Source organism: Emys orbicularis, chromosome 2 (genome assembly GCF_028017835.1).
Source record: "Emys orbicularis isolate rEmyOrb1 chromosome 2, rEmyOrb1.hap1, whole genome shotgun sequence".
Taxonomy (NCBI): domain Eukaryota; kingdom Metazoa; phylum Chordata; order Testudines; family Emydidae; genus Emys; species Emys orbicularis.
In genome coordinates, this window is record NC_088684.1 from 739,680 (window position 1) to 809,035 (window position 69,356).

The 69,356-nt window shown below is 56.8% G+C and overlaps 1 protein-coding gene across 1 annotated transcript; it reads right to left on the reverse strand.

The window, feature by feature from the left end:
* Nucleotides 1–21,588: 21,588 nt before the first annotated feature.
* On the reverse strand, nucleotides 21,589–45,948 carry EPPK1 (epiplakin 1). Its single transcript, XM_065400103.1, has 11 exons — nucleotides 38,374–45,948; nucleotides 36,781–38,292; nucleotides 36,160–36,399; nucleotides 33,595–34,920; nucleotides 32,002–33,513; nucleotides 30,409–31,920; nucleotides 28,816–30,327; nucleotides 27,223–28,734; nucleotides 25,630–27,141; nucleotides 24,050–25,548; nucleotides 21,589–22,912 (listed from the first exon to the last, which is right to left on the reverse strand). The coding sequence occupies exons 1-11, from the start codon at nucleotides 45,946–45,948 to the stop codon at nucleotides 21,589–21,591; spliced, it is 21,036 nt and encodes a 7,011-aa protein (XP_065256175.1).
* Nucleotides 45,949–69,356: the final 23,408 nt, after the last annotated feature.

The following is a 69,356-nucleotide window of genomic DNA, read 5'->3' on the forward strand; positions in this document are numbered from 1 at the left end:
GTGTCTTTATTGAGACCATGATTTTTGGTGCCTAGCAAAGTCTGAATTTAAGTTCCCTGGTTCGTCTTTGGAAGGTGCGCAGGTTCCCTTTGGGGATAAGGACGGAGAGGTCAGATGTGGAGCGATCGCTTTGTGAAGTGTGTTTGCCCCCCGGTGACTGGGTGTTTTTGTCTTTTATCATTTTTCTGTATAGGTTCATTCAAGAGCGTAGTGATTGTCTGGTTTCACTCGCATGGTTGTTGCTGGGGTATTTAGGGCACTGGATGAGGTACACCACATGTGAGAGGTATGTGTAGGATCCATGGATCTTGAAAGCACGTTGCATGTGAGGGGGTTGATCATTGTATCAATGGAGATATGTCTGCAGGGTTTTGCATCTGTTGTTCCTTCAGGATCTGGTGGCACTTTGAGTTTGTCTGTGGGTCTGTGGGGAGCTTGCTTCTGAGGATGAACTTGATGAGGTTGGGGCATTGTGTGAAGGCCAGAAGAGTGGGTTGGGAAAGATTTCTTTCAGGCTGTGGTCTCCTTCGAGTATGGGTTGCAATTCTTTGATGATTCCCTGCATGGGTTCCAGTGTGGGGTGGTGGGTAACTATTGGGGTGTGTGGTCGGAGGGTTTTTGTTTGTTTTCCTGTAGATCACATCATGGTGGAATGTCCTTGTTTGGTGAAGGCCATTTTAAGTGTTTTTAAAGAGTGTATCCTGGACTTTCTCCTCAGGGCACATTCTGTGGTGTCTGAGAGCCTGGAGGCAGATAACAGATTTTTTTGGTGTGGTTACTGTGCAGGTAAGTGTGGTAATCCACAGGTTCCTGTATATGGTTGTCTGTAGGGTTCCACTGTTGTAGCTGATCATGGTGCCCGGGAAGTCGATGCTGGTGTGGGATTTTTCTAGAGAGACTTTGGTGGATGGGTGGTGGTTGCTGAAGTTGTGGTGGAAATCGGTGAGGGAGTTTAGGTCATCTGTCGAGAGAATGAAAATATCATCAATGTATCATCATTTCTGTGCTGCATTTGTCCAGAAATTCTTCTTCCAGGTGGCCCATGAAGAGGCTGGCGTATTGGGGAGCCGTCCTAGTGCCCAGGGCTGTTCCCGTGCTTTGGGAAAGGTGTTTGTTGAATGTAAAATTGTTATGGGTGAGTTTGGCGATGTGTTTGGAGTGGATACCGGAGTGTTGTCCATTGTCCTGTAGATGTTTCAGGCAGGCAGAAGTGCCGCCATTGTGAGGGATGTGGGTGTACCGGGCGGTGATCCATGGTGGCGAGGCCAGTGTTCCAAGGGAGGTGGATAATGTTGCGGTGTTTGTGGAGGAAGTTGGTTGTGGTCTGGAGGAAGTGGCCCTTTGTGTGGTGAGTGGTGTGAGGATGGTTTCTATGCATTCTGATGTTCCTTCAGTAATAATGCCATGGCCAGATATGATGGGTCTGCCTGGGTTCCCTTGTTTGTGTATCTTGGGAAGCGGGTAGAAGTTCCCTGGGGTGGTTTGTGGGGGACGAGGTCACAGAGTTTCTCTTAGAGTTCTTTGGGGAAGGCTTTGATGATACCCTAAAATTCCTGGGTGAAGTGTGGTGTGGGGGTCTTTATCGTCAGCAGTGTTGGGAAGTTGTTGGTGGGCCTCGCTGACATAGTCATCACAGTTGAGAACAACAAGGACTGGTTTGGTCACCATCTGGTGGCTGGATTTCAGGGACTCGAATTTCACCAGCAGAGCTGGTCCAATAGATGATATTACCTTGCCCGCCCTGGCTGAATAAAATGATGTCAGCCATGCTCTGCTTTAGCCACTGCTAATGCCCTGGGCTCCAGAGGCCCTGTGTGGATGGGGCAGTCAGGCAGACGTGCCTCTGTGGCTCCTGACCCCGCTGTCTCCTCCAGCAGGAGCTGCAGCAGCTGTGCTAACCTCCTGCCTTTGGGCATGCTCCCCCAGGGGGCCAGCGGGGCCACGGTGGCCAGGGCCAGGCAGGTGCGTGCAGGACCCTCGGAAGCAGCACCTTCACCTATCTCGCTGTCCAGGTCTACCAGGACAAACCTCCAGACTCAACCCAGTGCCTGCCTTGACAACACCTGTCCCTCCTTACCAGCGACTTTCCTTGTGAGCTGTTAGGTGGGTCACAAAAGCCCCTCGTCCAAACTCACGTCCCCCCCCCTGCCTGCCTTCCAGGGCTCTGGGCTCTGCCACTGATAACTGACTGCATCACCACTCTCCACAGGCGGGCTGGCCCTTTAGCAGGGCTGGGGCCCAGCGGTACCCTGGCCCAGGCTCAGCCCACCTCCCCAGGGGAAGGGGCAAGGCCCGGGGTCAAATGGTAGAAGGCTGTGACTTGGAACCAGGCCTGCTGAGATGTAAAGGGCAGGGCAGAGGAGGGAGCAGAGAGATCTCTGGCAGACGGTGGGGTAGACAGGCCTGCAGGGAGCCAGTCTGCAGAGAGACTCTCGGTAATGCCTCAGGGTGCCATTTCGGATTGGGATGGGGGGACTTTAACCATCATTCCAAGGGCTACTGGGGCACCTGAAAACTCTTTTTTTTACATTATTTTTATTTTGAAGATAATAACTTAGCAATTAGCTGGCAGGAGGACTGCATCTAATTCCTATAGAAAGAAAGTTAAATAAATATTAAACCCACTCAGCTCCAATACTAACATGTTCTGACATCTTCTGTCAAGTCACTTAAGGGACACTGGTTAGGTTTAACATTTTAATGGATATTCTTACTTTGTTACTAACTCTTGAATACATCAATTGAAACAATTGTAGAAAAATCTAGATTACTTCCCATCACTTTTTTGCATTTCACCAAGCTTGGAATAGCTCATTTAACTTTTGGAAACATCCTACTAGGACAAGGCCCCGTGAGTTTATACTGCATCTGCCTAGGGGCTCTAAGAGTGTTACCCCACTACAAATAATACAGCAGAAATTGACTTTAAACACAAGTGAAATTGGCACTTTCAAGTCACTTTCATAGTATTGACAACCCAAATGTTCAAAAATGATGAGTCACCAAAAATCATGAGACTGGCTTTAAAATCATGAGATTATGTACTGTGATGGGTTCGGTCACAGAGACCCCCTTGGGACTGTCACCTGATGTGCCGAGACTATCTCTGAGCCCGTTTTCTCTGCCAGTTTGGGCCTCCAGAACCCTGCCTCATTGAGCCAGACCCAGGGGCTGAACCATGTCCCCAAAGCCTCAGACTAAACCGCATACAGCTCAGAAAGTGTTCCTGTCTTCAGCACCCAGACACTCAGCTCCCAATGGCATCCAAACCCCAAATAAATCCGTTTTACTCTGTATAAAGCTTATACAGAGCAAACTCATAAATTGTCCACCCTCTATAACACTGATAGAGAGAGATGCACAGCTGTTTGCTCCCCCAGGTATTAATTACTTACTCTGGGTTTAATAATAAACAAAAGTGATTTTATTAAGTGTAAAAAGTAGGATTTAAGTGGTTTCAAGTAATAACAGACAGGACAAAGTAAGTTACCAAACAAAATAAAACAAAATACGCAAGTCTAAGCCTAATACATTTAAGAAACTGATTACAGGTAAATCTCACCCTTAGAGATGTTCCAATAAGCTTCTTTCACAGACTAGACTCCTCCCTAGTCTGGGCCCAATCCTTTCCCCGGTACAATCCTTGTTAGTTCCAGCAGGCATCTTAGGTGGTAACTAGGGGATTCCACATGACTGGGACCATCTTTGTTCTGTCCCACCCCCTTTAATAGCTTTGGCACAAGGTGGGAATCCTTTGTCTCTCTCTGGGTTCCCACCCCTCCTTCTAAATGGAAAAGCACCAGGTTAAAGATGGATACCAGTTCAGGTGACATGATCACATGTCCTGTGAGACTTCATTACCCACTCGCTGGCACGCAGGTATACAGGAAGTCTTACAAGTAAACAGAGCAATTTACAACCAATTGTCCTGGATAATGGAAGCCATCAAGATTCCAAACCACCATTAATTGCCCACACTTTGCATAATTACAATAGGACCTCAGAGTTATATTTCATATTCCTAGTTTCAGATACAAGAATGATACATTCATACAATTAGGATGACCACACTCAGTAGATTATAAGCTTTGTAATTATACCTTACAAGAGACCTTTTGCATACAGCATATTCTAGTTACATCATATCCACTTATAAACATATTTTTATAACAATATGGAGTGCAACATCACAATGTAAAAATAACAGATTTGGGGATCTTTTTATTTGCCTTCTGCTTTTTGAGCCTTTTGGTTGCACGGGGGTCCCATTTTGAAGCTTTCTCCACAGCCACAAGGGCTAGAAACTGACTTTTTCTTTAAGAATGAACGCTGAAATCATCACATATCACTTGCCTCCAGGAGCTGGGACTTTAAGCAAAACAATAATTATCATGAGACTCATGACAAAATCATGAGAGTTGGCAACACGGCTTTCACTTCTGTTTAAAGGCTAGTTACTTCCCAGAAGGCTCTTAAACACAACACTACAATGACTGAGTTGCAGTTCTCACAGGAGAATATTTAAAACCAAACACCAAGAAACTTCCACATTTTAAAGCTGAGAAAAAAAATTGAGATTTCTGAGGTATCTCAGGGCCACTGCAGGCAGGAAAGGAAATAAAAAGGCACAGGAGCTTGGGGCAGCTTTTCCTCTTGAAAGAAAGTTGGAGGCTCAAATCTTCTAGCCCTTAATCCAGTAAAACTTCCATTGCCATCAGTGCCTCCATGCACAGATATTAACACGTGCCCCATAACTAGACACCCCACAGAGGATTCCTGTTTTACAGGCTCATCTAAGGACTTTGAGATCCTTAATTTAATTACAGGTTTCAGAGTAGCAGCCGTGTTAGTCTGGATCCGCAAAAAGAACAGGAGTACTTGTGGCACCTTAGAGACTAACAAATGTATTAGAGCATAAGCTTTCGTGGGCTACAACCCACTTCTTCGGATGCATAATTAATTTAATTAGAAGCCCTTTCTTATCTTAATCACCCTGCCTCTGTTCGTAAACAAAACACTGACTCCCTGCCCCGGAGCACAAGCTGGGAGCAGGACCTCTCCTCTACAGACACTCATACTGTGCAGTTAAGGGCTCCACTTGGGAGCACACTTCCTGTGTGAAACGCCAGGGGGAGAGGGCAGAGCCCCCCCTTCTCCCCCATAAATGGGGCCCCCGGTAATGCCCAGGCAGAGGGCTGGGGGAGCCAGATGCACAGGGAGTCGCTAGGTTCCCGCAGGAGACCCCAGGGCAGGGGAGAGGCCCTGGCTACAGTTTGTGTGCCCACATTTTAAAAGGATGTTGGAAAATTGGAGCGGGTCAGAGAAGAGCCACAGCAATGACTGGAGGGCTGGAGAAAATGGCTGACAGTGAGTGGCGTAAGGAGCTCAAGCTGTTTGCGTGTCAGAACGCAGACTGAGGGGAGCCGTCACTGCCGTGTCTAGGTACCGTCCAAGGGAGCACACCCCGCGTACCGAAGGGCTCTGGGATCTAGCCAAGCCAAGCAGAACAAGAGCCAGGGGCTGGAAGCTGAAGCCAGACCCATTCAAACCAGAAGTAACTTTCCAGCAGGGAGGGTGATTAAGCAGTGGCACAAATGCCCAAGGAGGGGAGTTCCACAAGTTGACTGTGCGTTGTGTGAAGAAATACTTCCTTTTGTTTGCTTTAAACCTGCTGCCTGTTCATTTCATTGGGTGACCCCTAGTTCTTGTGTTATGAGGCGGAGTAAATAACTCTTCCTTATTTACTTTCTCCACACCAGTCATGATTTTATAGACCTCTATCGTATCCCCCCTTAGCCGCCTCTTTTCCAAGCTGAAAAGTCCCAATCTTATTAATCTCTCCTCATATGGCAACCGTTCCACACCCCTAATCATTTTTGTTGCCCTTTTCTGTACCTTTTCCAATTCTAATATATCTTTTTTGAGATGGGGCAACCAGATCTGCACACAGTATTCAAGCTGTGGGTGTACCATGGATTTATATAGAGGCAATATGATATTTTCTCCCTTATTATCGATCCCTTTCTTAATGATTCCCAGCATTGTATTCGCTTTTTTGACTGCCGCTGCACATTGAGTGGATGTTTTCAGAGAACTATCCACAATGACTCCAAGATCTCTTTCTTGAGTGGTAACAGCTAATTTAGACCCCATCATTTTATATGTATAGTTGGGATGATGTTTTCCAATGCGCATTACTTTGCATTTATCAACATTGAATTTCATCTGCCCTTTTTTTGCCCAGTCACCCAGTTTTGAGAGATCCTTTTGTAGCTCTTCGCAGTTTGCCTGGGACTTAACTATCTTGAGTAGTTTTGTATCGTCTGCAAATTTTGCCACCTCACTGTTTACCCCTTTTTCCAGATCATTTATGAATATATTGAATAGGACTGGTCCCAGCACAGACCCCTGGGTGACACCACTATTTACCTCTCTCCATTCTGAAAATTGACCATTTATTCCTACCCTTTGTTTCCTGTTTTTTAACCAGTTACCAATCCATGAGAGAACCTTCCCTCTTATCCCATGACAACTTACTTTGCTTAAGAGCCTTTGGTGAGGGACCTTGTCAAAGGCTTTCTGAAAATCTAAGTCACTATATCCTCTGGATCACCCTTGTCCACATGCTTGTTGACCCCCTCCATCACTGAAGCCTTCTTTTGCGCAGTGCTTGATGGGGGTCTTAGTCTAGAACCATATCCCTGATCAACCTCCAGGTTGTTGTTTGCAGTGTTGTAGCCTTATTGGTCCCAGGATATTAGAGAGACCAGGTGGGTGAGGGAATATCTTTTATTGGACCCATTTCTGTTGGTGAGAGAGACAAGCTTTCAAGCTACACAGAGCTCTTCTCCGGGCCTAGGAAAGGTACCCAGTGTGTCATCAGTAAATTCAAGGGGCAACAGATTGTTTAGCATAAACTGGTAGACCCTGTGTTAACTACACATGCTAAACAATCCGTCCCCTTGTATTTAGTGGTGACGCACTGGGCACCTTTCCCAGCCCTGAAGGAGAACTCTGTGTTGTGTTGTCAGAGGTGAAAGTAAGCCAGTCCGGTACGGTATGGTGTACCAGCAAGAGCCAGTACGCCATGCCGGACTGCACCGGCTTCCGCGGCGGTGATTTAAAGGGCCCAGGGCTCCAGCCGCTGCGGGGAGCCCCGGGCCCTTTAAAGCACCTCCGGAGCTTCGGCAGCCGGGCTCCCGCGGTGATTTAAAGGGCCCGGAGCTCTGCGGCAGCTGAGCCCCGGGCCCCTTTAATTCGCCCCTGAGCCCCGGGGCTCCCAGCCGCCTCTGCAGCTGGTAGCTCTGGGGTGATTTAAAGTCCTTGGGGCTTCCAGCCACAGCCGGAGCCCCATGGCCTTTAAATCTTGAAAGGCCCCGCCTCTTCCGGTTGAGGCCACGCCCCCGCTCAGGACTCCGGCGTACCGGTAAGTCCTTTAAGTTACTTTCACCCCTGTGTGTAGTTCAAAAGCTTGAATACTTGTAACTGACACTGGCTTCTCCAGGGCAGTGGTTGGCACTGGGATGCTGTGCAGACACTGCCCTGTAACACCGATCACAGAACGACTAGGCAGCGTGAACGACCTGAGCACGTGGCAGTTCTCTGCAGAGCCTTGTTGTATGGGAGCAACTAGTCCAGTGTGTTAGCTGGGCTAGTGCTTTGGCTGTCCTGTGTGGTTGCAGGATTGGGGGGCCCTGTGCTCTGTACTTAGCAGTTCTGGAGGCAAGTTTGCTCTCAGAGGTCACGTTCAAGTAGAGGAAGTTAAAGGGGGTGGAAGCTGAAGGATGCAGGAGGTTTAACATGGCAATGAAAGGTGGATACGAGGAGGCAGGGGAGTGCTGCGGCTGGTGCCCGGGTGCTCCGGGAGCATGGCCGAGGTGCACTTTACATCTCGATGTGGTGTAGCCGGACCCTGCTTTGTAGGCACATTCATCCAGACCAGTTCTCTTCACAGTGCTCGGTAAATCTCCAGTGTCAGCTGCTGGCTCCCTTTCGAGGCCTCAGCAAGCAGGGCAGGGGAGGCCCTGTTTGCAGCATGTATGCAGTGGGATGGGTGAGTCATGCGGGACAGGAGGTGCTGCTGAGAACGCCCCAGGCTGCAGGAGCCTGGAACAGCATGAGAGAGAACTGTGCGGAGACTCTGGTTTCTCAAGCGCTCTGTGGCATGGGGCTGTCTTGGGTGTGTCCTTCTTGGGTAGTTGAGTTGGGAAAACCTCCTTCCCTAGAGCTGAGGTGGTGACATACGTCCCTTATCTCTGGGCCTCTCTGGGCACCTGGTGCAGCTTCATTGCCAGTAGGCAAAGCCCCGTGCATTGTGCAGCTGTATCAGACTGGGCAGCCCAGCCATGTCTGCTGAGTGTGAAACCTTCGATAACTATCCGCAGGGCCGGCTTTAGGCACCACGGGGCCCGATTCCGGGGAATCGGCTGAATCGCCCTAAAGCCGGCCCTGACTGTCCGTCTCACTGCAAGGGTGCTGAGAATCCGCCCATGTGCCAGAGCCGGCAGGAAGCCCCCAGGGCAGGTGCAAAGCCGGGCTGCGAGGCCGATGAGAGCAATGGAAAGTCTGCTGCTGAGCAGAGACTGGGAGAGTGCGGCTTGTGTCATGGACTCACAGGACTCGTGTTCTCTCTGGGCTCCCCACGGTCCCTGGGAGGAACCCCCTTCAGTGCGACAGCCCTGCTCGGGGGTCCACTCTCTCTCGGGGTCAAGGCTCTGCCTCCTGGAACCGCACCTCTCTGAGCCGTCAGCACGCCCGTCTCCGCCGTGGGGAAAAACTTCGGTGCTTAACATCGTAGGTGCGCCATCTTGGAATGCCCAAACAACAACTGGGAATGCACCTTGGCTGCCCTTCTTCCCCCTCCTCAGGTGCAGTTTCCTGCCCTTTCTACCGAAAGGCGGGAACCAAGCAACCCTGTGACCTGTGCTCTGCCAGTAACAGCAGGGCTATCGGGGCCAGCACAGCCGAGAGAAGGGGCTGCCCTTCGGAGGGGCAGAGTCTGGAGATGCTGCTGCAATTGTTGGAGAGCAGAGCAGAGGAGTACGCTGAGCACCGCATGTGTTCGCCTGGCTGCAGGAGGGTGATTCTCACTTGCACGCAGAGTGTCACCAGCTGCCACTCATTCACTGAGGACAAACACACCCCACAACGCCACAGGGGGAGCCAAGCCGAGTCATCGCTGGGGCAGAGCTGTCATCACCTGACCCTGAGGTCCCTCCGGACCTGTCGGTTCCACCTACCTAGACGAGTCCGGAGCTGTCCTGTCGTCGCGAGGGTCCTCAGAGCTCAAGAAATGATCGTGGTCCATTGATCCTCCATCCTCTTACCTGGGTCCCGTCCTAGGGGAGGGAACTTACCCTCAGTCACAGTCAGCACACTGCCGGGCTTTACTTACCTTATACCACCTGTTGTGGGGGTCCTGGCTTTACCTGTGTTCCTAGTCATTTGGTTTACCTCTGCTTCACCTTGTTTAGAACGAGAGACTGCTGAATTGGAATTAATTTGCAAGTTGGACACCATTAAATTAGGCTTGAACAAAGACTGGGAGTGGATGGGCCATTACACAAAGTAAAACTATTTCCCCATGCTTATTCTCCCCCCCTCACCCCCCCCCCCCCCCGCTACAGTTCCTCATATCTTCTTGTCAATTGCTGGAAATGGGCCATTTTCATTACCACTAAAAACAGTTCTTTTTCTCTTCTACTGATAATAGCTCACCTTAACTGAACACTCTCCTTAGAGTGTGTATGGTAACACCCATTGTTTCATGTTCTCTGTGTATGTATATATCTTCTTACTATATGTTCCATTCTATGCATCTGATGAAGTGGGCTGTAGCCCACGAAAGCTTATGCTCAAATAAATGTGTTAGTCTCTAAGGTGCCACAAGTACTCCTGTTCTTTTTGCGGATACAGACTAACACGGCTGCTACTCTGAAACTTGTTTAGAACTGTTGATGGTCTAATAAATACCTTGGTTGTTGACACCCACATAGCCGAGTTGGTTTACTTGTTTTCTTAGGGCTGACAGCAAACCCCGACGATAGATGCGGGTAGGAGGATGTTCCTTTAGACTGATTCTCTGTCAGCCTTACTAACCAGTTGTTGTCAGACACTCCCGGTGTGGTGCTCTGCTCTGTTCAATGTTGATATCACTCGGCTTCGTGCGTGTGTTCCCTCTGTGTGCTGCCCCAGCTCTGCGCAGATAGCTGACACAGCAGACCCCGAGAGAACCCCCAATGACCACAGAGTCTAGTAAGGTACGAAGGCACCTCGGCCAGGTTTATTGCCTTTAGAGATACACAGTCTCCAGCTCCCGGGCAAACGAAGTCCAAGGTGTTGGTAAGGTGCGGCTAGCCAGTACATATGTGCTCCCTTGACAATGGACTCAGCTCAGTCAGTGGCGGGACTTTCCACTGCCCCCTAGGCTGGACAAAGACATCCACTCAGGGGTGCATTCTTATACACAGGAACAAACAAGTTACACATCACTCCTGACATATTGAGGTGCACCCCCTCTGTGTAGTAAGGTGCCGCCTCTCACCTTGTACATGTTGGTTTGAACAAAACAACTCTATCCATCATATTCCCCTTTTGGCCCTGTCATTGGGATGGGTCAGCCTGTGCCTTGTGTGTGGAATGTACAAGTGTGCGAATGTTCTGATATCTGGTGTCCAGTACCTTTTAGGTATGTTTCTTTTTGCAGCATCAGCCCTTTCCTTGCCAGCTTCTGTGAGCAGGGCCTGCCTCTGGCTCACAGCTTAACTTTGCTTTATGTTAGCAAAGTCTTGACCATTACTTTAGTTCAGGACTCAGGCCTCATACTGGGCCTCTGATAAGGGTTTATGTTTCAGGGCCTCATCTTACTACACCAGTCAGCACTCTCAGGGAGTCCACTCACTCTAGGTCCCTGGGGCCTCCAGCCCGAGAGGGAATAATGCAACCCGATCTTTAGACCAGAGCGACTCTCAGCCTGTGTAAAACAGGAGGTTTATTGAACGTCTGAACCCACCATAGGAGGTTATCAGGACTCTTGGGCCTGGCATCCCTCCGCACAGGACATCTAGGTCTCTCCTGCATCCAGGTGGGCTTTGGCCGCAATCTCTCCCCATTCCAGAAGCCCCCTCCTTCCAGCCGATTACCCTATATCACCGTCCCCCAAGCCCCTCCTCTGTCCTTTGTCTTCTGTCCCAGGTAAACAGGCTGCTGGGGTTCTCGCTCTTTGTCCTTTATTCCCCCACTGGCTGGAACCGGCTGACTTCCAAGCTGGGCTGGGCCTCTCGGTCACCAGGTCACCGGTCGCTAGGGTCCCCCGTCTCCCGGCCGTTGTCTGGGGTCCCAACTGCTAGGCGAGGTCACCGCTGGTCCTCTGCAACAACAAACGCCCTCTCGCACCACCTCGCTAAACCAGTAACACCCAGCGAGACCGAATCCCACGCTCTGCATGCAAAGCACTGAAAAAACAAGAATCTCCCCCCAACTTAGTCACAGCCTGTTTAGCCTAAACTGCAGGGGCCTGGGGATTGGATGGCTCCTTATAACTACATTGGGGGTGGGGGTAAACAGCAGGGACGGGGAGGAGCCACTGAAGTTACAGGATGAGGCTGGCACAAGAACAAATGGGCCAGGAGCAGGCTGGAAATGAGTATTTCTAACCATTGGAGGAGTGAGGTGCTGGAGCAGCCTCCCCTTCGGAGCTGCAGCAAACAACCCAACTGGCTTCGAGCCGAGTTTACGAAGGGGATGATCTGATGGGACTGCCTGGGGTGGCTGAGATGGCCTCTGCCCCAGGAGGTCCCTGCCAGCCCTATAGTCTTCTGACTCAGAAGCTGGTAGACAGACGCGAACCCTCCATTTATTATTTAAAATCACTTCATTTTTAAGCCAATTTAATGAATTTTGGGGCCGGACTCGGAGTTCTTGAATGCTTGGGGTGATGCTCAACGCATTTCCATTATGTGGTGTTTAAAAACCTGTTACCTCCTGGACCTAGATTTGCCAGGGTACTCAGGGCCAGATGGACAGGTGGAGGTTTATGGACAGATGTTCAGCACCCCCTCTCCCCCCATTGGGATGTGTCTGGCCAGATGTTCAGCAAATCTCTCCCCCCCCCCCCCAATTGGGACATGTCTATCCAGACGTTCAGTACCCCCTTTCCCCCCACTGGGACGTGCCTGGCCAGATGTTCAGCAAATCTCCCCCGCACCCATTGGGACATGTCTATCCAGACGCTCAGCAGCCCCCGTCCCCGTTGGGCCGTGCATGGCCGGACGCTCAGCAGCCCCCGCCCCTGTTGGGACGTGCGTGGACGGACGCTCAGCAGCCCCCCGTTGGGACGTGCAAGGACGGACGTTCAGCAGCCCCCACTCCTGTTGGGACGTGCCTGGCCGGACGCTCAGCAGCCCCCCGTTGGGACGTGCGTGGCCAGACGTTTGGCAGCCCCCCGTTGGGACGTGCCTGGCTGGACGCTCAGCAGCCCCCAATTGGGACGTGCCTGGACGGACGTTTGGCAGCCCCCCGCTGGGACGTGCCTGGCCGGACGTTCAGAAGCCCCCACCCCCGTTGGGACGTGCCTGGCCGGACGTTCAGCAGCCCCCACCCCCGTTGGGATGTGCCTGGCCAGACGTTTGGCAGCCCCCCATTGGGACGTGCCTGGCTGGACGCTCAGCAGCCCCCAATTGGGACGTGCCTGGCCGGACGTTCAGCAGCCCCCCGTTGGGCTGTGCCTGGCCGAACGCTCAGGAGAGCTCAGTGCTGCGTGTGCTGACGCTTTGGGAAGCCGGGTCTCTCGTGCAGCGTGGGTTTAACACTGTTAGGCTTTGTCTAGATCTCGCAGCTTTTAGCGACATGGTTGTGCCGCTACAGCCGTGCTGCTAAAAGGCGCGCAGTGTAGCCGTGGTTTGTCGGCAGTAGAACAGTCTCCTGCCGACAAAAAACTTCCACCCCCACAAGCGGCAGCAGCTTTGTCGGCAGGAGCGACAAAGTGCTATTCACAGCGCTGCTTTTCGTCCGTAAAACTTTTGTCATTTGGGGGTGTGTGTGTGTGTGTGTTTAACACTCCTGAACGACAGACGTTTTGCAGATGAAGTTCCAGTGTAGAGAAAGCCTTAGAAAGGTGAGCTGGCGGCAGGCAGCGTTAGCAGGTAAAGCTGGTAAAGCCTGTGTGTACTTGCTGCTTTCCGGTTTCAACCCCATTGAATTAAGTGCAATCACATGCTTTTATACACCCCCCTCCCCAAAAAAACCCACCCCCCTTTTTCCTCCTCCAGCAGGGTCTAGGGCTCAGTTGAGGGGCTCGGGAGAGGCGTGGGCAGACAGACAGCAAACTCCTGTCACTCCCTGGCTCCAGGAAACAAGATTTCACAACTCTGAACTCGAAGGGAAACAGAACACCCCACCCCCTGCATGGGATTCCTGAGAACTGGGGCCTGGCTGCCTCTCTCACGCATCAGGGCCTTGCAGGCCTGGGAGGGGAGGGACCCAACCGGACTTGTCCCTATCCTGCTCTGCAGGGTCTCCAGCACTGCCCAGCCAGCAGCTGCTCCATTTAGCCCTTTCCAGGCTGTTCGGAAAATGCTCTGAATTTGCTATCCCAGGTTCCTGGCAGGAGAGAATGTTCCTCTTTGCAGCCCCCAAGCCCCGAGCCAGCAGCAGCGGCCATGAACCTGCGCAGACAAAGCCACGAGGTATTGATAAAATAGCCACTGTCTCTCAGATACTGCCTCCCAGCACAGCAGGGCCTGTCCTGACTCGCTGCACACAGGGACTGCAGACTATAAGAAATCATAGTAACACCCTCCGTCCTTTCTGTGTCCCTGTCACTCCCGCCAGGCCTGCTTCTCACAGCTAGTTACACTGTCCAGCTGCCCATGTCTGAAATTCAGATGCAAACCTGTCCCCGCATTTTCAGGCAGTGGGGCCTGGGCCTCGTGCAGCTAATCGTGGGCAAAAGGCTCATGAGCGACCAGGACAAATTCCAGCTCCAAGGGCAATTTCTGCAGCCGAAGAGCTGGCACACACGGCCCACGGGCACGGCGGGGCGCTCCTGTCCCAAGGCTCAGACACCAGCTGTCAGAGGTAAGAGCACACCTTCCAGGGGAGCGATATGCAGATCAGCACAGTGGGTATCCAGCATGTGATAACCCCCATCCCAGCATTCCCTGCGCCAGGCCAGCTGGCCAAGCCCCAATCCCAGCCTTCCCTGCGTCGGGTCATGTCACCGCACCCCAATCTCAGCCTTCCCTGCGCCGGGCCAGGTCACCGCACCCCCATCCCAGCATGCCCTGCGCCAGGTCCCACCCTGTGCACCAATCTCAGCATTCCCTGCGCCAGGCCCTGCCCTGTGCACCAATCCCAGCATTCCCTGCGCCGGGCCACGTCACCACACCCCAATCCCAGCATTCCCTGCGCCGGGCCAGGTCACCACACCCCAATCCCAGCATTCCCTGCGCCGGGCCACGTCACCACACCCCAATCCCAGCATTCCCTGTGCCAAGCCACATCACCACACCCCAATCCCAGCATGCCCTGTGCCAAGCCACGTCACCGCACCCCCATCCCAGCATTCCCTGCGCCGGGCCAGGTCACCACACCCCAATCCCAGCATTCCCTGCGCCGGGCCAGGTCACCACACCCCAATCCCAGCATGCCCTGCGCCGGGCCAGGTCACCGCACCCCAATCCCAGCATTCCCTGCGCCGGGCCAGGTCACTGCACCCCAATCCCAGCATTTCCTGCGCCGGGCCAGGTCACTGCACCCCAATCCCAGCATTCCCTGCGCCGGGCCAGGTCACCGCACCCCAATCCCAGCATGCCCTGCGCCGGGCCAGGCCACCACACCCCAATCCCAGCATTCCCTGCGCCGGGCCACGTCACCGCACCCCCATCCCAGCATTCCCTGCGCCGGGCCAGGTCACCGTTGTGACGGGTGGCCTGTGTAAGTGAAATGAGAGATCTGGTAGATAAGTGGGTGAGGGGGAAGGCATTACAAGCTTTGAAGAAATGTGTGAATTGATTACTCAGGAACAATTCCTGAATATGTGCAGTGATGATGTAAAACAGTATTTGTGGGACAAAAAGCTGGATGCAGTGGGGGAATTAGCTGGGTTTGCAGACTCTTTTGAGTAATCACAAGCTGCAATTAAACATAAACCACTGGCAGAGGGTTGGGGGAAGCAGAATCACCATTTTACCCCTGGGAAAAAGGAGGCTGGGCGTTCACCTCCCCATTCCCCTGTTACTCGTCCCAAGTCTCCTGTACAAGCAGAGGAGCCCAGAAGGTGCTATCATTGTAAATCCACTGAGCACCTGAGGGATAAATGTCCTTGGCTGAGTGGAAACAGGCACCAGGTAACACATGAAGCTGCTGTTTCTCAGAGCACAGGGGTATCCCAGGCTACTGCCTCTTTCCACGCAGGATTTGTAAAGGTTGCTTCTACACAGCCAAGCAGGGAGCATATGCATGCTATTAAGCTTAATGGCAAAGTGCTCCAAGGTTTAGGGACACAGGTCAGAGCCGTAACAAGGAATTTTTGCGCCCGAGGCAAGGGCTGGCTCCAGGCTCTTTGGCGGCAATTCGGCGGTGGGTCCCTCAGTTCCTCTCGGAGAGAAGGGCCTGCCGCCGAATTGCCGCCGAAGAATGAATGAAGCGGAAGCGCTGCCGATCGCGGCTTTTTTTTTTTTCCCCCTCCGCCCCGCTTGGGCGGTAGAACTGCGCCCCTCCGCTTTGCGCGCCCGAGGCAAGAGCCTCACTTGCCTCGCCCTTGTTACGGCACCGACACAGGTGCAGAAGTTTCTGTGGTCAGGAGAGACCTGATCCAGGAGAAGGATCTGTTACCAGGAAAAATGGCAGAATTAGAACTGATGGGAGTTTGCAAAGTCCTTAAACCTTTAGCTAAGGTACACATGGAAACTGGTGATTTGCAGGCTGAACTGACTGTTGCAGCGGTGGCCCACAGTTTTGCACCGTTTCTACTGGGGAATGATTTTTTGATGTGGCAGAATCTGTCCCAGGGCTTGTTAGCACCAAGAAGGAATCTTGTGCTGAAAGCCCCAGAGGGGAGAGTAAAGCCCCTAGGGGGGGAGGGATAACTCAGTGGTTTGAGCATTGGCCTGCTAAACCCAGGGTTGTGAGTTCAATCCTTGAGGGGGCCATTTAGGGACCTGGGGCAAAAATCTGTCTGGGGATTGGCCCTGCTTTGAGCAGGGGGTTGGACTAGATACCTCCTGAGGTCCCTTCCAACCCTGGTATTCTATGATTCTAAGTCACAAGTGCTGCTGGGGAAATAGGAGAGTGTCTCTTTAATTCCTTGGAAGCAGCAGGGATGGTCGTAACTAGTTCCTGTAGCCCCGGGGCTCAAGGCAAGTCCCTGCGGGAGGGGCTGGATAAAGCCAGCTCCTGTCCTGTGATCATCTCCCCGGGGGAGGGGGATGTTCCATCTTGTAACAGGGCGGCCGTCCCAGCTGCTGACTGCCAGGAAGTTGCAGGTCAGGGGACAGGTCCTGCCCTGGGGTGCACAGAAACATGTATCCCAGAGATGGAAGTTGGGGTCCTGGTGACCTCTGCAGTGGGAACGGACCCCAAGGACTCTGTAGCTGGAAGCAAGCCCAACCTGAGTTAAAGCGGGGGGTGGATTTTGCTGGCCAGTGAAGGGTCGGTCTGTCATAGCTGGTAGCTGTGAGCCCACAGCTGGATCAGGGTCACCTTCCCTTTTGGGGGACACAGGAGTGTCTGCCCCACAGGGGAGCCCAGAGAGGAAGTCCAGACGGAAGGTGAGGGGGGACAGGAGGGTCTGCCCACCTTTTGTAGGGAGGCTTTTCCCCAGGAGGTGGGTGAAGGATCTGCATCTGAAATGCCAGACCCCTCACCTGTGGATCAGGTTTTAAGGGAAGACTGGTGGTCAGATCTCCTGGAGGGGAGAGTCCTCCCAGCTGACCTTTTGGGAACAGAGAGTGGGGTGTCCGAGGGGATCTGACCAATCCAGAGCACCCCATTGAAAGATGTTGTTCCTGCCACGCTTGTCAGAGATCACACTGTCTCTTCAAGGCAGAGGGAGGAAAACTTTGCATTTGAGAAGCTTCACAAGCGGGTGGGGCCCAACACAAAGAGATTCCCGAGAGAGGGGCCGAGGGCAGGCATGGCTGCAGTGCACCCATTCCTTGCCAAAGCCTCAAACACATGCCTGAATTGAGAGTCTTCTCCAAGGAGGCCGGAGAATCTGTGTCGAAGCACCTACCATGGCACACAAAGGGGCTGGGAAATGCAGTGGACACTGAGCAAGCCAGGCTGTGTGAACGGAGTCTGTCCATCATAAGTTACCTGTTAATCGTGTGCCTTTTGCTACTTCATCTGTGGGTCAAGACAAAGGAGTTAATACTAATGGTAAACCCTTTAAAGATGTGTGATGTACCTGATTTGTGGAAAAAACGTTTGTACATGCTAGGGATGGTAACAAGACAGTCCCACAAGAGTGTTGCTTTTCAGCTTATACCTGTAACCAGGCTTAGAGCTTGGCACAGCAGCAAAAGCGTAACAGGCCTACACTGCTCTGTGGAAGGGGAAACTGAGGCACACCGCCTCATGGCATTGGTGGCTAAATGCCAAGACACCTACACTTTAACAGATATTGCTATCTGCATTCTGTTAGCAATACTGCACCCCAACATGTTTTCAGCCACCCAGGGACCAGGAACCCCGCATCTTTCTAGGACACCTCTGAATGACATCATAGGGTTTAGAGGTACTGGGAGGGTGTGTAACCAGAAACAAACAGGGATTTTATATGTACTGCCTCCGCCATGGACAGTGTCCAAGACTCTGGCAGTAAGTTCAGGAGGAGGGTGTGACGTTGCACTCCATATGTTTTATGGAAATATGCTAATGAGTGTAAATATAATGTAACTGGAATATGCTTCATGCAAAAGGTATCTTGTAAGGTATCATTACAAAGCTTATAATCTACTGAGTGTGTTCATCCTATTTGTATGTATGTATCATGCTTGTATCTAAAGCTAGAAATATGTATAAAGCTAGAAGTATTACTCTAAAGTCCTATTGTAACTATGCAAAGTGTAGGCCATTAATAATGGTTTGGAATCTTGATGGCTCCCATTAACCAGGACAACTGGCTGTAAATGGCTGTGTTTACTCCCAAACCTTCCTGGGTATGTGCAGGCCAACTCTGAAAGAAGGGAGAATGAGGCCTTACAGTGACATGTGATCATGTCACCTGGTACTGGAATCCATCTTAAACCTGGTGCTTTTCCAGCTAGAAGGAGGGATGGGGACCCAGAGAGACAAAGGTTTCCCACCTTATGCCAAAGTCATATAAGGGGGTGGAACAGAACAAAGGAGGTTCCAGTCATGAGAAATCCCCTAGTTACCACCTGAGCTGGAGCTAACAAGACCTGCACCAGGGGAAAGGATTGGGCCCAGCCTCCTCCCCAGGGCGCTTTCCATTGCCCTGGCCAGGCAGGAGGATGGACCTCGAGCCCGGAAGTGACTGGGCCTGTGGGACGCAGCAGCCACACCCTGGCTGGCCAGGAGCTGCAGAGAGGGCTCCTGGGACAGTGCACAGGGCCATGCCTGGGATGGGCAGCTCTGCCTGTAGGGCTCCATATTTCAGGCCGGGAGGAGGGGTGCAGTTGGGGGAGCTGGTGGGGTACTCGCTGGAGGTGGGGGCAGTGTCGCTCTCTCCCACGGTGCCAGGGCGGCTGGCACAAGCCCAGGATGCAGAGACAGTGACCCCTTTCGGCAGAGACCCTCCCCAGGGCTGGGAGCTGGGACTTGCAGGAGAATGGACCAATCAGCTGCGGATGCAGGGAGGGACCAATCGGGAAGCGGGCCCATTGGGGCGCTTTCTGAACTGCAGCTTGTCTGCTCTGCCTGTTGTTTGAAAAGTGCCCGGACAGAGGTGGAGACGCAGACACGAGGCTGGGTCCGGGAAAGCCCAGGGAGCAGCGGCGGCTGGGCAGGGAGCAGTCCCGAGGGCCCCAATGAGAGACACGAACTGAGCCTGGCCTGGAAACCGCCAGCTCCTGCTAGCCTGAATAGACACAGCCCTGACTCTCAGTCGGACCAGCCCCAAACAGGTCCCACCGCTGCTCACCGCGAACTGTAACTGTCTAAGCTTCTGCAGCCTTTCCCTTCCCCTGAGCCGTGGCTTTGAGTGGTTACTGGCACCCACCAGGGCTGGGACCTACAAGCCCGAGCTGCTGAAGTGCCTGCAGTGTCCGGTTGCACCTGGCATGCTGCTGGCTCCTTGGGGGTTTGGTGTGCTCCAGCCCTGAGCAGCTGCAATAATTTCACGTGTGGGCTCACTCAGGAGGAAAGCCCGGTAACCTCTTGCAGTTTAGAGGCTCTCAGCACACCGGCTGTAAGGGCATCTTCCGGGTTATGTCCATCCCCAGGGCCGGGAGGAGCACAGAGTTCACAGCAATCTGGAGGGATGGTTTCAAAGCTCTCAGATTGCACGAGTTCAGGAATTACGGCTTCCTGCAGATGGCACTGCACTGCCACAGACGACAGGTGTGGTTTAGCCTCCTGGGCGCTAGGACCCCCAGGTACCAGTCCCGATTTTTACACGGATGCTATGGGCAAGTCACCTCCCCTCTGTGCCTCGGCGTCCTTATCCCCAGGATGGGGACTGGGACAGGGACTGACCTGCCTGGTGGGGAGGGAGGGCCCAGGGACTAATCAGATAGTTAACCCGTAAAGTGCCTTCTATACTCCTAGTGCTGCACCCTGCTGCTGTCACTGTAACAGGGCAACTCTGGGCCTGTTCCCTGCTCCCCAAATCTCTCTGGGTTCGTCCACAGACAATGCACAGCATTGGCTTCTGAGGGTCTCAGGGTCTGTAACAGGGAGACACAGTTTTCCTACAGGAACAAAGCTGCCTCCCCTTCCGCTAAGATCTCTGCTCTCCCCTGGCTCTGGGCTTGACCTGGATCCGCGCACTGAAGCTCTGCCCTTTATCCAGTGGCAGCTGTAGAAGTCCTGGGGTTGAATCCATTTTCCATCATACAGCTGCAGAGGCCGTTTTGGATGGGTTAATTAAGACAAAGATCCATTCTACTCATGTCATCCTCTGCAGGTTTTGAAAGATTCCCTTTATTGAGTCAGGAGAGCTAGTCAGCGCCTGGGCACCCCCTGTAACAAACCCCAGTGCAGGAAACATTCCTTCCAGGCAAGTGCGGCATGGGCAGCACATGGAGCTTGCCCCATGGAGGCTCCAGCAGGCATAGAACATTGGCAAAGCGAGCTCAGGAGTTGGAAGGAGAAGAGGAGCTGAAATGCCCTGTCAGAGGGGAAAGGCCCCTTTACTTCTGGCTGCGCCACTGAAAAGTGCATGTTGCAAACCCAAGTTTGAATAAACAAACCCTTATGAAAATACGCCTCGTGATTCCTCAGCTCCTGGCTAGATTCCACAGACCTCAGCTCAAGGGCAGCTGTCAGGCAGGAAGGGGGACTTTGAAAACAACATACTACTGTGTTTGTGAGTAAGTCTAGTGCTTGTAACGGGAGGCACACAATATCCCCAGCTACAGACTCACAGAGTATTAGATCGCTCAGGGAGGATTGCACTTGGAGAAACTAAATCTAATCGACTAGAATAGGGCAGGCCAATGCTGTGAAGCCGTCTGCCGCTCAACTCTGCCAATGCCCCACACTCCCCCCCCAAGTCCCCATGGTCTTCCAGTTCTGGCCTCCACCCAGCTCTGCTGATACTCCTCGATCCAGATCCACAGCCTCCCGCCGCCACTCCAATCCAGGGCTAGCCCACGCATGTGCCTCAACTCTGACCTGCATAAACTTTGGAATTCCGGTGCTAGAACTATCCTGAGCAGAAACTGTAAAGAGAAGACCCAGCCACTTCCTCCCTTACCGCAGCGTACACTGAGCGCTTTTCCTTCCCACAATGCGCTGTTTGGTGCAGGAGCGTCACAGGCATTGCACGTTACCCTGAGATTCCCTAAGGTTATTCCGTACGATTCCCGCATGACCCAGAGCACTGGACAAGATCAGGGACCCAATATCCCTGACAACCTGGGAGACAAATAACATGGCATGCCACAGCAAGCAGCTAGTGGACAGACCTGGGCAAAAGGGGGTGATAATAAAGAGAAGAATCACTAAGGGCACGTCTTCACTACCCGCCGATCCGGCGGGTAGCAATCGGTCTATCGGGGATCGACTTACCGCGTCTAGTGAAGACGCGATAAAATCGATCCCTGATGGCTCTACCGTCGACTCCGGAAATCCACCGCAGCAAGAGGCGGTAGCGGAGTCGACGGTGGCGCAGCAGCGGTCGACTTGCCGCCGTCCTCACAGCCAGGTAAGTCGACCTAAAATACGCCACTTCAGCTACGCTATTCACGTAGCTGAAGTTGTGTATCTTAGGTCGACCCCCCGCTGTAGTGTAGACCTAGCCTAAGATCTTTGTTCTGCAAAGCACGCTGGGAACTTCACCACACCATCAGAGGGACAGAATTCTGGTGCTCACAGAGACAGAATGAGTGGAGACAAAGGGATGAAAAGTGCTATTTGAAAAACAAAACAAAACTGGGATCAGAGTAATAAAATGAAATATAATTAGTCCATCCCCACCTTCAGCAAACAGAGCCCCGTGTCTGGATCTGGGACACATCTGCTGAGGAGCTGCATGTAGGTGAGGTTCTCGTGAGTGTTGGGGTCGAAGAAGCCCTTGGTGTCGTCGCTGGGGTCAGAGAGGATCCGGCTCATCTCTTGGTCGAAGTAGCCCCGCTTGTAAGCCACCTCCACGGGGAGGCGGTGACTGTGCACGGGGTCGATGATGCCGCCGGTGGCGATCTGGGCCTCCAGCAGGCGGATGCCGTGGTCTTTGACTATCAGGTCTTTCTTCATGGCCTGGAAGAGGGAGATCTTGTTGCCTGTGTAGGGGTCAGTGTAGCCGGTCACTGCTCTCTCTGCAGAGAGCAGCTTCTCGTGAATCTCACTGCCCACCAGGCCGGCGGAGACGGCTTCATCGACGGACAGCTTCTCGTTCTTCAGCGGGTCAGTGATAAAGCCGCTGGCAGCCTGCGCCTCCAGCAGCACCAGCGCGGTGCCCGGCCTCAGAATGCCCTTCCCCATGGCCTGGTAGATGCTCATCTTCTCTGTCTTGGACGGGTCCGTGTTGGACGGCACCAGGACTCCGGCAATGCAGCTAGTTCCTTCGAGGTATCTCTTTACGGAATCCATTTCCGTGATCTCCTGCACCGTCTTGGTGCCCTGGGTGAGTTCAGTCAGCGTGTTCTGGTCAATAATGTCAGAGCTGAACAGCTCTGAGGCAGTCACCTGCCTCCTGAGGCCTGAGAACTTCACTTTGCTGCTTCTCTCTTCTGTCTGCTCAGCGATGGTGGTGAGGATTCTGACCAGCTCCTCCAGAGTCACGGTCCCTGCTCTGTACTTCTCCAGGAGCTCCTGCCTTTTCTCTTCCGAGAGGTATTTGGAGAAGAGAAGTTCCCACACGGAGAGCTTTCGCCCTTGGAACTCGCCGACCGATACGTCGACGGTCGCGAGCCGGAGAGTCTTTTCCGCTTGTTGGTCCTGTGGAGAAGGGGCGCTGGCAGCTCTCCCGGATGTTCTCTCCTCTCGGCAGGGGCCTTCCACCCCGCTGGGCTGTTTGCCGCTCTTTTTCTCTGTCTCGGTGATGATGGTGGTGAGGACGGTTATCATTTCTTGAATGGTTAGCGTCCCTGCTTTGTACTTCTTCAGAAGCTCTTGTCTTTTCTCTTCAAGGACGTATTTGGAGAAGAGCAGATCCCACACAGAGACCTTTCGCCCTTGGAACTCGCCCCCCGGCCCGTCGACCGTCGTAGTCTTTAAGGCCTTTTCCCGTTTTTCATCTCTCTGCGAATGGGCAGCCTCGGCCTTCTGTGACGTTGCCCGTTGCGTGTGTTGTCCCACAAACTTATACAGGATCGTTTTAGGGGTCAAGACAAAGATGCCACATTTATTATAATAACAATTTGATTTATGACCAATAACTAATATCTTAATCCTTATACACACACATTATACCTAATACCTATACACACACACACATTCACACACACACACATCCATCAGATGTTCTGCAGCTGCTGCATAGTTACCAGTCCTGCTTGAGTCTGTGGCTTGAGTTTGCAGCTTGGGTTCGTAGCTTGTGGCGGCTAACTGGCCAGGAAAGCCGCGCACAAGGATGAGCTGGGTCTCTGTCAGGCATGCACCGATGCCCTTCCATGTTGGCAGCAGAATGTTACCCTCCTCCAAAGTTTTCCATGTCACCCATCCTTTTTGTAGGCTTTAGTTTGAATCCAGAGTCTATAGGTCTTGCTGTGTCACCCTGCCTCTGGGTTTGGTGATTGATCACCCGTCAATTGCAGACATGACTTTCAGCCTCGGACAGGGCTTTGATCTTTCTTCTATTGTACCTTTTCTTTCTAGGGTGGATTCTTCTTACTTTGTTAGGGCTCTTGTCTGCATCTTCAGCCGTTGGTGTTTGAACTCTATTTAATCAGGACAGGCTGGGGCTGGAGGTTGATTCCATCATCCATACGTACCTCATTCACACATCTAAATTAAACTAATAAGATTACAGCAGGGTTTGCAAAAATGAAGGTTGCAGCAAGCCCTTACAAAATGGAGTAAGCATTTTAAAATGGGGTTTGAATTACAATATGGCAAACAGTGAACAGAAGTTACAATATAGACAAGTATAATAGATGGCAAACAGTGAACAGAAGTTACACTGCAGGCAAGTGTAATAAATGGTGAACAGAAGTTACAATACTGAAACAGTGCAAGTCTCAGTCATTTAAGCAGGAATTGGATTGATAGTGAAATTTACAAAGGCAGCTGACTGAACAGCTATGGCTCTTAACAAGCATCTTAACTGTTAATTAGCCAGTTATTGGGGTAACCGGTTTTATGAATGAATATTGTTTCATTCATAAAACTTTACTTATGAAGTTACATTAATAAAGTAAACAATTAAAAACAATTTCATTCATGAGTCCTACACGTGCTCGGACTTTTCACGTGCCTGGGCTCTCTGCTGCTCTTTTGCTCTGCCTCGGTGATGAGGGTGGTGATGATGGTTGTCATTTCCTGAATGGTTAGCGTCCCCGCTTTGTACTTCTTCAGAAGCTCCTGCCTTTTTTGGTCAGGGACGTATCTGGAGAAGAGAAGCTCCCACACGGTCACGTTCTGCCCCTGGAAGAGTCCCACGCTGACGGTGGCAGGGGCAGACTGTAAGCAGGTTCGTGTTTTTTCATCTAGCTGGAAGAGCACGGAGCCTTTGTGCATCAGCTGAAGCATCAGGAGCCCCGTGTCTGGGTCTGGGATGCATCTGCTGAGGAGCTGCATGTAGGTGAGGTTCTCGTGAGTGTTGGGGTCGAAGAAGCCCTTGGTGTCGTCGCTGGGGTCAGAGAGGATCCGGCTCATCTCTTGGTCGAAGTAGCCCCGCTTGTAAGCCACCTCCACGGGGAGGCGGTGACTGTGCACGGGGTCGATGATGCCGCCGGTGGCGATCTGGGCCTCCAGCAGGCGGATGCCGTGGTCTTTGACTATCAGGTCTTTCTTCATGGCCTGGAAGAGGGAGATCTTGTTGCCTGTGTAGGGGTCAGTGTAGCCGGTCACTGCTCTCTCTGCAGAGAGCAGCTTCTCGTGAATCTCACTGCCCACCAGGCCGGCGGAGACGGCTTCATCGACGGACAGCTTCTCGTTCTTCAGCGGGTCAGTGATAAAGCCGCTGGCAGCCTGCGCCTCCAGCAGCACCAGCGCGGTGCCCGGCCTCAGAATGCCCTTCCCCATGGCCTGGTAGATGCTCATCTTCTCTGTCTTGGTCGGGTCCGTGTTGGACGGCACCAGGACTCCGGCAATGCAGCTAGTTCCTTCGAGGTATCTCTTTACGGAATCCATTTCCGTGATCTCCTGCACCGTCTTGGTGCCCTGGGTGAGTTCAGTCAGCGTGTTCTGGTCAATAATGTCAGAGCTGAACAGCTCTGAGGCAGTCACCTGCCTCCTGAGGCCTGAGAACTTCACTTTGCTGCTTCTCTCTTCTGTCTGCTCAACGATGGTGGTGAGGATTCTGACCAGCTCCTCCAGAGTCACGGTCCCTGCTCTGTACTTCTCCAGGAGCTCCTGCCTTTTCTCTTCCGAGAGGTATTTGGAGAAGAGAAGTTCCCACACGGAGAGCTTTCGCCCTTGGAACTCGCCGACCGATACGTCGACGGTCGCGAGCCGGAGAGTCTTTTCCGCTTGTTGGTCCTGTGGAGAAGGGGCGCTGGCAGCTCTCCCGGATGTTCTCTCCTCTCGGCAGGGGCCTTCCACCCCGCTGGGCTGTTTGCCGCTCTTTTTCTCTGTCTCGGTGATGATGGTGGTGAGGACGGTTATCATTTCTTGAATGGTTAGCGTCCCTGCTTTGTACTTCTTCAGAAGCTCTTGTCTTTTCTCTTCAAGGACGTATTTGGAGAAGAGCAGATCCCACACAGAGACCTTTCGCCCTTGGAACTCGCCCCCCGGCCCGTCGACCGTCGTAGTCTTTAAGGCCTTTTCCCGTTTTTCATCTCTCTGCGAATGGGCAGCCTCGGCCTTCTGTGACGTTGCCCGTTGCGTGCCCGGACTTTTCACGTGCCTGGGCTCTCTGCTGCTCTTTTGCTCTGCCTCGGTGATGAGGGTGGTGATGATGGTTGTCATTTCCTGAATGGTTAGCGTCCCCGCTTTGTACTTCTTCAGAAGTTCCTGCCTTTTTTGGTCAGGGACGTATCTGGAGAAGAGAAGCTCCCACACGGTCACGTTCTGCCCCTGGAAGAGTCCCACGCTGACGGTGGCAGGGGCAGACTGTAAGCAGGTTCGTGTTTTTTCATCTAGCTGGAAGAGCACGGAGCCTTTGTGCATCAGCTGAAGCATCAGGAGCCCCGTGTCTGGGTCTGGGACGCATCTGCTGAGGAGCTGCATGTAGGTGAGGTTCTCGTGAGTGTTGGGGTCGAAGAAGCCCTTGGTGTCGTCGCTGGGGTCAGAGAGGATCCGGCTCATCTCTTGGTCGAAGTAGCCCCGCTTGTAAGCCACCTCCACGGGGAGGCGGTGACTGTGCACGGGGTCGATGATGCCGCCGGTGGCGATCTGGGCCTCCAGCAGGCGGATGCCGTGGTCTTTGACTATCAGGTCTTTCTTCATGGCCTGGAAGAGGGAGATCTTGTTGCCTGTGTAGGGGTCAGTGTAGCCGGTCACTGCTCTCTCTGCAGAAAGCAGCTTCTCGTGAATCTCACTGCCCACCAGGCCGGCGGAGACGGCTTCATCGACGGACAGCTTCTCGTTCTTCAGCGGGTCAGTGATAAAGCCGCTGGCAGCCTGCGCCTCCAGCAGCACCAGCGCGGTGCCCGGCCTCAGAATGCCCTTCCCCATGGCCTGGTAGATGCTCATCTTCTCTGTCTTGGACGGGTCCGTGTTGGACGGCACCAGGACTCCGGCAATGCAGCTAGTTCCTTCGAGGTATCTCTTTACGGAATCCATTTCCGTGATCTCCTGCACCGTCTTGGTGCCCTGGGTGAGTTCAGTCAGCGTGTTCTGGTCAATAATGTCAGAGCTGAACAGCTCTGAGGCAGTCACCTGCCTCCTGAGGCCTGAGAACTTCACTTTGCTGCTTCTCTCTTCTGTCTGCTCAGCGATGGTGGTGAGGATTCTGACCAGCTCCTCCAGAGTCACGGTCCCTGCTCTGTACTTCTCCAGGAGCTCCTGCCTTTTCTCTTCCGAGAGGTATTTGGAGAAGAGAAGTTCCCACACGGAGAGCTTTCGCCCTTGGAACTCGCCGACCGATACGTCGACGGTCGCGAGCCGGAGAGTCTTTTCCGCTTGTTGGTCCTGTGGAGAAGGGGCGCTGGCAGCTCTCCCGGATGTCCTCTCCTCTCGGCAGGGGCCTTCCACCCCGCTGGGCTGTTTGCCGCTCTTTTTCTCTGTCTCGGTGATGATGGTGGTGAGGACGGTTATCATTTCTTGAATGGTTAGCGTCCCTGCTTTGTACTTCTTCAGAAGCTCTTGTCTTTTCTCTTCAAGGACGTATTTGGAGAAGAGCAGATCCCACACAGAGACCTTTCGCCCTTGGAACTCGCCCCCCGGCCCGTCGACCGTCGTAGTCTTTAAGGCCTTTTCCCGTTTTTCATCTCTCTGCGAATGGGCAGCCTCGGCCTTCTGTGACGTTGCCCGTTGCGTGCCCGGACTTTTCACGTGCCTGGGCTCTCTGCTGCTCTTTTGCTCTGCCTCGGTGATGAGGGTGGTGATGATGGTTGTCATTTCCTGAATGGTTAGCGTCCCCGCTTTGTACTTCTTCAGAAGCTCCTGCCTTTTTTGGTCAGGGACGTATCTGGAGAAGAGAAGCTCCCACACGGTCACGTTCTGCCCCTGGAAGAGTCCCACGCTGACGGTGGCAGGGGCAGACTGTAAGCAGGTTCGTGTTTTTTCATCTAGCTGGAAGAGCACGGAGCCTTTGTGCATCAGCTGAAGCATCAGGAGCCCCGTGTCTGGGTCTGGGACGCATCTGCTGAGGAGCTGCATGTAGGTGAGGTTCTCGTGAGTGTTGGGGTCGAAGAAGCCCTTGGTGTCGTCGCTGGGGTCAGAGAGGATCCGGCTCATCTCTTGGTCGAAGTAGCCCCGCTTGTAAGCCACCTCCACGGGGAGGCGGTGACTGTGCACGGGGTCGATGATGCCGCCGGTGGCGATCTGGGCCTCCAGCAGGCGGATGCCGTGGTCTTTGACTATCAGGTCTTTCTTCATGGCCTGGAAGAGGGAGATCTTGTTGCCTGTGTAGGGGTCAGTGTAGCCGGTCACTGCTCTCTCTGCAGAGAGCAGCTTCTCGTGAATCTCACTGCCCACCAGGCCGGCGGAGACGGCTTCATCGACGGACAGCTTCTCGTTCTTCAGCGGGTCAGTGATAAAGCCGCTGGCAGCCTGCGCCTCCAGCAGCACCAGCGCGGTGCCCGGCCTCAGAATGCCCTTCCCCATGGCCTGGTAGATGCTCATCTTCTCTGTCTTGGACGGGTCCGTGTTGGACGGCACCAGGACTCCGGCAATGCAGCTGGTTCCTTCGAGGTATCTCTTTACGGAATCCATTTCCGTGATCTCCTGCACCGTCTTGGTGCCCTGGGTGAGTTCAGTCAGCGTGTTCTGGTCAATAATGTCAGAGCTGAACAGCTCTGAGGCAGTCACCTGCCTCCTGAGGCCTGAGAACTTCACTTTGCTGCTTCTCTCTTCTGTCTGCTCAACGATGGTGGTGAGGATTCTGACCAGCTCCTCCAGAGTCACGGTCCCTGCTCTGTACTTCTCCAGGAGCTCCTGCCTTTTCTCTTCCGAGAGGTATTTGGAGAAGAGAAGTTCCCACACGGAGAGCTTTCGCCCTTGGAACTCGCCGACCGATACGTCGACGGTCGCGAGCCGGAGAGTCTTTTCCGCTTGTTGGTCCTGTGGAGAAGGGGCGCTGGCAGCTCTCCCGGATGTTCTCTCCTCTCGGCAGGGGCCTTCCACCCCGCTGGGCTGTTTGCCGCTCTTTTTCTCTGTCTCGGTGATGATGGTGGTGAGGACGGTTATCATTTCTTGAATGGTTAGCGTCCCTGCTTTGTACTTCTTCAGAAGCTCTTGTCTTTTCTCTTCAAGGACGTATTTGGAGAAGAGCAGATCCCACACAGAGACCTTTCGCCCTTGGAACTCGCCCCCCGGCCCGTCGACCGTCGTAGTCTTTAAGGCCTTTTCCCGTTTTTCATCTCTCTGCGAATGGGCAGCCTCGGCCTTCTGTGACGTTGCCCGTTGCGTGCCCGGACTTTTCACGTGCCTGGGCTCTCTGCTGCTCTTTTGCTCTGCCTCGGTGATGAGGGTGGTGATGATGGTTGTCATTTCCTGAATGGTTAGCGTCCCCGCTTTGTACTTCTTCAGAAGCTCCTGCCTTTTTTGGTCAGGGACGTATCTGGAGAAGAGAAGCTCCCACACGGTCACGTTCTGCCCCTGGAAGAGTCCCACGCTGACGGTGGCAGGGGCAGACTGTAAGCAGGTTCGTGTTTTTTCATCTAGCTGGAAGAGCACGGAGCCTTTGTGCATCAGCTGAAGCATCAGGAGCCCCGTGTCTGGGTCTGGGACGCATCTGCTGAGGAGCTGCATGTAGGTGAGGTTCTCGTGAGTGTTGGGGTCGAAGAAGCCCTTGGTGTCGTCGCTGGGGTCAGAGAGGATCCGGCTCATCTCTTGGTCGAAGTAGCCCCGCTTGTAAGCCACCTCCACGGGGAGGCGGTGACTGTGCACGGGGTCGATGATGCCGCCGGTGGCGATCTGGGCCTCCAGCAGGCGGATGCCGTGGTCTTTGACTATCAGGTCTTTCTTCATGGCCTGGAAGAGGGAGATCTTCTTGCCTGTGTAGGGGTCAGTGTAGCCGGTCACTGCTCTCTCTGCAGAGAGCAGCTTCTCGTGAATCTCACTGCCCACCAGGCCGGCGGAGACGGCTTCATCGACGGACAGCTTCTCGTTCTTCAGCGGGTCAGTGATAAAGCCGCTGGCAGCCTGCGCCTCCAGCAGCACCAGCGCGGTGCCCGGCCTCAGAATGCCCTTCCCCATGGCCTGGTAGATGCTCATCTTCTCTGTCTTGGACGGGTCCGTGTTGGACGGCACCAGGACTCCGGCAATGCAGCTAGTTCCTTCGAGGTATCTCTTTACGGAATCCATTTCCGTGATCTCCTGCACCGTCTTGGTGCCCTGGGTGAGTTCAGTCAGCGTGTTCTGGTCAATAATGTCCGAGCTGAACAGCTCTGAGGCAGTCACCTGCCTCCTGAGGCCTGAGAACTTCACTTTGCTGCTTCTCTCTTCTGTCTGCTCAGCGATGGTGGTGAGGATTCTGACCAGCTCCTCCAGAGTCACGGTCCCTGCTCTGTACTTCTCCAGGAGCTCCTGCCTTTTCTCTTCCGAGAGGTATTTGGAGAAGAGAAGTTCCCACACGGAGAGCTTTCGCCCTTGGAACTCGCCGACCGATACGTCGACGGTCGCGAGCCGGAGAGTCTTTTCCGCTTGTTGGTCCTGTGGAGGAGGGGCGCTGGCAGCTCTCCCGGATGTTCTCTCCTCTCGGCAGGGGCCTTCCACCCCGCTGGGCTGTTTGCCGCTCTTTTTCTCTGTCTCGGTGATGATGGTGGTGAGGACGGTTATCATTTCTTGAATGGTTAGCGTCCCTGCTTTGTACTTCTTCAGAAGCTCTTGTCTTTTCTCTTCAAGGACGTATTTGGAGAAGAGCAGATCCCACACAGAGACCTTTCGCCCTTGGAACTCGCCCCCCGGCCCGTCGACCGTCGTAGTCTTTAAGGCCTTTTCCCGTTTTTCATCTCTCTGCGAGTGGGCAGCCTCGGCCTTCTGTGACGTTGCCCGTTGCGTGCCCGGACTTTTCACGTGCCTGGGCTCTCTGCTGCTCTTTTGCTCTGCCTCGGTGATGAGGGTGGTGATGATGGTTGTCATTTCCTGAATGGTTAGCGTCCCCGCTTTGTACTTCTTCAGAAGCTCCTGCCTTTTTTGGTCAGGGACGTATCTGGAGAAGAGAAGCTCCCACACGGTCACGTTCTGCCCCTGGAAGAGTCCCACGCTGACGGTGGCAGGGGCAGACTGTAAGCAGGTTCGTGTTTTTTCATCTAGCTGGAAGAGCACGGAGCCTTTGTGCATCAGCTGAAGCATCAGGAGCCCCGTGTCTGGGTCTGGGACGCATCTGCTGAGGAGCTGCATGTAGGTGAGGTTCTCGTGAGTGTTGGGGTCGAAGAAGCCCTTGGTGTCGTCGCTGGGGTCAGAGAGGATCCGGCTCATCTCTTGGTCGAAGTAGCCCCGCTTGTAAGCCACCTCCACGGGGAGGCGGTGACTGTGCACGGGGTCGATGATGCCGCCGGTGGCGATCTGGGCCTCCAGCAGGCGGATGCCGTGGTCTTTGACTATCAGGTCTTTCTTCATGGCCTGGAAGAGGGAGATCTTCTTGCCTGTGTAGGGGTCAGTGTAGCCGGTCACTGCTCTCTCTGCAGAGAGCAGCTTCTCGTGAATCTCACTGCCCACCAGGCCGGCGGTGACGGCTTCATCGACGGACAGCTTCTCGTTCTTCAGCGGGTCAGTGATAAAGCCGCTGGCAGCCTGCGCCTCCAGCAGCACCAGCGCGGTGCCCGGCCTCAGAATGCCCTTCCCCATGGCCTGGTAGATGCTCATCTTCTCTGTCTTGGACGGGTCCGTGTTGGACGGCACCAGGACTCCGGCAATGCAGCTAGTTCCTTCGAGGTATCTCTTTACGGAATCCATTTCCGTGATCTCCTGCACCGTCTTGGTGCCCTGGGTGAGTTCAGTCAGCGTGTTCTGGTCAATAATGTCAGAGCTGAACAGCTCTGAGGCAGTCACCTGCCTCCTGAGGCCTGAGAACTTCACTTTGCTGCTTCTCTCTTCTGTCTGCTCAACGATGGTGGTGAGGATTCTGACCAGCTCCTCCAGAGTCACGGTCCCTGCTCTGTACTTCTCCAGGAGCTCCTGCCTTTTCTCTTCCGAGAGGTATTTGGAGAAGAGAAGTTCCCACACGGAGAGCTTTCGCCCTTGGAACTCGCCGACCGATACGTCGACGGTCGCGAGCCGGAGAGTCTTTTCCGCTTGTTGGTCCTGTGGAGAAGGGGCGCTGGCAGCTCTCCCGGATGTTGTCTCCTCTCGGCAGGGGCCTTCCACCCCACTGGGCTGTTTGCCGCTCTTTTTCTCTGTCTCGGTGATGATGGTGGTGAGGACGGTTATCATTTCTTGAATGGTTAGCGTCCCTGCTTTGTACTTCTTCAGAAGCTCTTGTCTTTTCTCTTCAAGGACGTATTTGGAGAAGAGCAGATCCCACACAGAGACCTTTCGCCCTTGGAACTCGCCCCCCGGCCCGTCGACCGTCGTAGTCTTTAAGGCCTTTTCCCGTTTTTCATCTCTCTGCGAGTGGGCAGCCTCGGCCTTCTGTGACGTTGCCCGTTGCGTGCTCGGACTTTTCACGTGCCTGGGCTCTCTGCTGCTCTTTTGCTCTGCCTCGGTGATGAGGGTGGTGATGATGGTTGTCATTTCCTGAATGGTTAGCGTCCCCGCTTTGTACTTCTTCAGAAGCTCCTGCCTTTTTTGGTCAGGGACGTATCTGGAGAAGAGAAGCTCCCACACGGTCACGTTCTGCCCCTGGAAGAGTCCCACGCTGACGGTGGCAGGGGCAGACTGTAAGCAGGTTCGTGTTTTTTCATCTAGCTGGAAGAGCACGGAGCCTTTGTGCATCAGCTGAAGCATCAGGAGCCCCGTGTCTGGGTCTGGGACGCATCTGCTGAGGAGCTGCATGTAGGTGAGGTTCTCGTGAGTGTTGGGGTCGAAGAAGCCCTTGGTGTCGTCGCTGGGGTCAGAGAGGATCCGGCTCATCTCTTGGTCGAAGTAGCCGCGCTTGTAAGCCACCTCCACGGGGAGGCGGTGACTGTGCACGGGGTCGATGATGCCGCCGGTGGCGATCTGGGCCTCCAGCAGGCGGATGCCGTGGTCTTTGACTATCAGGTCTTTCTTCATGGCCTGGAAGAGGGAGATCTTCTTGCCTGTGTAGGGGTCAGTGTAGCCGGTCACTGCTCTCTCTGCAGAGAGCAGCTTCTCGTGAATCTCACTGCCCACCAGGCCGGCGGAGACGGCTTCATCGACGGACAGCTTCTCGTTCTTCAGCGGGTCAGTGATAAAGCCGCTGGCAGCCTGCGCCTCCAGCAGCACCAGCGCGGTGCCCGGCCTCAGAATGCCCTTCCCCATGGCCTGGTAGATGCTCATCTTCTCTGTCTTGGACGGGTCCGTGTTGGACGGCACCAGGACTCCGGCAATGCAGCTAGTTCCTTCGAGGTATCTCTTTACGGAATCCATTTCCGTGATCTCCTGCACCGTCTTGGTGCCCTGGGTGAGTTCAGTCAGCGTGTTCTGGTCAATAATGTCAGAGCTGAACAGCTCTGAGGCAGTCACCTGCCTCCTGAGGCCTGAGAACTTCACTTTGCTGCTTCTCTCTTCTGTCTGCTCAACGATGGTGGTGAGGATTCTGACCAGCTCCTCCAGAGTCACGGTCCCTGCTCTGTACTTCTCCAGGAGCTCCTGCCTTTTCTCTTCCGAGAGGTATTTGGAGAAGAGAAGTTCCCACACGGAGAGCTTTCGCCCTTGGAACTCGCCGACCGATACGTCGACGGTCGCGAGCCGGAGAGTCTTTTCCGCTTGTTGGTCCTGTGGAGAAGGGGCGCTGGCAGCTCTCCCGGATGTTGTCTCCTCTCGGCAGGGGCCTTCCACCCCGCTGGGCTGTTTGCCGCTCTTTTTCTCTGTCTCGGTGATGATGGTGGTGAGGACGGTTATCATTTCTTGAATGGTTAGCGTCCCTGCTTTGTACTTCTTCAGAAGCTCTTGTCTTTTCTCTTCAAGGACGTATTTGGAGAAGAGCAGATCCCACACAGAGACCTTTCGCCCTTGGAACTCGCCCCCCGGCCCGTCGACCGTCGTAGTCTTTAAGGCCTTTTCCCGTTTTTCATCTCTCTGCGAATGGGCAGCCTCGGCCTTCTGTGACGTTGCCCGTTGCGTGCCCGGACTTTTCACGTGCCTGGGCTCTCTGCTGCTCTTTTGCTCTGCCTCGGTGATGAGGGTGGTGATGATGGTTGTCATTTCCTGAATGGTTAGCGTCCCCGCTTTGTACTTCTTCAGAAGCTCCTGCCTTTTTTGGTCAGGGACGTATCTGGAGAAGAGAAGCTCCCACACGGTCATGTTCTGCCCCTGGAAGAGTCCCACGCTGACGGTGGCAGGGGCAGACTGTAAGCAGGTTCGTGTTTTTTCATCTAGCTGGAAGAGCACGGAGCCTTTGTGCATCAGCTGAAGCATCAGGAGCCCCGTGTCTGGGTCTGGGACGCATCTGCTGAGGAGCTGCATGTAGGTGAGGTTCTCGTGAGTGTTGGGGTCGAAGAAGCCCTTGGTGTCGTCGCTGGGGTCAGAGAGGATCCGGCTCATCTCTTGGTCGAAGTAGCCCCGCTTGTAAGCCACCTCCACGGGGAGGCGGTGACTGTGCACGGGGTCGATGATGCCGCCGGTGGCGATCTGGGCCTCCAGCAGGCGGATGCCGTGGTCTTTGACTATCAGGTCTTTCTTCATGGCCTGGAAGAGGGAGATCTTGTTGCCTGTGTAGGGGTCAGTGTAGCCGGTCACTGCTCTCTCTGCAGAGAGCAGCTTCTCGTGAATCTCACTGCCCACCAGGCCGGCGGAGACGGCTTCATCGACGGACAGCTTCTCGTTCTTCAGCGGGTCAGTGATAAAGCCGCTGGCAGCCTGCGCCTCCAGCAGCACCAGCGCGGTGCCCGGCCTCAGAATGCCCTTCCCCATGGCCTGGTAGATGCTCATCTTCTCTGTCTTGGACGGGTCCGTGTTGGACGGCACCAGGACTCCGGCAATGCAGCTAGTTCCTTCGAGGTATCTCTTTACGGAATCCATTTCCGTGATCTCCTGCACCGTCTTGGTGCCCTGGGTGAGTTCAGTCAGCGTGTTCTGGTCAATAATGTCAGAGCTGAACAGCTCTGAGGCAGTCACCTGCCTCCTGAGGCCTGAGAACTTCACTTTGCTGCTTCTCTCTTCTGTCTGCTCAACGATGGTGGTGAGGATTCTGACCAGCTCCTCCAGAGTCACGGTCCCTGCTCTGTACTTCTCCAGGAGCTCCTGCCTTTTCTCTTCCGAGAGGTATTTGGAGAAGAGAAGTTCCCACACGGAGAGCTTTCGCCCTTGGAACTCGCCGACCGATACGTCGACGGTCGCGAGCCGGAGAGTCTTTTCCGCTTGTTGGTCCTGTGGAGAAGGGGCGCTGGCAGCTCTCCCGGATGTTGTCTCCTCTCGGCAGGGGCCTTCCACCCCGCTGGGCTGTTTGCCGCTCTTTTTCTCTGTCTCGGTGATGATGGTGGTGAGGACGGTTATCATTTCTTGAATGGTTAGCGTCCCTGCTTTGTACTTCTTCAGAAGCTCTTGTCTTTTCTCTTCAAGGACGTATTTGGAGAAGAGCAGATCCCACACAGAGACCTTTCGCCCTTGGAACTCGCCCCCCGGCCCGTCGACCGTCGTAGTCTTTAAGGCCTTTTCCCGTTTTTCATCTCTCTGCGAATGGGCAGCCTCGGCCTTCTGTGACGTTGCCCGTTGCGTGCCCGGACTTTTCACGTGCCTGGGCTCTCTGCTGCTCTTTTGCTCTGCCTCGGTGATGAGGGTGGTGATGATGGTTGTCATTTCCTGAATGGTTAGCGTCCCCGCTTTGTACTTCTTCAGAAGCTCCTGCCTTTTTTGGTCAGGGACGTATCTGGAGAAGAGAAGCTCCCACACGGTCACGTTCTGCCCCTGGAAGAGTCCCACGCTGACGGTGGCAGGGGCAGACTGTAAGCAGGTTCGTGTTTTTTCATCTAGCTGGAAGAGCACGGAGCCTTTGTGCATCAGCTGAAGCATCAGGAGCCCCGTGTCTGGGTCTGGGACGCATCTGCTGAGGAGCTGCATGTAGGTGAGGTTCTCGTGAGTGTTGGGGTCGAAGAAGCCCTTGGTGTCGTCGCTGGGGTCAGAGAGGATCCGGCTCATCTCTTGGTCGAAGTAGCCCCGCTTGTAAGCCACCTCCACGGGGAGGCGGTGACTGTGCACGGGGTCGATGATGCCGCCGGTGGCGATCTGGGCCTCCAGCAGGCGGATGCCGTGGTCTTTGACTATCAGGTCTTTCTTCATGGCCTGGAAGAGGGAGATCTTCTTGCCTGTGTAGGGGTCAGTGTAGCCGGTCACTGCTCTCTCTGCAGAGAGCAGCTTCTCGTGAATCTCACTGCCCACCAGGCCGGCGGTGACGGCTTCATCGACGGACAGCTTCTCGTTCTTCAGCGGGTCAGTGATAAAGCCGCTGGCAGCCTGCGCCTCCAGCAGCACCAGCGCGGTGCCCGGCCTCAGAATGCCCTTCCCCATGGCCTGGTAGATGCTCATCTTCTCTGTCTTGGACGGGTCCGTGTTGGACGGCACCAGGACTCCGGCAATGCAGCTGGTTCCTTCGAGGTATCTCTTTACGGAATCCATTTCCGTGATCTCCTGCACCGTCTTGGTGCCCTGGGTGAGTTCAGTCAGCGTGTTCTGGTCAATAATGTCAGAGCTGAACAGCTCTGAGGCAGTCACCTGCCTCCTGAGGCCTGAGAACTTCACTTTGCTGCTTCTCTCTTCTGTCTGCTCAGCGATGGTGGTGAGGATTCTGACCAGCTCCTCCAGAGTCACGGTCCCTGCTCTGTACTCCTCCAGGAGCTCCTGCCTTTTCTCTTCCGAGAGGTATTTGGAGAAGAGAAGTTCCCACACGGAGAGCTTTCGCCCTTGGAACTCGCCGACCGATACGTCGACGGTCGCGAGCCGGAGAGTCTTTTCCGCTTGTTGGTCCTGTGGAGAAGGGGCGCTGGCAGCTCTCCCGGATGTTGTCTCCTCTCGGCAGGGGCCTTCCACCCCGCTGGGCTGTTTGCCGCTCTTTTTCTCTGTCTCGGTGATGATGGTGGTGAGGACGGTTATCATTTCTTGAATGGTTAGCGTCCCTGCTTTGTACTTCTTCAGAAGCTCTTGTCTTTTCTCTTCAAGGACGTATTTGGAGAAGAGCAGATCCCACACAGAGACCTTTCGCCCTTGGAACTCGCCCCCCGGCCCGTCGACCGTCGTAGTCTTTAAGGCCTTTTCCCGTTTTTCATCTCTCTGCGAGTGGGCAGCCTCGGCCTTCTGTGACGTTGCCCGTTGCGTGCTCGGACTTTTCACGTGCCTGGGCTCTCTGCTGCTCTTTTGCTCTGCCTCGGTGATGAGGGTGGTGATGATGGTTGTCATTTCCTGAATGGTTAGCGTCCCCGCTTTGTACTTCTTCAGAAGCTCCTGCCTTTTTTGGTCAGGGACGTATCTGGAGAAGAGAAGCTCCCACACGGTCACGTTCTGCCCCTGGAAGAGTCCCACGCTGACGGTGGCAGGGGCAGACTGTAAGCAGGTTCGTGTTTTTTCATCTAGCTGGAAGAGCACGGAGCCTTTGTGCATCAGCTGAAGCATCAGGAGCCCCGTGTCTGGGTCTGGGACGCATCTGCTGAGGAGCTGCATGTAGGTGAGGTTCTCGTGAGTGTTGGGGTCGAAGAAGCCCTTGGTGTCGTCGCTGGGGTCAGAGAGGATCCGGCTCATCTCTTGGTCGAAGTAGCCGCGCTTGTAAGCCACCTCCACGGGGAGGCGGTGACTGTGCACGGGGTCGATGATGCCGCCGGTGGCGATCTGGGCCTCCAGCAGGCGGATGCCGTGGTCTTTGACTATCAGGTCTTTCTTCATGGCCTGGAAGAGGGAGATCTTGTTGCCTGTGTAGGGGTCAGTGTAGCCGGTCACTGCTCTCTCTGCAGAGAGCAGCTTCTCGTGAATCTCACTGCCCACCAGGCCGGCGGAGACGGCTTCATCGACGGACAGCTTCTCGTTCTTCAGCGGGTCAGTGATAAAGCCGCTGGCAGCCTGCGCCTCCAGCAGCACCAGCGCGGTGCCCGGCCTCAGAATGCCCTTCCCCATGGCCTGGTAGATGCTCATCTTCTCTGTCTTGGACGGGTCCGTGTTGGACGGCACCAGGACTCCGGCAATGCAGCTAGTTCCTTCGAGGTATCTCTTTACGGAATCCATTTCCGTGATCTCCTGCACCGTCTTGGTGCCCTGGGTGAGTTCAGTCAGCGTGTTCTGGTCAATAATGTCAGAGCTGAACAGCTCTGAGGCAGTCACCTGCCTCCTGAGGCCTGAGAACTTCACTTTGCTGCTTCTCTCTTCTGTCTGCTCAGCGATGGTGGTGAGGATTCTGACCAGCTCCTCCAGAGTCACGGTCCCTGCTCTGTACTTCTCCAGGAGCTCCTGCCTTTTCTCTTCCGAGAGGTATTTGGAGAAGAGAAGTTCCCACACGGAGAGCTTTCGCCCTTGGAACTCGCCGACCGATACGTCGACGGTCGCGAGCCGGAGAGTCTTTTCCGCTTGTTGGTCCTGTGGAGGAGGGGCGCTGGCAGCTCTCCCGGATGTTGTCTCCTCTCGGCAGGGGCCTTCCACCCCGCTGGGCTGTTTGCCGCTCTTTTTCTCTGTCTCGGTGATGATGGTGGTGAGGACGGTTATCATTTCTTGAATGGTTAGCGTCCCTGCTTTGTACTTCTTCAGAAGCTCTTGTCTTTTCTCTTCAAGGACGTATTTGGAGAAGAGCAGATCCCACACAGAGACCTTTCGCCCTTGGAACTCGCCCCCCGGCCCGTCGACCGTCGTAGTCTTTAAGGCCTTTTCCCGTTTTTCATCTCTCTGCGAATGGGCAGCCTCGGCCTTCTGTGACGTTGCCCGTTGCGTGCCCGGACTTTTCACGTGCCTGGGCTCTCTGCTGCTCTTTTGCTCTGCCTCGGTGATGAGGGTGGTGATGATGGTTGTCATTTCCTGAATGGTTAGCGTCCCCGCTTTGTACTTCTTCAGAAGCTCCTGCCTTTTTTGGTCAGGGACGTATCTGGAGAAGAGAAGCTCCCACACGGTCATGTTCTGCCCCTGGAAGAGTCCCACGCTGACGGTGGCAGGGGCAGACTGTAAGCAGGTTCGTGTTTTTTCATCTAGCTGGAAGAGCACGGAGCCTTTGTGCATCAGCTGAAGCATCAGGAGCCCCGTGTCTGGGTCTGGGACGCATCTGCTGAGGAGCTGCATGTAGGTGAGGTTCTCGTGAGTGTTGGGGTCGAAGAAGCCCTTGGTGTCGTCGCTGGGGTCAGAGAGGATCCGGCTCATCTCTTGGTCGAAGTAGCCCCGCTTGTAAGCCACCTCCACGGGGAGGCGGTGACTGTGCACGGGGTCGATGATGCCGCCGGTGGCGATCTGGGCCTCCAGCAGGCGGATGCCGTGGTCTTTGACTATCAGGTCTTTCTTCATGGCCTGGAAGAGGGAGATCTTGTTGCCTGTGTAGGGGTCAGTGTAGCCGGTCACTGCTCTCTCTGCAGAGAGCAGCTTCTCGTGAATCTCACTGCCCACCAGGCCGGCGGAGACGGCTTCATCGACGGACAGCTTCTCGTTCTTCAGCGGGTCAGTGATAAAGCCGCTGGCAGCCTGCGCCTCCAGCAGCACCAGCGCGGTGCCCGGCCTCAGAATGCCCTTCCCCATGGCCTGGTAGATGCTCATCTTCTCTGTCTTGGACGGGTCTGTGTTGGACGGCACCAGGACTCCGGCAATGCAGCTGGTTCCTTCGAGGTATCTCTTTACGGAATCCATCTTTGCTATATCTTTTGCAGTCTGTTTTCCTTCCTCTAGCTTTTCCATTGTGTCTTTGGTAATTATCTGTGCGTTGAATAGTTCTGATGCAGTGATTTGTTGTCTGATTCCCTGGAACCATATATCTTTTCTGCTCCTCTCTTTTTCATGTATAATGGTTAAGATTGTATCAATGATCTTTTGTAAGATAGCTGTGGATTCTTTTTTGTATTGTTTTACCAATTCCTTCCTCTTTTCCTCACTGATATAATCAGAACACAGGAGTTCCCATAGAGATAGAATATGTCCTTTGTATTTCCCTACCGGTACTTGAACCTTGGTTAATAACATTGTATTTTTTGTGTGTTCATCAATGTAGAAATAGTCTTCCTTCTTTTCTGTTATCTGCAGCAGGCACAGTCCTGTGTCTGGGTCTTTGCTACATCTCTGCAGGAGCTGGGCATAACTGAGTTTTTCATGGGTGTTAGGATCCATAAAGCTTTTGTTGCCATGTTCTGGATCAGAAAGAAGAAGAAATGTGTCATCGTCCAAATATCCCCGCTTGTAAGCCACCTCCACGGGGAGGCGGTGACTGTGCACGGGGTCGATGATGCCGCCGGTGGCGATCTGGGCCTCCAGCAGGTGGATGCCGTGGTCTTTGACTATCAGGTCTTTCTTCATGGCCTGGAAGAGGGAGATCTTGTTGCCTGTGTAGGGGTCAGTGTAGCCGGTCACTGCTCTCTCTGCAGAGAGCAGCTTCTCGTGAATCTCACGGCCCACCAGGCCGGCGGAGACGGCTTCATCGACGGACAGCTTCTCGTTCTTCAGCGGGTCAGTGATAAAGCCGGTGGCAGCCTGCGCCTCCAGCAGCACCAGCGCTGATTCTGGTGTTAGGAGACCTCTCTCTAGGGCCTGGTAGATGCTCATCTTCTCTTTCTTGTCTGGCAGCAGAACTCCAACAATGCTGCCAGTTCCTTCCAGATACCTCTTGACAGAGTCCATTTGTGTGAGTTTATGGACTGTGAGAGTTCCTTTTTGCAGATTGTCCAGTGTTGTCTTGTCAATTATCTCAGCGTTGAATAACTCTGACACAGATACATGTCCTCTGAGTCCTTTAACCTTGAGGGCTTGGGTTCTGAGTTCCATTTCCTCAATGATGGTGGTGATGACTGTGATGAGCTGTTCTATTGTGAGGGTTTCACATTTATATTGCTTCACTAGTTCTTTTCTTTTCTGTTCTGAGATGTACTGAGAGCAGAGCAGGTCCCAGAGGGACACTGTTTGGCCTTTGAACTTCCCAACTTGCATTTTAATGGGTTTTGAGCGTAAAAAGTGTTTCATTGACTCATCTATATAGAAGTATGTCCCCCCATGCTTTACTATTTGGAGCATGTACAGCCCAGTCTCAGGGTCTTGGACACATCTCTCCAGGAGTTGTATGTAAGTGAGGTTCTCGTGAGTGTTGGGGTCGAAGAAGCCCTTGGTGTCGTCGCTGGGGTCAGAGAGGATCCGGTTCATCTCTTCGTCGAAGTAGCCCCGCTTGTAAGCCACCTCCACGGGGAGGCGGTGACTGTGCACGGGGTCGATGATGCCACCGGTGGCAACCTGGGCCTCCAGCAGGCGGATGCCGTGGCCCTTGAGGATCAGCCCCTGGTTCATGGCTTCGAAGAGGGAGATTTGGCCTTTTGTGAAGGGGTCAGTGTATCCGGTCACTGCTCTCTCTGCAGACAGCAGCTTCTCATAGACCTGTTGTCCAATGAGCCCAGCAGCGAGTGCCTCCTCCACTGACAGCCTCTTGTTCTTCACCGGGTCAATAATAAACCCGGTAGCAGCCTGCGCCTCCAGCAACACCAGCGCGGTTCCCGGCCTCAGCATTCCTCTTGTCATAGCCTGGTAGATGCTCATCTTCTCATTGGCTGGCTGTACTAACACTCCAGCTATGAAGTTACCCCCCTCCAGGTATCTCCGGACGGAGTCCATCTCTGTGACTTCTTTGACAGTTTTCTGTCCCTGCTTGAGTTCGTCCAGGGTTTTCTTGTCTATCAGCTGAGACTGGAAGAGGTCACTGGCAGACACCTGCTTCCGCAGGCCCTTGAACGTGAACCTCTTGCCTTGCTTCTCAGTTTCTTCAATGATTGTGGTAACGGTGGTGATGATTTCTTGCAGGGCCACAGCATTCTCCTCTTTGTATAGTTCCACCAGCTCTCTCTGCTTGCAGTCTGTGATGTACTCAGAGTTGAGAAGGTCCCAGAGGGAAACTGTCTGCCCTTTGAACCGTCCTACTGCAACACAGACTGTCACAGATTTCAGCACCTCCATGGTTTGTTTGTCCACATAGAATGCTGCAGTTTCAGACAGAGGTAGTAGCCAGAGGCCTGTTTCAGCATCAGGGACACACCTGTCTTTCAGCTGCTGGTAGGTCAAGTTTTCCTTTGTGTTTGGATCAAAGAAGACTTTGGTGTTGTCAGTGGGCTGGGATAGGGCCTGGTTCATTTCTTCATCATAAAAGCCGTGCATGTAGGCTGCAGAAAGAGGAAGATGATGATGGTGGATGGGATCGATGACCCCTCCTGTAGCCAGCTGGGCCTCTATTAAGGGAACACCATCGCTCATGGGAATGAGGCCTTTCCTGATTGCTTGACAGACTGAGATTGAGTTCCCCGTGTATGGGTCTGTGTAACCGGTCACTGCTCTCTCTGCTAGAAGCAGCTTCTCCATGAGTTCCTCACCGACAATGGCTGCTTTGACGGCCTCCTCCACACCAAGTTTCTGGTTTGTTACTGGGTCTATAACAGCTCCTGTAGCTGCTTGAGCCTCTAGCAACAACACCCCTGTCCCTGGCAGGAGGAGATTGTTTTTCATTGCTTGGTAAATGCTCATCCTCTTCTTGGAGGCCTGTATGAAAATCCCAGCAATACTCCCCGTGCCCTGTAAGTATCTCTTCACGCTCTCCATCTGGGCTACTTCTCTGGCCGTTTGTGTTCCCTGAGCCAGATCCTCGAACGTCTTCTCAGTAATGATGCCAGCATCGAGCATCCAGACGGCAGGCACACTGCCCCTCAGGCCTTCGAAGGTGATGTGGGTATGGGCTTTCATCTCTATTTCCTCAACAAGCTTCAGGACAAGAGTGACCAACTGCCAGACAGACACGTCCTCAGACCGGTACTTCTCCACAAAGTCATTTCTCTGCTCCTCAGTGAAGTAGCCAGAGTGGATCAGCTCCCAGAGGGAGACCCCTTTCTCCTTCACCATGGTCTCCTTGAATAGCTGCTGGATCTGCTCATCCGTGCGGACAGGCACAGCTGTCTGTGGCAAAGGCAGCAAGTGGAGGCCAGAGTTTTTGTCCTTCTGGCAGCGCGCGATGAGCTGAGTGTAAGTCATAGGCTCCTTGCTGTTGGGGACACAGTAGACCCTGGTATTATCAGAGGCACTAGAGAGAGTTTTGCTCATGTCCTCATCCAAGTAGCCTTGTTTCTGGGCAAATTCCACAGGGACATAGTGGCCGCGGTGGGGGTCAATGATGCCTCCTGTGGCAATTTGGGCTTCCATGAGCTGAACAGCCTGTTTGTCAGCGATGAGGCCCTTCTTCATGGCTTGGAAGAGGGAGATCTTTTCCCCAGTAAAAGGGTCTTTATAGCCCATTACGGCTCCTTCCGCGTGCTGCAGTTTCTCATGGAGTTCTGGCCCGATAACCCCTTCCCTTACGGCTTCATCAACGCACAGCTTCTGGTTGTTCACTGGGTCGATGACGAAACCAGTAGCGGCCTGGGCCTCGAGCAGTGGGAGAGCCACTCCTGGCATCACAATCTTCTGCTTCATGGCTTCATAGATGCTCATTCTCTGGTTTGATGGCTGGAGCACAATCCCCCCGATGCTGCCGGAGCCATAGAGGTATTTCCGGACAGAGTCCATGCGCAGGACGTCCTCCGGGCTCACAGCTCCCTCCAGCACCCTCTCGAACAGGGCCTTGTCTATGATGCCAGTTTCTAGCAGGTGGTAGGCCGTGACGCTGCCTCTCATGGCTGGGAATTTGATGTGGGCCCATTTTTTCATCTCTTCCTCCAACATGAGTCTGATCTGCTCCAGGGTGAGCTTCCGCAGCTGGTAGTGATTAAATATCTCCCGCCGCTTTCCCTCGCTGAAATACTCAGAGTTCAACAGGTCCCACACGGAGACCCTTTCTCCTCGGAACCTCCCGTACTTCACGAGGAGCCACGTGCTCCTGAAGGCTTGTTTGGTGGTGTCATTGATGAACTGGCGCTTCGTGCTGTTCAGAGGCAGGAGGCAGAGTCCGGTGGAGGGCTCTGTGATGCACTTCTCCTTCAGCTGCAAGTACGTGAGGTTCTCGTGCGTGTTGGGGTCGAAGAAGCCCTTGGTGTCGTCGCTGGGGTCAGAGAGGATCAAGTTCATCTTCTTGTCGAAGTAGCCCCGCTTGTAAGCCACCTCCACGGGGATTCGGTGGCTGTGCACGGGGTCGATGATGCCGCCGGTGGCGATCTGGGCCTCCAGCAGGCGGATGCCGTGGTCTCTGACAATGTGGCCTTTGCTCATGGCCTGGAAGAGGGAGATCTTGTTGCCGGTGTAGGGGTCTTTGTAGCCAGTGACTGCTTTCTCTGCTGCCAGCAGCTTGTTGTAAATATCTGGGCCGATGACGCTGGCTCGCAGAGCCTCCTTCACGGAATATTTCTTGTTTGCAGCTGGGTCGATGATGAATCCAGTGGCAGCCTGTGCCTCGAGGAGGATGAGGGACGTCCCTGGCATTAGAAGGCCTTTCCTCTTTGCCTGGTAGATGCTGATTTTCTCCTGGGAATCGGGCAGCAGCAGCCCACTGATACTGCCTGTCCCTTCCAGGTACTTCCTGACTGTGTCCATGCCGACAACTTCTCTGGCGGATGTCTCCCCTTGGCTCAGCTTCTCAAACAAATCCCTGTTGATGATTTCAGCACTCAGGAGCTGGCTAGGGGTCACCTTGTGCCTCAGGCCTTCAAAGGTGATATTGGCGGTGGAAACCATTTGCTGAACGGTGGTGCTGACGGTCTTAGCCAGTTCCTGCATGGAGAGAGTCGCGGTGCGGCACTGCTGGGTAAGCGTGGCCCTTTGCGCACTTGTGAAGTAGTCTGAGAAGAGGAGTTTCCAGAGCGACACCGACTTCCCCTTGAATTTGCCACAGGCCACAGGTACTGTTGTGTTTTCCAAAGCCATTCGGGTCCTGTGGTCAATGAAGGACTGCACGCCCCGAGACCCTTCCCCATCATCTCCGAAGAGTGGCAGCAGGCGGAGACCGGTGTCTGGGTCAGTGACGCACCTCTCCAGTAACTCTGCGTACATCAGGGTCTCCTTCGTGTTGGGGTCAAAGAACCCTTTGATGTCATGGGTGGGATGGAAGAGGAGCCGCTTCATCTCTTCATCGAGGTAGCCCCGTTGGCAGGCCATCTCCACTGGGACACGGTGATTGTGGACTGGATCGATGAGGCCACCGGTGGCCAGCTGGGCCTCCAGTAGGTAAGTCCCCTGGTCCCTGGCAACGAGCCCCTTATTCATGGCTTGAAAAAGAGAGAGCAGCTCCCCAGTGCAGGGGTCTCGGTACCCGGTGACGGCTCTCTCAGCGGACGACAGCTTCTCATAGAGCTCCGGCCCAACCACACCAGCCTTGACAGCATCATCGACTGAGAGTCTCTGGTTCTTGGTGGGCTCTGTCAGGCAGGCAGTGGCAGCCTGGGCCTGCAGGAGGGCCAGTGCTGTGCCTGGCATGAGGAGGTGCTCTGTCAGCGCCTGGTACAGACTCTTCCTCTCACCGATAGGCAGTACGGCCACACCTGCAATGCTTCCCGTGCCCTCCAGGTACTGCTGAACATGGTCCATCTCTGCTACCTCCTGGACGGAGACCCGGCCTTCCTGGAGGGCCCTGAACGTTTCCATGTCGATGATGCTGGAGCTGAGCAGCTCTCTGCTGCTCACTCTCCCTCTCAGCCCCGGGAAGGTGATTTTCAGAGGCAAGAGGAGGAGCCCGGTGGCCGGATCGATCATGCACCGTTTCTTAAGCTCCCGATAGGTGACCCTCTCGCTGGTGTTTGGGTCAAGAAACCCTCTGGCAGCAGCAGAGCTGGGGTCAGAAAGGAGCTGGCTCATCTCGTCACCACAGTGTCCCTGCTCGTAGGTAACCTCCATGGGGACGCGGTGGCTGGTGGCTGGATCCACGAGGCCCCCTGTGGCGATCTGGACCTCCAGCAGACGGGCGCCCTGCTCCCGCCCGAGCAGCTCTTTTTGGATGGCTTGATAGAGCGAGATCTTCTCATCCGTGTAGGGGTCCATGAAGCCAGTTGCTGCTCTCTCTGCAAACAGCAGCTTTTCTTTCAGCTCCAGGCCTACCAGCCCCAGTCTCACGGCCTCTGCCACGCAGAGCCGCTTGTTTCCCGCCGGGTCAATGAGGGAGCCTGTGGCTGCCTGAGCCTCCAGAAGAGCAAGTGCTGTCTCAGACATCAGGAAATGCTCTCTGGTGGCATCATAAAAACTCATTGTCTTCTTGGAAGCCTCCACGTACACCCCAGCAATGGTCCCAGTCTCCGGCAGGGCCTCTCTGACCCCGTGGGGCTCCACACCCCTCTGTCCCTGCTTGCCAGGCTGCATGTCCTGATGGAAGTGACTTCCTCCTGGGGTGTCTTCTGGGTGAGCTGTGGGGGTGGCATGTCCATTCACTGCCTGCTTGTGCGCCATGCCGTCTGCCCTAGTGCTCTGCGCTCCCCTCCGGTGACGGTGGGGCCTCGCTCACCTCCTGGGGCAGTGCCCGCGTCTCTGCAGAGAGAGAAGAGGCTCCATGAGACACAGGCACGTGCAGTTTTCATGGTACATGTGGACAAGAGAAGTATCTCTGCAGACACAATGCCAGGAACTGGACTAGAGGCAGGGAGCGGAGCCAGTGCAGCCCCCTGGGCTGGGGGCATCCAGACAACAGTGAGAGCGAGACGAGAAATGCCAGAGGCAAGACTCTCCTCCCACCTCTCCCGCCGTGGGCTGGATTAGCAGCAGGAGCAGCAGAAGGCCCCTAAACCACCCCTTCCCCCTGAAGCCCTGCTCCTTGAAGCCCTGCCCCTTCCCCTGAAGCCCCGCCCCTTCCCCTGAAGCCTTTCCCTTGTGCCACCCCTTCCCCCTGAGGCCCTGCCCCCACGCTGCCCCTTCTCTCCGAGTCCCTGCCTTTGCACTGCCCCTTCCCCCTGAGCCCCCACCCTCGCACTGTCCTCGCACGGCACATGCTGGCCCAGTGCACTGACATGTGCCTGCCGTGCGAGGAGCCTGTTGGGGGTGTCTGTGTGGCCACAAGGCCATTGCCCTGTGTGGAGGCACCTGTTCCCCACAAGCCCTGCTCCTGTGTATCCACCAGCATGGCCAGAGAAGTGACATGGTGCGGCCTAGAGGTGTCAGAGACGAGCGGGAAGGGGCTCGCTGACCCCCTTTGCCCTGTACAAGCAGCAGCCTCAGGCTGAGACACCAACCATCTCTCCCTGATGGGAGGGTGGGGATGGAGAGTACAGCAGCACCGGGGGTGGGAGGTGGGGGGAGCAAAGCCAGCCGGAAACCCCCTGGAGCGGGGATCGCTGGAGGTGGCTGGGGAGGGTTTCTGGCTGAGCGATCGGCGGGGGGGAATGGACTGGGGCAGGCTGGGGCGGGTTCCCGGCTGAGCGATCTGGGGGGAGGGAATGGGCCAGGGCAGGCTGGGGCGGGTTCCCGGCTGAGCGATCTGGGGGGAGGGAATGGGCCAGGGCAGGCTGGGGCGGGTCCCCATGAGCATGCGGAATCAGGGCAGGGATGGATGCTGGCGGCTCAGTGACAGTCCAGCCTGGGCTGTACCTGTGGGCCCAGGTCGCCACACTGGGGATTTGTGCTCTCCCCGTTGGCCCTGGCGCAGTGGCTGCCTTGTTTGCAGGAGCCAGTGCCGAGGCTGGGGGATTCACAGCTGAGCATCCGGCAGCCGGCCCAGGGTTAGCGGGGGGCTGTCTGGTACGGAGAGCTGGGCTTTGAAAGGGGCATCCCTGGGAGGCTGGCGTCCTGGCCAGTGTCCCGGGGACAGCGTTGGGGCAGCAGAAGCAGCTTCTCCCCTTCCTTGTATTTGTTTTATACCTGCTGCCTATTAATTTCATCAGGGCCGGCCTTAGCAAGAGCAGGGCCCGATTCCTGGAATCGGGCCGCGCTCGGGCCGGGGTCGCGGGGTTTGGGTCCGGGCCGGGTCCAGGGGTGCTCGGCCAGCACCGCTCAGCCGGGGCCGGGCCGGAGTCGCTCAGCCGGGGCCGAGGCCGAGCCGGCGCGCTTGGCCCGGGACGGGGACGGTGCCCCGGGGCCCAAGCCAGAGCCGCCGGGGCCAGAGGTGCTTGGGCCGGGACCGGGGGTGCTCGGCCGGCGCCAAGGCCGGAGCCGCGGGGCTGGGCCGGGCCGGGGGTGCTCAGCCGGAACCGGGGCCGGCGCCCCGGGGCCCGAGCCGGGCCCGAGCCAGAGCCGCTCGGCCGGGGCCGAGCCATTGCCCCGGGGCCCGAGCTGGGCTGGGCCCGAGCCGCTCGGCCGGGGCTGGAGCTGGGGGTGCTCGGCCAGAGCCACTCGGGCTGGAGCCGGGGCCGGAGCCGGGGGTGCTCGGCCGGAGCTGCTCGGGCCGGGGCTGGAGCCACTTGGGCCAGGGCCGGGGGTGCTCGGCCGGTGCCGGGGCTGGGCCGGCGCCGCGGGGTCCGAGCCGGGCCGGAGCCACAGCCGCTCGGCCAGGGCCGGGCCGGCACCCCGGGGCCCGAGTCGGGCCGAGCCAGAGCCGCTCGGGCCGGGGCCAGGGGTGCTCGGCCGGGGCTGGGCTGGAGCCGCAGGGCCGGGCCGGTGCGCTCGGCCGGAACCAGGGCCAGTGCCCCGGGGCCCGAGCCGGGCCGGGCCGGGCCAGAGACAATCGGCCAGGGCCGGAGCCGCCGGGGCCGGAGCCGGGGGTGCTCGGCCGGAGCCGCTCGGGCCGGGGCTGGAGCCACTCAGGCCGGGGCCAGGGGTGCTTGGCCGGCGCCGGGATCAGGCTGGCGCTGCGGGGCCGGGCCGGTGCGCTCGCCCGGAATTGGGGCCGGTGCCCCGGGGCCCGAGCCAGCCCGGAGCCAGAGCCACTCGGCCGGGGCTGGGCCTGCGCCCCGGGGCCCGAGCCGGGCTGGAGCAGAGCCGCTCGGCCGGGGCTGGGCGCGGGGCCCAAGCCGGGCCGGAGCCAGAGCCACTCGGCCGGGGCTGGGCCTGCGCCCCGGGGCCCGAGCCGGGCCGGAGCAGAGCCGCTCAGCATGGGCTGGGCTGGCGCCCTGGGGCCCGAGTCGGGCTGGAGCCAGAACCGCTCGGGCCGGGGCCGGGGGTGCTCGGCCGGGACTGGGCTGGAGCCGCGGGGCCGGGCCGGCGCGCTCGGCCGGAACCGGGGCTGGTGCCCTGGGGCCCAAGCCGGGCTGGAGCCAGAGCCGCTGGGGCCAGGGGGCTCGGCCGGGGCCAGACTGGGCTGCGCCTCCCTGGAGCCCTCCTCGCGCCCCCCCGCCCCAGCTTACCTGCTGCTGCCCGCCTGCCCCTGCTTCTTTTCAGACTTCCCGCAAACATCTGATTCGCGGGAAGCAGGGGAGGGGGAGGAGCAGGGGGGCGGAGCGTTCAGGGGAGGGGAGGATGGGGAAGTGAGCTGGCTGACTCGGCCTAAAGCCGGCCCTGAATTTCATTTGGTGACCCCTAGTTCTTGTATTATGGGAATAAGTAAATAACTTTTCCTTATGCACTTTCTCCACATCACTCACGATTTTATATACCTCTATCATATCCCCCCTTAGTCTCCTCTTTTCCAAGCTGAAGAGTCCTAACCTCTTTAATCTCTCCACATATGGGACCCGTTCCAAACCCCTAATCATTTTAGTTGCCCTTTTCTGAACCTTTTCTAGTGCCAGTATATCTTTTTTGAGATGAGGAGACCACATCTGTACGCAGTATTCGAGATGTGGGCATACCATCGATTTATATAAGGGCAATAATATATTCTCAGTCTTATTCTCTATCCCCTTTTTAATGATTCCTAACATCCTGTTTGCTTTTTTGACGGCCTCTGCACACTGCGCGGACATCTTCAGAGAACTATCCACGATGACTCCAAGATCTTTTTCCTGACTTCTTGTAGCTAAATTAGCCCCCATCATATTGTATGTATAGTTGGGGTTATTTTTTCCAGTGTGCATTACTTTACATTTATCCACATTAAATCTCATTTGCCATTTTGTTGCCCAATCACTTAGTTTTGTGAGATCTTTTTGAAGTTCTTCACAGTCTGCTTTGGTCTTAACTATCTTGAGCAGTTTAGTATCATCTGCAAACTTTGCCACCTCACTGTTTACCTCTTTCTCCAGATCATTTATGAATAAGTGGAATAGGATTGGTCCGAGGACTGACTCTTGGGGAACACCACTAGTTACCCCTCTCCATTCTGAGAATTTACCATTAATTCCTACCCTTTGTTCCCTGTCTTTTAACCAGTTCTCAGTCCATGAAAGGACCTTCCCTTTTATCCCATGACAGCTTAATTTACGTAAGAGCCTTTGGTGAGGGACCTTGTCAAAGGCTTTCTGGAAATCTAAGTACACTATGTCCACTGGATCCCCCTTGTCCACATGTTTGTTGACCCCTTCAAAGAACTCTAATAGATTAGTAAGACACGACTTCCCTTTACAGAAACCATGTTGACTATTGCTCAACAGTTTATGTTTTTCTGTGTCTGACAATTTTATTCTTAACTATTGTTTCGACTAATTTCCCCGGTACCGACGTTAGACTTACCAGTCTGTAATTGCCGGGATCACCTCTAGAGCCCTTTTTAAATATTGGTGTTACATTAGCTAACTTAATTCTAAAACCTCCTCTAGTGACACTTCAATCTGTGACAGTTCCTCAGATTTGTCACCTACAAAAGCCGGCTCAGGTTTGTGTTGAGATGAGTTCCTGTCTGCATCCTGTAAAACTTGCCCATACCGGTATTGCCCTGGCCTCTTCTTTTGTCATTCAGTGTTGCACGCATTCTAAAACAATATGCATTTCCTTACCTTTTGGGGGCGAAGCCAGACTTTGAGGCACCTGCTCCCCTACTTGGTGTAAACTTTGCTTGTGCCAATCAGAAACGAACACAAACAGGTTTTGGGCCCCATCCCCTATGACACTTCTATGATGTCATAGTTGGTACTTTATGGGCCTGCCTGCCATGTGCAGGCAGGGAGAGGAGAAAGAAAAATGAATCCTGTGTATCCTGTGTACACCCGTAACCGAGCCTGATCACCTCGAAGCCTCTCTCTCAGCTCACGTGTTTCAAACAGAGTTTCTACGTTTGCCGGTCGTTATGCGTTGGTTTGTATTTGTAAGTATCAGTTATTACTAATTGCTGCATCTTTGTTTATAAATATTGTTAGTAGATATTTTAGTCATTGTGTGTTTTAAGTTTCATTAACTCTATTAGCTAATCAAACGCTGCTCCCTTACCCCTTGTAATTATCCCCAATAAAACTTTAAATTGATTAATTTTAGTTGTGTGTGTGTGTGTGTGTCTGCAGTTTGCATCGTGACCCATACTCTCCTTGCATCCCTTACCAATATAGTCTATTGCCACGTGCAGCCTGGTAAATAACAGGCGTGCATTTTCTTTCGCCTCTGCGTGCCCGTGGCAATCCACAGTTTGGGAATCTCCCTAACATCCTCAGCCGTGAAGACTGAAGCAAAGAATCCATTTAGTTTCTCTGCAATGACTTTATCGTCTTTAAGCGCTCCTTTTGTATCTCAATCATCAAGGGGCCCCACTGGTTGTTTAGCAGGCTTCCTGCTTCTGATGTACTTAAAAAACATTTTGTCATTACCTTTGGAGTTTTTGGCTAGCCGTTCTTCAAACTCCTCTTTGGCTTTTCTTATTACATTCTTGCACTTAATTTGGCAGTGTTTATGCTCCTTTCTATTTGCCTCACTAGGATTTGACTTCCACTTTTTAAAGAAAGTCTTTTTATCTCTCACTGCTTCTTTTACATGGTTGTTAAGCCACGGTGGCTCTTTTTTAGTTCTTTTACTGTGTTTCTTAATTTGGGGTATACATTGAAGTTGGGCCTCTATTATGGTGTCTTTAAAAAGCGCCCATGCAGCTTGCAGGGATTTCACTTTAGTCACTAAAAATAACAGGAGTACTTGTGGCACCTTAGAGACTAACAAATTTATTAGAGCATAAGCTTTCGTGGGCTACAACCCACTTCTTCGGATGCATCCGAAGAAGTGGGTTGTAGCCCACGAAAGCTTATGCTCTAATAAATTTGTTAGTCTCTAAGGTGCCACAAGTACTCCTGTTATTTTTGCGGATACAGACTAACACGGCTGCTACTCTGAAACTTTAGTCACTGTACTTTTTAACTTCTGTTTAACTAACCCCCTCATTTTTGCATAGTTCCCCCTTTTGAAATTAAATGCCACAGTGTTGGGCAGCAGCCCAAAGTGCCCGGTTTGGGTTTAAGCTTCCCTTTAGCCCAGGAGCAATGTAGTTATTTTCCTGGGTGGGCGAGTACGTGCAGCAGAACTGCACTGAATGGGCCCCAATGGGGGGTCACCCTGATTAACCACACGCACTAAGCGGGAAGTGATGCCGAAGCCGAGGGACAGACAGAGCGGTTGGGTCGGTTCCTGGCAGGTGCTGTCCCCCTGACCAGCGCCACCTGAGACTCCTGGTGCTTTCTTGGATGGCCAGAGCTGGACCCACTGATCAGATGGCCGGGGCGTGGGGTGGAGGGGTGACCCGAGACCTGGGCTGGGGGACAGACAAGGTAGGCGAGGCGATGGACAGCCAGCCCATGGCATCACAGTTAGACGCAGCAGTGACGGCGCAGCAGCAGTGATGGGGGCAGAGCCTGCAGCCACAGCGGAGGCACGGTTCGACCACCAGCCCCCTCAGGGGCAAGAGGTGACCCCCAGGACCTCCCCCCCCTTGGATTCTGGGACTTCAGCCAGCCAACACTGAGTGGGTGCAGCAGAGGGAAAGGGGAGTGGTGTGTCGAAGAGACATTTGGCTGTTGGACTGTCACCCAGCACGGTGGGAAACTGAGACAAAAGACACTGCCTGTGACACCACGGGGCGGGCGTTTACGGGGTTTCCGTACTTTGGCATTCTTGGGAGAATTGTTTCACTCGGGCCCTCACACAGGCCCCTCCACCCCTGAGAGCTACCCCGGGGGGGCAGGAGCAGGGCGCTGCCTGGGCCTGGTCTCTGGGGCAGCAGCGAGGGCCAGGTGGGCCAGGAGCTGCACTCACAGGTGACAACGGCCCCTGCCCAGAGAGCAGCAGGCTCAGCACAGGCTGAGAGGTGGGTCCAGCTGGCAGCTCCCCACCCCTCCCCTCCCGTCCCCTCCCCTCCGCTGCTTCCACCCCATTTGTGGGCTGCTGTTTGTGAAAGGTTCACAGAGGGGGCGGGAGGGGGAGGGGAATCCAGGCTTCTCCCAGCCCCACACTGTCTGCACCACAAGGAGAGGAACCGTGTGCAGAGGCCTGGAATTCAGGAGTGGCGGGGAGAGGCTCAGCCGCCCACCGTGAGGATCCACCCCACTCCTGGCAGACACACAGAGAACCAGGCAATCCCTGCCCTCCCCCCCCTCTCCCCCCCGCGCAGGGAGCCCGGCGATCCGCCCCACGCAGGAGCCCGGCGATTCCCCCTGCGCAGGGAACCCGGCGATTCCCCCCACGCAGGAACCCGGCGATTCCCCCCGCGCAGGGAGCCCGGCGATTCCCCCCGCACAGGGAGCCCGGCGATCCCCCCTCCCCCTCCCCCGCGCAGGGAACCCGGCGATCCGCCCCACGCAGGAGCCCGGCGATTCCCCCTGCGCAGGGAACCCGGCGATTCCCCCCACGCAGGAACCCGGCGATTCCCCCCGCGCAGGGAACCCGGCGATTCCCCCCGCGCAGGAACCCGGCGATTCCCCCCGCGCAGGGAACCCGGCGATTCCCCCCGCGCAGGGAACCCGGCGATTCCCCCCGCGCAGGGAACCCGGCGATCCGCCCCACGCAGGAGCCCGGCGATTCCCCCCGCGCAGGGAACCCGGCGATTCCCCCCGCGCAGGGAACCCGGCGATTCCCCCCGCGCAGGAACCCGGCGATTCCCCCCGCGCAGGAGCCCGGCGATTCCCCCCGCGCAGGGAGCCCGGCGATTCCCCCCGCGCAGGGAACCCGGCGATTCCCCCCGCGCAGGGAACCCGGCGATTCCCCCCACGCAGGAACCCGGCGATTCCCCCCACGCAGGAGCCCGGCGATTCCCGCCGCGCAGGGAACCCGGCGATTCCCCCCGCACAGGGAACCCGGCGATTCCCCCCACGCAGGAACCCGGCGATTCCCCCCACGCAGGGAACCCGGCGATTCCCCCCGCGCAGGAGCCCGGCGATTCCCCCCACGCAGGAACCCGGCGATTCCCCCCGCGCAGGGAGCCCGGCGATTCCCCCCGGGCAGGGAACCCGGCGATTCCCCCGCACAGGAGCCCGGCGATTCCCCCCACGCAGGAACCCGGCGATTCCCCCCACGCAGGAGCCCGGCGATTCCCGCCGCGCAGGGAACCCGGCGATTCCCCCCACGCAGGAGCCCGGCGATTCCCCCTGCGCAGGGAACCCGGCGATTCCCCCCGCGCAGGGAACCCGGCGATTCCCCCCACGCAGGAACCCGGCGATTCCCCCCGCGCAGGGAACCCGGCGATTCCCCCCACGCAGGAACCCGGCGATTCCCCCCGCGCAGGGAGCCCGGCGATTCCCCCCACGCAGGAACCCGGCGATTCCCCCCGCGCAGGGAACCCGGCGATTCCCCCCGCGCAGGAACCCGGCGATTCCCCCCACGCAGGAACCCGGCGATTCCCCCCGGGCAGGAGCCCGGCGATTCCCCCCGTGCAGGAACCCGGCGATTCCCCAGTTGTCACGGAGTAAGGGGGGACTCAGGGCCCTGCACCCCCGGCTTCCTGCGATTCACCATGACTCTCAGCCAGCCAGTAAAGCAGAAGGTTTATTTAGACGACAGGAATACAGTCCAAGACAGGTCTTGCAGGCACAGACAACAGGACCCCCCTCAGTTAGGTCCATCTTGGGGTCCCCGGGCACCCTAGCCCCTTTGGGAGATCAGAGCCCTGTCTGCCTCCCAGCCATGGTCAATAGCCAGCCTCCCCGACTCTGCCTTCAGCGACCCCTCCCACAGCCTTTGTTCAGTTTCCTGGGCAAAGGTGTCACCTCGCCCCAGCCCCCTCCTGGGTTCTCATGTTACAGGCTCAGGTATTTTCAGTCAATGCAGACTATCCCAGCCACACTCCCCTGTCAGCACTCACAGACCACTTTAAGAACAGTCCCAGTTCGTCACACCCCCGCACAGGAGCCCGGCGATTCCCCCCGCGCAGGGAACCCGGCGATTCCCCCCGCACAGGGAACCCGGCGTTTCCCCCCGCGCAGGGAACCCGGCGATTCCCCCCACGCAGGGAACCCGGCGATTCCCCCCACGCAGGAACCCGGCGATTCCCCCCGTGCAGGAACCCGGCGATTCCCCCCGCACAGGAGCCCGGCGATTCCCCCCGCGCAGGGAACCCGGCGATTCCCCCCACGCAGGGAACCCGGCGATTCCCCCCGCACAGGAGCCCGGCGATTCCCCCCGCGCAGGGAACCCGGCGATTCCCCCCGCGCAGGGAACCCGGCGATTCCCCCCGGGCAGGAGCCCGGCGATTCCCCCCGCGCAGGGAACCCGGTGATTCCCCCCGCGCAGGAGCCCGGCGATTCCCCCCACGCAGGGAACCCGGCGATCCGCCCCACACGGGGAGCGTCGGGGAAGGGACGAGGTGCTGGGAGGAGATGCCCCCAAGCAGTGTCATGTAGCCACCCATGGGACTTCAAAGAGACGCCAGGCACCTCCTTAGGCAGCTGCCGTTAGCCGGCCTGCATGTCCCCCAGCAAAGGGAAATGGGTCATCACCGCGTGCCGGCTTCCTGCTCCGTAGGGCAGAGCCAGCACGGCTGCCTTGGGTGCCAACACTCCAGGTCTGTCCACGGCCCCAGGAATTACAGGTTGTGTCGTGTGACGAAAGCTCCAGGAAGACGCCCGCTGAGAACTGGCGCCTCTAGGCCTGCGTGCGGGGCCCAGGCTGGACAAGCTGCAGGGTCTCAGGTTCTACCAGGGCTGGAGAAAGGGCACCAGCCAGCTGGGCTCTGGGGCAGGATTGTTCCCGCCAGCCTCTCTGGGGCACCGCTGAGTCCCTGCCCCTCCTGCTGCGCCCCTTGGGGGGAGCTGTGCCCAGCCGGCGCCATCGCCCTGAGAGCAGCTCCCGTTTCTCCAAGCCCATCCCCCCTGCACCAAGCCAAAGGGATGTTGCTCTCCCGGCTCAGCCCCCGCAGTGGCCTGGAGGTCGCCCTGCTCCGAGCCAGTGAGGTCGTGCCCCAGAGCTGTGCACAGGGCCTCTCCCCGCTGCATTCAGGCACCCAGAACTGCCGTCACCTCCTCCTCCAGTCCAGAGCCACCCCCACTTGCTGGGTCCTGCCTGATCCTAGACCGGGATTCTCTGGGGCGGGGTCTGGCTTTGCTACTTGTCGGGGGGGCCTGATCTCCCCAGTAGGACCCATATGTTCATCGCGATAGCTGAGCTTAGGATGCCCTGAGTTGTACAGAGAGGCTGGCCCACCCGGTCCAGGTGTAGGGGCCGGGGAGCTCTGCATGATGCCTGAAGTGCTGCCCCTGCAGCTCCCATTGACCGGGCCGTTGACTGTCCAGCTGGCGGCGCTACGCAGCAGGGCTGGCAGGCTCCCTGCTAGCCTCCGCGCTCTGCGGCTCCCGGGAAGCAGCCGGCATGTCCCCCCTCCAGCTCCTACACGTAGGGACAGCCAGGGGGCTCTGCATGCTGCCCCACCCCAGGCACCACCCCGCAGCTCCCATTGGCCAGGAACCGTGGCCAACGGGAGTTGCAGGGGTGGCGCCTGCTGATGGGGCAGCATGCAGAGCCGCCTGGCTGCGCCTCCGCATAAGAGCCAGAGGGGGGACACGCCACTGCTTCTGGGAGCTGCTTGAGGTAAGCGCCGCCCAGAGCCTGCACCCCTGAGCGCCCCCCCATGCCCCAACCCCCTGCCCCAGCCCTGATCCCCCTCCCGCCCTCTGAACCCCTCAATCCCAGCCCAGAGCACCCTACTGCACCCCAAAACCCTCAGCCCCACCCCAGAGTCTGCACCCCCAGCCAGAGCCCCCATCCACCCTCGGTGGAGGGGCGGGGCAGGGGGTGGGGCCTCGGAGGAGGGGCGGGGCAGGGCGGGGCCTCGGCGGAGGGGCGGGGTAAGGGTGTTCGGTTTTGTGCGAGTAGAAGGTTGGCCCCCTGCCCAGGGGCCCTGTTGCTCTCTCGCTCTCGCCCTAGCTCTTTTTCCCTGTCTCTTCTCTCCCCCCTCCCCCCCAGTACAAGGGAAGTCCTGGATCTCTCTGGGGAAGCTCCCCGGGGGGGGGGGTGTGGCTCCGGCAGCCCCCAGTGATATGAGCCCTACAATCCTGTGCATGCCCCATTCGTGGCAGGAAGTTGCCTGGCCAGAACCTGCCTGGGTTTGCCCTGTGCAGATCACAGAGAATATTTACCAGTGTCTCCCTGCGCGCGCCCGGCCTGGAGACTGCATGAGAGCCTGGCTCACCAGGGTGCAGCCCGCAGGCTCTGTAGGGGCTGGGAGCCAGGACTCCTGGGTTCTATCCCGAGCTCTGGGAGGGGAGTGGGGTCTAGTATGTAGAGCAGTGGGGCTGGGAGCCAGGACTCCTGGGTTCTATCCCGAGCTCTGGGAGGGGAGTGGGGTCTAGTGGTTAAGCAGGGGGGGCTGGGAGCCAGGACTCCTGGGTTCTCTCCCTGGCTCTGGGAAGGGAGTGGGGTCTAGTAGGTAGAGCAGTGGGGCTGGGAGCCAGGACTCCTGGGTTCTAGCCCTGGCTCTGGGAGGGGAGTGGGGTCTAGTACGTAGAGCAGTGGGGCTGGGAGCCAGGACTCCTGGGTTCTATCCCGAGCTCTGGGAGGGGAGTGGGGTCTAGTACGTAGAGCAGTGGGGCTGGGAGCCAGGACTCCTGGGTTCTAGCCCTGGCTCTGGGAGGGGAGTGGGGTCTAGTAGGTAGAGCAGTGGTGCTGGGAGCCAGGACTGTTTCCAGCTGTGTTGCTGTGTGGTGCTAGGCAAGTCCCTTGTCTCTGTGCTGCAGAATCCGGGCTGAGCTAAGGGGATCCCCGGGGTGGGACTGGCCACGCTTGCACAGGGCTGTGGCCTGGTTCCGTGTCCAATGGGCGGTGCCGTCAGTTGCTGCCATTCTGACTCAGCCCAGCGTGTGCTGTGTAAACAGCCCTGGGCAGACACGGCCGCACTGGCACACACGGCGAGATGCACAAGACCACGAACGAGTCCCGGGAGCCCTAGGCCTGTCTGCAGCATTCTGTGTCCCCAGCCCTGCGCGCCACCGTAGTGTGAGTCCGTCTCAGGGAACCCCATCACCCCCCCAGCCTGACACCATGCAGGGACGGGACAAATGCTGGGCAGGGAGGGGGGCAGACTTGGAATTGGGCAGGGGCCTCCCTCTGCCCCATGGACTGCGGTTTAAAAGATGTGACGCTTCCTCTGCCGGACCCAGGAGCAGGCTCGATGCCCAACTGGCCTGCCAGCTTCTGGGCTGGGCACGGCCCTGCCTGTGCATGGCGCTTGCCCCAGTGACCAAGGCTGGATGCCACGAGGGCCGTGCTGGGCCCGGGGGGCTTTGCCTGCTGCTGCTCAGGGTGCAGGGCCAGCTACGGGCTCTTCCTGCAGCTGCACTAGGACCGTGAGGGCTTCTGTGAGCTAACCCAGCCCCCGTTCCTAGCCACACAGAGAGGTGAGGTCAGGCAGGGACAGTGTGAGACCGCAGAATCCAGCAGGGGGCGCTGTATGGGGGCAGGGCAGCAGTATGGGTGGCGGGGGTTCCCAGCAGGGGGCGCTGTGGGGGGCAGGGCAGCAGTATGGGTGGTGGGGGTTCCCAGCAGGGGGCGCTGTATGGGGGCAGGGCAGCAGTATGGGTGGCGGGGGTTCCCAGCAGGGGGTGCTGTGGGGGGCAGGGCAGCAGTATGGGTGGCGGGGGTTCCCAGCAGGGGGCGCTGTATGGGGGCAGGGCAGCAGTATGGGTGGCGGGGGTTCCCAGCAGGGGGCGCTGTATGGGGGCAGGGCAGCAGTATGGGTGGCGGGGGTTCCCAGCAGGGGGCACTGTGGGGGGTAGGGCAGCAGTATGGGTGGTGGGGGTTCCCAGCAGGGGGCGCTGTGGGGGGTAGGGCAGCAGTATGGGTGGTGGGGGTTCCCAGCAGGGGGCGCTGTATGGGGGCAGGGCAGCAGTAGGGGTGGTGGGGGTTCCCAGCAGGGGGCGCTGTATGGGGGCAGGGCAGCAGTATGGGTGGCGGGGGTTCCCAGCAGGGGGTGCTGTGGGGGGTCTGGGCAGGGGGGAGCTCCCAGCAGGGGGCGCTGTGGGGAGCGGGGCAGACGGGCAGCTCCCGGTTCCTCCAGCCCGGCCTCTCCCAGCAGAGGGACCTGTCTGCAGGGTTTCTCCAGCCAGTCCCGGCAGGGCACCCAGGCCCAGCAGTGAGGGCTGGGGATGGCGCGTGGGTTCAGGCCTGCTCTCCCGTTGCCGCACTGCAGAGCAGGCTGCGTGCCCAGTCCCAGGCGATGGGGGTGGGGGCAATAGGGAGGAGCTGGATGGGGGCGGATGCTTCTCAGCACTCTCGAAGGGTGTTGGCCCCGTGGAAACTTTTAATAATTGACTTTTCCTAGCAAATGAGGGAATTTCCTGGCTGGGCTTCAAAGGCTGCCGGCACCTGCCACTCCCTCAGGTGCAGACTCGCCCCAGCTGCTCCCAGGAGGGTGCATGTGGGCTCGGCTTGTTCCCAAGCTCAGACCAGACGGGCCCGTTGGGGGATCTGCTTTGGTGGCCAGTGCAGCACCCGCCACAGCCCTGCCCCCGTAACGCCTGGTGCACCTGGGGCGTCTGCATGGGCAGCCATAGAGACTCGTAGACCCGTAGGACTGGCAGGGACACGAGGGCTCTAGGCCCGTCCCCTGCACTCATGGCAGGACTCAGTATGATCTAGACCAGGGGTCGGCAACCTGCAGCACGCGTGCCAAAGGCGGCACGCGAGCTGATTTTTAGTGTCACTCTGCTGCCAGCCAGGGTCCCGGCTGCCGGCCCCACTCAGCCCGCTGCCGGCCTGGATGGATGGAACCCCGGGCTGGCAGCAGGCTGAGCGGGGCCGGCGGCCGGGACCCCGCCTGGCAAGGACCAGTAGACAGAACGCCAGACCAGCAGCAGGATGAGCGGCTCAGCCCACTGCCGGTCTGGGGTTCCGTCCGCCGGCCCCTGTAAATGTAAAATGTTACTGGCACGTGAAACCTTAAATTACAGTAAATAAATGAAGACTTGGCACCCCACTTCTCAAAGGTTGCCGACCCCTGATCTAGCCCATCCCTGACAGGGGTTTGTCTAACCTGCTCTTAAACATCTCCAGTGATGGAGACTCCACAACTTCCCTGGGCAATTGATTCCAGTGTTTAACCACCCTGGCAGGAAGTTTTTCCTAATGTCCAACCTAGACTGCCCTTGTTGCAATTTAAGCCCATTGATGAGAAAGGGTGGGGGGCAGGGAGCTTAGCAGCGGGGGCTGATGTTGGATGGGGGAGGGGCAGGGGAGGAGCTGTGATGTGGGGGGAACTCAGAGAAGGGGATGGGGGGGTGATGTTGGGTGTGGGAGGGGCTGCAGAGGGGGCTGATGGTGGATTGAGGAGGGGCAAGGGAGATGTGATGTGGGGGGAGCTCAGAGAAGGGGGTGATGCTGGGTGTTTCTAGGGGGCCCTGACCCCTGGCTGGCTGTGCCTGTTGATGTGCTAGTCTCAGGCTCATGCACTGACCTGCTGCCCCATGGTCTGTGCGGGGGTCACACAAGGATGGGGGCGTGGCAGAGTCTGGAGCAGACGGGACACCCCAGTAGGGAACAACAGACTGTGCTGGCTGCTGTCACATGGGAAAGGGCCCCTCAGCCTGGGACAGCCCCACCTGCCTTTTCTGCCCTGCTGCCTCCCAGCCTCACCCTGTCTGTGGAACTGCTGGGGAGGGGGAGCAGCCAGGGCTGGGCCCTGCTGGGGGGAAGCTCGCAGCCAGGGCTGGTCACTGTTGGGGGGAAGCTCACAGCCAGGGCTGGGCCCTGCTGGGGGAAGCTCGCAGCCAGGGCTGGGCCCTGCTGGGGGAAGCTCACAGCCAGGGCTGGGCCCTGCTGGGGGGAAGCTCGCAGCCAGGGCTGGGCCCTGCTGGGGGAAGCTCGCAGCCAGGGCTGGTCACTGTTGGGGGGAAGCTCGCAGCCAGGGCTGGGCCCTGCTGGGGGAAGCTCGCAGCCAGGGCTGGGCCCTGCTGGGGGAAGCTCACAGCCAGGGCTGGTCACTGTTGGGGGGAAGCTCGCAGCCAGGGCTGGTCACTGCTGGGGGGAAGCTCGCAGCCAGGGCTGGTCACTGCTGGGGGGAAGCTCGCAGCCAGGGCTGGTCACTGCTGGGGGAAGCTCACAGCCAGGGCTGGTCACTGTTGGGGGGAAGCTCGCAGCCAGGGCTGGTCACTGCTGGGGGGAAGCTCGCAGCCAGGGCTGGGCCCTGCTGGGGGGAAGCTCGCAGCCAGGGCTGGTCACTGTTGGGGGGAAGCTCACAGCCAGGGCTGGTCACTGTTGGGGGGAAGCTCGCAGCCAGGGCTGGTCACTGCTGGGGGGAAGCTCGCAGCCAGGGCTGGTCACTGCTGGGGGGAAGCTCGCAGCCAGGGCTGGGCCCTGCTGGGGGAAGCTCGCAGCCAGGGCTGGGCCCTGCTGGGGGAAGCTCACAGCCAGGGCTGGTCACTGTTGGGGGGAAGCTCGCAGCCAGGGCTGGGCCCTGCTGGGGGAAGCTCGCAGCCAGGGCTGGGCCCTGCTGGGGGAAGCTCACAGCCAGGGCTGGTCACTGTTGGGGGGAAGCTCGCAGCCAGGGCTGGGCCCTGCTGGGGGGAAGCTCGCAGCCTGACACATCCACAGAGGTGTAGTAGGGAGAGAGAGCCTGGAGCACTGGGCCTGGTGCAAGACCTGAGGCTGAACCAGAGGCTGAGACCAAAGTCAGGCCATGGATTAAAGCAGACGCTCACAGGTTCATTTCCCAGTACATGAAGTTGGCCAATATCTAGGCAGCAGATATTTCCATAAAGCTATTCCCATGAGCACAGCCACATCCCAGTCTGGTACAAGAGACGATGGTTTAACAGAGCAATGAACAGGGATGGAAATTCCCGCTGCTGACTGAGCCACTCCTTGCTACTAAGCACTCGTGTGTCAGTGTGCCTGTAACCACAGAGACAGGGCGCTGGGACTGCGCCTAGAGGGCAACAAACCTGGCTGGGTGCCTTTGTCACTAAACCATGCCTGGGGTCTAGCTTGATGAGTAACAGCGCGGGCTGCTGATGAGCCAGCTGCCGTATCCGCTGGTAATAGTGATAACAGCAGAGCTCCAAGCCCAAGCTCTGGGCAGCCGTTACTCAGACGCCATTGCAGCCTTCAGCACTGAACCAACGGGGTAGTACTGTCGAGGTCTGTGGCACCCGCTACCTGCACAGTGCACCGAGAGAGCACGTGCACGCACGCCAGCCAACAGCCAGGGGGCAGCATGCTGACATTCTGTTTGGAGTCAGCTCCACTAGTAAAATAAGTACGGGGGAGCGAGGCGCAAGGGGAGCGAGCAGCAGGCGCAAGGGGAGTGAGCAGCAGGCGCATGGGGGGGAGCGAGCAGCAGGGACACAGGGGGAGTGAGCAGCAGGAGCACAGGGGGAGCGAGCAGCAGGCGCATGGGGAGAGCGAGCAGCAGGCACATGGGGGGAGCGAGCAGCAGGCGCATGGGGGGAGCGAGCAGCAGGGACACAGGGGGAGCGAGCAGCAGAGGCATGGGGGGAGCAAGCAGCAGGTGCATAGGGCATGAGGGAGTGAGCAGCAGGGGCATAGGGGGGAGCAAGCAGCTGGGGCATGGGGCACGGGGAAGTGAGCTGCAAGCGCACGGGGGAGCGAGCTGCGGGGGCACAGGGCCAGGAGAGTGAGCAGCAGGGGCATGCGGCACGGGGGGGAGTGAGCTGCAGGGGCACAGGGGAGTGAGCTGCAGGGGCACGGGGGAGTGAGCAGCAGGCGCATGGGGCACGGGGAAGTGAGCTGCAGGCGCACGAGGGAGCGAGCAGCAGGCGCACGGGGCACAGGGGAGTGAGCTGCAGGTGCACGGGGGAGCGAGCAGCAGGCGCACGGGGGTGCGAGCAGCAGGTGCATGGGGCACGGGGGAGCGAGCAGCAGGGGCACGGGGGAGCGAGCAGCAGGGGCATGGGGCAGTGAGCAGCAGGGGCACGGGGGAGCGAGCATCAGGGGCACGGGGGAGCGAGCATCAGGGGCACGGGGGAGCGAGCAGCTGGGGCACAAGGGAGCAAGCAGCAGGCGCATGGGGGGAGCGAGCAGCAGGGGCATGCGGCACGGGGGGGAGTGAGCTGCAGGGGCACAGGAGAGTGAGCTGCAGGGGCACTGGGGGAGCGAGCAGCAGGCGCACGGGGCACGGGGGAGCGAGCAGCAGGGGCACGGGGGAGTGAGCAGCAGGCGCACGGGGCACAGGGGAGTGAGCTGCAGGGGCACGGGGGAGTGAGCAGCAGGCGCATGGGGGACGGGGAAGTGAGCTGCAGGCGCACGGGGGAGCGAGCAGCAGGCGCACGGGGCACAGGGGAGTGAGCTGCAGGCGCACGGGGGAGCGAGCAGCAGGCGCACGGGGGTGCGAGCAGCAGGTGCATGGGGCACGGGGGAGCGAGCAGCAGGGGCACGGGGGAGCGAGCAGCAGGGGCATGGGGCAGTGAGCAGCAGGGGCACGGGGGAGCGAGCAGCAGGGGCACGGGGGAGTGAGCAGCAGGCGCATGGGGGGAGCGAGCAGCAGGGGCATGTGGCACGGGGGGGAGTGAGCTGCAGGGGCACAGGAGAGTGAGCTGCAGGAGCACTGGGGGAGCGAGCAGCAGGCGCACGGGGCACGGGGGAGCGAGCAGCGGGGGCATGGGGCAGTGAGCAGCAGGGGCACAAGGGAGCGAGCAGCCGGGGCACGGGGCAGTCGGGAGGAGCAGTATCTGGCCCCAGGTCTGTTTGGCGGGAGCAGCAGGTGGCAAAGTGCGCTGTAAGGGAACAGCAGCAGGCCTGTGACCCCATGAGCAGGAGCAGAGGAGCCTGGGCACAGGAGTTACACGTTCAGCCAGCCGTGCTAAGCAGATGGGCCTCTTCCCTACGGGGAAAGCTCCCAAGAGCACGGGGGAGCACGGGGCCTCATGGGCACGCACGTCTCTAGCCTCTGCACTGCCCCCCAGAGCCTGCCTTCTGGCTCTGAGCCCCGGCTGCCCCAGTCAGACCTGCCTGTGGCTCTGAGCCCCGCTCCCCAGACGTCCGTTGTTTTACGGGGTTTTGTCGAGCATTTCATACAGCCATGGCTAGACCCCCTCCCTTTGCCCCAGGCGCGAGGCCTCCCCCGGGATGTGGGGCTGAGGAGCCGTTTAGGAGCAGAGTGAAAGGACGGGGCTGCCTGCGATAGCAGGGCGGGACGTGCTGACCCACCAGGGCCCTTCCAGACCCATGGCCTAGGAGTCTCCATCTCAGCCCCTTTGGGGTCAGACCCCAGCACTGCCCCAGCTGGCTCCTCCTGACCATTTGGCCCTGGCAGGAGCCAGCCCCAGGCGTCTGTGGCTCCCCGCCTGCCCCTGCCCCGGTGCAGCCCTGCCAGAGGCAGCCACAAAGCTCTGATTGCTCCACAAACGCCCCAGGACTGCAGCTGCACTGCGAGCACGGTGTCCTCCTCCCTCGTTCCGCCGGCTCTGTCCTACCTGCTGGGGCTGGGCTGGGCTGGGCGAGCCTCTGAGACGCTGGCAGGTGCTCTCCGTCCTGCCGCTGCACCAGGCTGAGCCCCTAGGCCGGGAGCCTGATTTAAACCCTTCCCTTCCCCGCCCCTGGGGATGACACATCAGCCCAGCCCCATTGCTAGCAAGGCGCACAGCTTCCCCGGCTCCCCGCCCCCTAGGCTCCCTCAGCCAGCCCTGCCGCAGCACAGGGGCCTCCTGCTGCCAGCAATAAACCCACCTCTGCACCTGGCACACCTGGCCTGCTTCCTCCCTGCCCCAAGCCCGGCGCAGGCGGCCTTGGCCATTTCCCCATCTCCCTGGGGCTAGACGGGGACACCGGGAGCCCTCTCCAGGGCTGGGCTGGGAGCAGGGCTGGTGGGTCGGGCTCAGGGCTGGGGGGCAGTCCCCAGCTCCGCCCCAGATGTCCCACGGGGCTGGGTATCTCCAGGCACACAGTGATGGGGTCTGCTAGCCCGGCCCAGCCCCGGGGAATAGGAGGCCTGTGCTCAGTGCAGCTTAAACCACTTCCCTGGTAACACCAGCCAAACCCAATGGCCCCTCTCGCGGCCCAGGGACCAGCAGCAGCTGGCCCAGCTGGCCTCCCGCTCCCACCCTGGGCTGTACTGAGAGCGCGTTCCTGTCGTGAGCAGGCCTCAGTGCCCCCTGCTAACACAGCGAGGGATGCGGCCTCTCTCCATCCGGACAGACACCAGCTCTTCCTATGCCTTGGTGCGGTACCCCAGCCAGACAGCCCCTTGGCTGTCCAGCTTCCCAGCGAAGCAGAGCGCCAAGGAGGTGTGCAGGGGACATGGGGGAGGGAGGTGTGCAAAGGGTGTGGGGGAGGGAGGCTTGCAAGAGGTGGGGGAGGGAGGAGGGCTGGGATCATGGGGGAGGGAGGTGGGGCAGAGGGTATGTGGGAAGGGAGGTGTGTAGGGGGTGTGGGGGAGGGAGGTGTGTAGGGAGCGTGGGGGAGGGAGGTGTGTAGGGGGCATGGGGGAGGGAGGTGTGACGAGTGGCAATGTTCTCAGTGTTTTCTCTGAATACTGTGTAGGTGCCTCAGTTTCCCCTATGCAGTTCTTAAGTATCTAGGTGGGGGGATCAGGGGGTGTGATTGTTGCAGAGCCCTAGGGGGGCAGGTGTGATGGTGTCTGCACAGAGAATGGCCGACACTGTCTCCTGGCAATTAATGGCCAGGGCCCCTCCCCTGCAAAGGTGCCAACTGAAGGTGTTGGAGAACAAAGAGGTCAGGTGACCTCCTGGCACGGGAAAGAGACAAAGGCCAGAGGAGGGGCTGGAGAGAGTCAGTTTGGAGCTGGCTGGGGAAAGAGAGGGAGGCCCAGACCCGGAGTCTGGCCTCCCTGCCCCCAGAATGGACCCGGCGGAGGGGTCCCATTCGCTGGACCTACAAGCTCTGTTTTAGACCGTGTTCCTGTCATCTAATAAACCTCTGTTTTACTGGCTGGCTGAGAGTCACGTCTGACTGCAAAGTGGGGGTGCGTGTAGGACCCTCTGGCTTCCCCAGGACCCCGCCTGGGCGGACTCGCTGTGGGAAGCGCACGGAGGGGCATATGCTGAATGCTCCCAGGAGAGACCCAGGAGGTGAAGCCGTGTGAACTTCTTGCCCTGAAGACGGTCTGCTCCGAGGGAGAGGAGGCTCCCCAAAGTCCTGAGTGGCTTTGTGGGGAGCAGTTCCAGAGCATCACCTGGGAACTCTGTGACAGATGGTTTCTAGATCCCAGGCCAGTAGGGCCCACATCGGTGTGATCCCCCCCCCGTGTCACACGGGCTAGAGCCCTGCCCCACAGTAACTCCTGGAGCAGAGCGTGGAGACAAACAGCCCGTCTGGATTCACATGTTATCAGTGCTGGAGATTCCCCCACCACCCTGGGGACGTTGTTCCACCAGTTCGTTACCCGCTGTTAAAAACCTACCCCCGATTTCCTGCCGGAAATGATCCCGCTCCAACGTCCAGCCGTTGGATGGTGTCAGCCCTTCCTGTGCCCAGTGGTAAATCTCGGTTCCCCACGCAGGTGCTGATAGCCCAGCGGGTGTGAGTGGGCTCTCTCTCGTGACGAGCTGCGGGAGGACTTCAGGAGCAGCCGGGTTCACAAGCCGGGTTCACACAGTTTCTGTGGCGTAGTCGTAACGATGCTGGTTTTGGCAGGACACAACTAAGAGTGTCAATTCAGGACAAATTGCTCAGAGCAGGGCGGTCACAGCCCCAGGCTGGGGTCCTTTTCTATTAAGGCACCAAACCAGCCAAACAGAGAGGACTTTGGTTTGACCCCCACTGGGGTCACACCAAAGCAATTCCCTTAGACACGCCAGTTTCCCAGTATTACCACCAGTGCCACTCGTTATGGGGACGAATGGTTATGAAAACCAAGACCCCAGTAAAAGAAAAAGGTTCTCTCGATCCCAAAGGACCAAGCCCCAGACCCAGGTCAATATACAAGTTAGATCTTACCCACAAATCACGCTGTTGCCAATCCTTTAGAATCTAAAATCTAAAGGTTTATTCATAAAAGGAAAAAGATAGAGATGAGAGTTAGAATTGGTTAAATGGAATCAGTTACATACAGTAATGGCAAAGTTCTTGGTTCAGGCTTGCAGCAGCGATAGAATAAACTGCAGGTTCAAATCAAGTCTCTGGAACATCCCCAGCTGGGATGGGTCATCAGTCCTTTGTGTAGAGCTTCCATTCCTGGCAAAGTCCCTCCAGAGGTAAGAAGCAGGATTGAAGTCAAGATGGAGGAGCTGCAGCAGCCTTTTATAGTCTCTTGTCATGTGGCCTCTCTTCCTTTTCCCCAAAGACAAGCATTCGGAACATGGCAAGAAACCCTCAGAGTTCTGTCCCTAGGCCTGTCCCTGCCTTGCTGAGTCACAAGGCGTATCTGCCTTCTCTCCATGGGTCAGTTGTAGCTGATGGTCCTTAATGGGCCATCAAGCAGGCTAGGCAGAGCTAACACCAGCTTGTCTGGGGTGTCACCCAGAAGCAGAGCACAAGTTTGAAATACAGACAGTATAGAGCCAATATTCCTAACTTCAACTACAAAACTGATACACACATATAGACAGCATAATCATAACCAGCAAACCATAACCTTGTCTTAGACACCTTATTTGACCCCCTTTATACAAGATTTGGTGCCACTACAGGACCTCGGTTGCAACCATGTTCTATACGGTCCCAGTTCAAGTCAATAACGTCACGTGGGGGCAGGTGTTTCGGCTTTGCGGTGTGGCTGCTGCTCAAAGTGTCTTAGGTGCTCGTCAGTGTGACAAGACTCGATTAAGAGTCCTTGTTTCCAGTTGGGGTTCCTAGGGCTGTCCTGAGCGGGTCGAGGGGCTAACCCTTACACCTGGTGTGGGTAGAGTGAAAGACAGCACACAAACGGCCTGGCAGTGAGGTTCCCCACTGTCTGCCACACTCACTGAGAGGGGGTTTAGTGGCGGAGCCCGAGGAGGTGATGTCGCAGTAGAGGCGGCAGAGAGGCACAGGCAGCGGGACAGTGGGTGCGGAAAGTGGTGGCAGAGAAAGCGCGGTGCCCAGTGATGGCAGAGACCGAGCAGCTGCTGTGAGCCAGTTGCAGAGGTGGCAGCAGCAGAGGCACTGATCAGTGCCTCCCCCCACCCCGAGGGTGGGAGGCGAACCCCATGAACGCGCTTCTGAACTCTGGGTCTTCTCTGACCAGGGCCAGCCAGCTGTGAATGGGGCGCAGCAGAGGGAGAGGGGAGTGGTGTGTTGAAGGACATTTGCTGGTTGGACTTTCCCACTGCAAGGTGGGAAACTGAGGCAAAAGACACTGCCCAACACACTGTGGGGCAGGTTTGCTCAGAGGCGCCAACTGTGTGATTTCTCCATGGGTGCCAGACCCCCACTCCACCCCTTCCCCGAAACCCCCACCCCGCCTCTTCCCCCCCGCCCCACCGCTGCCCCACCTCTTCCTGCCCCCACTCCTCCCGCTCCACCCCAGCGCCTCTTGAACGCCTCTGAACAGCTGATCGCGGTGGGCAGGAGGCACTGGGAGGGAGGGGGGAGCTGAGCCGCAGGGCTGCTGGTGGGTGCTAAGCACCCACTATTTTTTTCTGTGGGTGCTCCAGCCCCAGAGCACCCACAGAGTCGGTGCCTATGGGTTTGCTTATAGTTACATACTATTGAATTGTGGTTGTGATATTTTCTCAAATTAATGTTGGGTTCCTTTTTCCCTTGTAATAAAAGTTTTATTTGTTGTACACAGACTCAGTGCTTGTGAGACAGGAAGTGTTGCCTGGTAGGGGTGACCAGAGGTGGTGTTTAGTTTCCCAGATTACTGGGTGGGAATTCAAGTCAGTTTCATTTTATGTTGTTAACAGGAACGCCCAGACATTGAACCTGGCCCTTGTTGCTGCCAACTGCACCTGGCAGAAGGGTTACACAAGTCATCCCTTAACCTTTTCTTCATTAAGCTTAATAGACTGAGCTCCTTGAATCTAACACTGTCAGGCACGTTTTCTAATCCTGTAATCATTCTTGTGGCTTTTCTCTGAACCGTCTCCAAATTACCAACATTCATCTCGAACCGTGGGCACCAGAACTGGACACAGGATTCCAGCAGTGGTCGCACCAGTGCCAAATACAGAGGTAAAATAACCTCTCTGCTCCTACTCAAGGATTCCCTGTTAATAACATTGGTTCTTTTGGCCACAGTGTCACACTGGGAGCTCACATTCAGCTGATTATCCACCCTGACCCCCAAATCTTTTTCAGAGTCGCTGCGTCCCAAGATAGAGTTCCGTACAACCAATATTCCTTGTTCCAGATGGATATATTTACATTTAGCTGTATTAAAACACATCTTGTTTGCTTGCGTTCAGTTTACCAAGCAATCCAGATCATCCTGAATCAGTGATCTGTCCTCTCCCTTATTTACCAATCTCTCAATTTTGCGTAATCTGCAAACTTTATCAGTGATTATTTTATGTTTTCTTCCAGGTCATTTATAAAGATGTTAAATAGCATCAGGCCAAGAACCAGTCTCAGTGGGACCCTACTGGAACAGACCCTCTCTATCACAATTCCCCATTTACAGTTATATTTTGAGACCTGTCAGTCAGCCAATTTTTAATCCATTTAATGTGTGCCATGGTCATTTGATATCGTGCTAATTTTTAAATCAAAATGTCATGTGGTACCAAGTCAAACACCTTACAGAAGTCTAAATATATTATATCAAC

What these genes read in the sequence shown, in the direction of transcription:
- EPPK1 (XM_065400103.1), bottom strand. Translation starts at nt 45,948, where the DNA reads ATGGCGCACAAGCAGGCAGTGAATGGACATGCCACCCCCACAGCTCAC. An exon ending in GCAGCAGAGAGCCCAGGCAC is followed by an intron (nt 36,400 to 36,780) that starts GTGAAAAGTCCG and finishes CAAGCGGAAAAG; the next exon opens with ACTCTCCGGCTCGCGACCGT. An exon ending in GCAGCAGAGAGCCCAGGCAC is followed by an intron (nt 28,735 to 28,815) that starts GTGAAAAGTCCG and finishes AAACGGGAAAAG; the next exon opens with GCCTTAAAGACTACGACGGT.